Raw genomic sequence first — 63,799 nt, forward strand, 5'->3', positions numbered from 1 at the left:
GGACCAAACAAAAGAGTGAATATGACAAGCCTTTAAAAGTGTCACACACCAGAGTTCCAAGTGCATGGGGTTCATGAACACTTCAGCACTAAGGGAACATTCTTCCTTTACTATTAAAGTAGCTACATCAGGAAATCACAGATTCTATTGCCTTTATGTGGAGGAGCAATTCAGCTCTCTCTGAGACTCTCTCATTTCAACCCAGAGGCAGCCAGGTATCTTCCTAAACAAAGAGCTGTCTACCCAGGGACAACCATGTTACTCGCCTGAAAAGCAAAAGCAACTGCAGATAGTTAAGGAGATTTTTCTTCTTTCTTCTTTTGTTAAAACAATTTTAGGTTAATGGTGCTTTACTGGGGTATAACATACATACAATAAATTACCCAGATATTAAGTGTCCAACTTAATGAAAAATTTAACAAATGTACAATCCCATGGAACCATTATTCTTATTGATATGGCAGTTGTATTTTTAAATAGAAATCCCACCTTCTTTAGCCAGGCGTGGTGACATGTGACTGTAGTTTGAGCTACTCAGGAGGCTGAGGTGGGAGGATTGCTTGAGCCCAGGAGTTTGAGGCTGCAGTGAGCTAAGGTCACGCCACTGCACTCCAGGCTGGGTGACAGAGCAAGACTCCCATCTTTATTTACAAAAAGAAAAAGAAAATCCCATCTCTCTGCTGCGAGACTTCCGTGCCATGATGAAGAGAGCAAGGGCTGGGGAAGCACAGAGAAGAGTACAAATCCAGCATGGAGGAATCCTGAAAGCATCCCCTCGAGCGTGCGACAGACAGGTAAGCCAGATCTTGTAAAGAGTCTGCTGAGAGGAGACAGGGAATAAAGGGACATTGTAGACATAAGGATAAGCAAAGGCTTAGGGGTTTCCAGCAGCTTAGGAGAAAGAGTTCAGAGTAAATACAGCAGAAGATGGCTCATGGGGTGCCATCTGGGGTCAGGAACAGATATGATTATATAAAAATGAAACCAAGCTTGCTGTCTGATTTAGAAGCTATTTCTGCTACCAGAACAGTCAGTGCCTGTCTAACGTTCATGTCAGGTTTTATTGCTTGTGGTCAAAGGCTGTCGCACAGTACACGGAGCAAAGAGCAGAAACTGCATGATTTTTCAGAACAACGTCCAGAATAAATATGAATCTCTGCCTTAAATGGGACATTGCAGAGCAAGTTACATAAAGAATTATCTATCTAATAGATCACAGCACTAATTGATCAAAATACTTAACATCAGCTTAGCACGAACGTTTAAAGCAGTCAGCATCAAAGAGATACTTAAAGTTGTAAAATCTAAATGCATGTTTCCCCTCATTGTCCCCACATGTCATTTTCTCCCTCTTTAAACGCTTGTCTTACTCTATTGCATAGAATTCATCTTTTTAAGCTGTTTTAAATCCTTTCTGGAAAAAGGAAAGTATACAATATACACAGATTACCACATACATAGGTGCATGCCTGTCTGTCTCAGAAACGGTCTATCATTTCACGTCAATTTTTAATACCACCCCTACCATAAACCAGATTGCCATATGCACTTGAGCCTGTTTCAAGACTATTTCTTCTGTTCCAATAGTCCATTTATTCGTTCCTGGTAGTATGCCACACTCTCTACTTACTGTATTTTCTTTCATTTAAACAATCAAACATTCTCAAGTCTTTCCCATTAAAAAAAGAAAATTCTCCCACTGCCACCCCCGCATGGCCACTAGCTACCATGCTCACTCTCCTTCCACCCTTTTACAGTCACATTTTTCAAAAAGTCTTTGCCTGTGGCCCTCTGTTTCCTCAGCCACTTTTCAATCCTAAGCCACTGCAATCTTGTTTCTACTCCCGCCACAGCACACAAACTGCTCTTGCTAAGGTCAATGAGCTTATGTTGCTAAATCCAGAGGGCAAACTCCAGCCTTCACTAGCTTGACCCAGGTGACCACTTCCTCTCCCTTTGCTTCTGTGCCCTTCCATCCTCTTGGGTTTCCTGCAGTCGCTTTCCTTATTTTCCATCCCCCTTCTTTGCCTCTCCTCCTCTTCCCACTTCTTAAACACGGAAGCTCCTAGGATTTCGGGGCTGGGTTACATTCTCTTAACAGGCTCACCACAGTTTACCTAGGAGCACTCCCCTCATCTACGGCTTCCAACATTACCTGCAACATGGACCATGCTGCATGTTCACCAAACAGCGTTTCCTTTTCCTGCTTTACGTGCAGCTAGACCACATTTCCTGGAATCCCTTTTGATTATGTGCCACTAGCTTCTGACCAATGGGATGTGGGAAGAAGAGATGTTTAACACTTGCAGGTCTGGCCACTCAAACCTCACACATGATCTTCCATGTTCTCTCTTTTCATTCATCTGCCAGCCCGGTGCCAAAAAAAAAATTCCAGTAGAGATCTCTGAGTGCCTAGGGGCCCCTGGAACTACCGGACAAGAGGAAGCTGAAAGTCAAATAGCCTGAATAAAACAGAGCCCAGCCTCCACCCCAACCCACCCCCACTGACTTTGAACATGAGTAAAAAATAATCCTTTATTGAGTCAGCTCACTGAAATACAGAAATTGTTTGATGAAGCAATTAACCTGGCCCAACTAATACACTATCTCTATGCTAATGACAACCAAATATTTGCATTCTGGGCTTGTTCTTCTAATTATGCAGCAAATGATTGACAATGCAGCCCAAACTGATGGGACAGATAGTTTTTTTTAGTAGATTACTAGGAAGTCACAGAGATTCATGCATGCTTTCATTCATTCAACAAATGTTTACCAAGTGCCTACAGGCACCAGACACCGTGCTAGAAACTAAGGTTGCAACGATGAGCAAAGATAAAACCAGTCCATTCACTCACAAAGTTTACTGTGAGCCTGATGACAGCTGATCTTCATGTCTCATTATATTCCAGCTGCGAGAAACTTCTGTAGCATTTGCTGCTTCATGCAAGCCCGCTACCCATAAAACTGAGGCTTCCCCTCTCTACATCCTGGAATCCACTGTTCTCTCCTCTATGAAAAGGTGCAACTGGATATAATAGTATAACACCCTTTTCTCTTAAGTATTTTGTCAGTTTTTTATTGTAGTAAAATATATATAACACAATCTTTTTCAACGTAACAATTTGTTGCTAATTCAGTGGCATTAAATATATTTACAATGTTGTGTAACTTTTACCACTATCTATACCCCAGAATTGTCACTATCAACAAAAACTCTATGCCCATTCAACAGTAACTCCTCTTTCCCCTTCACCTGAGCCTCCAGTGACCTCTATTCTACTTTCTGTCTCTAGAATTTGCCTATTCTAGGTACCTCATATAAGTGGAATCATATAATATTTGTCCTCTGTGTCTGGTTTTTATCAGGAAGCACAGTTTTTAATAGTACATCCATGTTATAGCATGTATGAGAGTTTCATTCCTTTTCATGACTCAGTAATATTCCACTGTATGGCTAGACCACATCTTGTTTGTCCACTCATCTGTTGGGATGCACTTGGGTTTCTACTTTTGGCTATAATGAATAATGTTCCTATGAACATTGGTGTACAAATATCCTTTCAAGTCCCTGTTTTCAATTCTTTTGCATCTATATCTTGAAGTGTGACTGCTAGATCATGTCATAATTCTATGCTTAACCTTCTGAGGAACTGCCACACTGTTTCCCAAGATGGCTGCACCATTTTACATTCCCATCAGCAATAAATCCGGGTTCCAATTATTCCACATACTTGCCAACACTTGTTATTTTCCTTATTTTTTTATTATAGCCGTCCTAGCGTGTCCTAGCATGTGTGAAGCTGTATCTAAGAACATTTTAAGTATAAATGTTATATATGAATACAATTATGTTCTAACAAATTCAAACCCAGAATAGAATTTAAAAATCCACTTCACTGTAGCCACGTCCAACCTCTTTCCCCTCTCCAGAGAAAATCACTGTTAAAAGTTTGGTATGCATCTTTCCTGACCTTGTTCTCTGCATTTTGTTCTTTTTTTTTTCATATATGGATTTTTATGGCAGAATTTTTATATATTTATAAATCAGTTGGGAAAAGGTAAACTATTCAATAAGTGATGCTGGAACAAATGAGTCTCCATATGGGTTAAGAAGGAAAAATTTTGCCACCCACCAAAAAATTAAGATGAAATAGACACTAAACATGGAAAACAAAACTATAAAACTTACAAAAGAAAACACAGGAAAATATCTTCATTATACATGGGCAAACACAGATTTCTTTTTTTTAAATTTTATTTTTCCATAAGTTATTGGGGTGCAGGTGGTATTTGGTTACATGAATAAGTTCTTTAGTGGAGATTTGTGAGAACCTGGTGCACCCATCACCCAAGCAGTATACGCTGCACCATATTTGTTGTGTTTTATCCCTGGACCCCCTCCCACTCATCCCCCCAAGTCCCCAAAGTCCATTGTATCGTTCTGTTTTTTGTTTTGTTTTGTTTTGCATTTGTGTTCTTATGTGTGCGTGAATGCAAGATTATGCGTAATGGTAACATAGCCATTCTGTCACTGTCAGTTTTCCTCCTTCTTTCCAACTGTTCCACTGTTGTTGTTGTTTTTTTCTGTTAGAGAAGTTCCACTTCTAAAATTTTGCCCTTTAGCTTGTACTGCTGGTTATAACGTGGTCTTTGATTTCCAGGAAGAGTATGCTGTTTTGGGTGAAGTCACTAGCAGAAGAACTTTGGTGTCTGCCTCATGTAGAATGCATTGCCTAGGTCATCTCAGGCCTGATCTGAGCTGAACTTCTCCTATCACATATGCCAACAACTCTTTATGCTTCTCTCTTTCTCCAAAAATTACCTTCTTTTGTCTGGAAAAAAAAAAAAAAAGGAATGAGGAAGATTTTTCACCCCTTCGGAGAAAACAACTATCCAACAGGACGAACGTGGGAAACAGCCAGTGTTTGGTGAGAGATCGCCCTCTGCTGCCTGTGTTAGTCAGGGTTCTCCAGAGCAGCAGCCAATAGGAAAGATAGATACATTTGTAAGGAGTAACATAATACATATAAACATACATATTTAAACATATATATTTAGATTATAAATATAAATCTATGTCTATATTATGTATAAATGTATACAGGTTGGTTATAAGGAACTGACTAACACTGTTATGGAGGCTGGCAAGTTTCAAGATCTGCAGGGTGAGTTGGCAAGCTGGAGACCCAGGAGAGCTGATGATGTAGTTCCAGTCAGAGTTTGAAGGCCTGAGACCCAGGAGAGCTGATGACGTAGTTCCAGTCCAAAGCCCAGCAGGCTCAAGACTCAAGAAAAGCCAACGCTGCAGTTTGAGTCCAAAGGCAGGAAAAAGCCAATGTCCCAGTTTGAAGGCTTTCAAGCAGGAGGGATTCTCTCTTACTTGGGGGAGAGTTGGCCTTTTTTTTTCTATTCAGGCCTTTAACTACCTGGATGAGGCCCACCCACATAATGGGGGGCAATCTTTACCCAGTCTTCTAACTCAAATGCTAATCTCATCCAGAAACACCCTCACAGACACACTGGGAATGATGTCTGACCAAATGTCTGGGCACTCCGTGGCCCAGTCCAGTTGACACATAAAATTCACCATCAGACTAGCCATGTGGGCCTTTTAGGGAGCCTGAACCCATAGCAGGAAGCTCTGGTGCCTTGAGCAATTGTCCTGATGGGCATTATAGGCAGTTAAAATTCTAAGCAAGAAAGATTAAGAAAAAAACAAAAGCGTGTAGGCCAAACTTGGAGAGAAAGAGAATGCAGTGGCAATGCTATTCAGGTTTCTTTCCTGCTCAGAACCCCGTGATGACTCCTCATCCCCCATAGAACATACCCCTACCTTGTGGGGTTTGTGAGGCCTGACTCACTGCCTGCCTCCTGCTGCCACCACACATGCTTCTTCACTGTTCCTCACTTGTGCCAAGCCTGTTGCTGTTTCAGGGCCTTTGCACTTGCTGTTCCATCTGCCTGGGCACTCTTTCCCAGATCCTTACAGGGCTTCATGGCAAGGCCTTCCCTGACCACCCTCCCCAAAATAGCACCCCCTCCATCCGTTTCCGCCTCCTTACCTCCCTTTATTTGTTTGAGCTTGTTTCCTGTCTTCTTCGCTAAAATGTAAATTCCACGAGGCCAGGGACTTTATTTTTTTCTCTGCAAGGCCTGGATCGGAATAGGTGCTAAGTATTTGCTGAGTGAGTGGATAAATGAATAAATGCAAAAGATAGAAGGAGGGGACAGATCTAGTGATGGATAAAAAGCACATACGAAATGGTGTGGATCCTAACGAATAGTTAATCTGGGGAAAGCTAAAGCTGAAAATGAATTGAGGCTTTAAGAAAATGCTGAAGACAGATAAGTAAAATTCCTTTTAGTCAGTGTAAAGAAGTGTGAGAGCAATTTCTTGGAAGAAAATAAATCCTCTTTTGTTGGCATTTTTCCTTCCAGAAGATTGATCTTCAAGCTAAAGAAAAGTTGGAGGAGAGGGAGGAGAGACAGCGGGAAATCCAGACAGCTGGTGAAGTTGCTAGATCCCAGAGGCTCCAAGGAGCGAGTGATTGCAGGGGATGTCTAGATAGTGACAGAGAAAGCGTCATAGAGATCCCCAGGCCCCAGAGCAGCAAGGAAGCAGCAGCCTCATGCCCTCAGGCATGGCATAAAAATAATGCTAGAGCTGCCTCACTGAAAAAAATCCCGAAGGGCCAGGAAGCAGGCTGATCTCAGGCAATGTCTGTATGGACAGAGGATCTCTAAACCAGCCCCCACTCCCAAACACACACACACACACACACACACACACACACACACACAGAGAGAGAGAGAGCTATGGCACAATGCTATGGGTTTGCATATTTTTCTCCATTCCCCCCAGAATGATGTCCAAATCTAGAGCAGTGGGTGTGAATCTTGGCTCTTGAACTCTTTGAACAAATCTGATGAAAATTGCCACATGTGCATTATTTCAGGGAATTTAAGGAAATTTCAGGAATTCTCCTCCAGGCGATTCATGGACACCTGAAATCCAAGTGCCCCAGGTTAGAAACCCCTGTTCTAAGGGTATACCCCTCAACTGCAGCACTTGGATTAATGATGGAACTCCTTAACCCTAGAGTTGAAGATTGCAGCCGAATTCTTAGTGTATTCGTTCAACAAATATGTATTGAATGACTGTCACGTAGCTTATTTAATCCTCACAACTGCCCTTGAGGTAGATTATATTAATACCACCCTCACTCTTGACAGATGAAACAGACGAGGTACTGGGGCTTTGGGTAACTTGCTAGAGGTCACTCATTTTGCACTAGTCACTAGTAGGGGCGGAGCCAGTGATGGAACCCCAGAAATTCAGCTTTAGAGACATTTTACTGCTACCCCACGATGCCTCTTACGAGGTTGGCGTCTGTCTTTCAGATAGCCCCGTTCACCGTGAAAACATGTCTCTTAGACTTATATAGTAGGTTAGAAATGAAAATCCCACCACCAACGACATCCAGAGGCTCTGTCACCCTGTCTCTGCTTATTCATCGTTCCCATGGTTTGCTGACTCAGTTTTAATCATTGGTTTACCTTCTGGATCTATTTGTATGAGGGATTGCGCAAATATTTCCCCACATCCAACATCTCACAAGGAGATGGCCTCACGTGCATGTTCAAGTTCAGTCTCCAAGTTGAGAAGAAAGCTTTCTGGTAGCAATGCTGCGCACACCCAGGGGCTCATGGATCTCTCAGGAGAGGCCACATCCAGTGTCCATGAAGTCATGAGTTCTGCAGCATAGATTCCAAGTTCAGCTTTTGTTTCATCAACATTACTGTGTGCACTTCTGGTTGAGACACTTAGGGGAACAGAGAAAGTTCTTCAGTAAAAGAGAGGATGTATGAGCTTCCTGTGGCTTCTGTAACAAAGTCCCCACGGACTGAGGAGTTCAACAACACAACTGCATGGTCTTGCAGTTCTGGAGGCTGGAAGTCAAAGATCAAGATGTTCAGCAGAGTGAGTTCTTTCTGAGGGCTGCGAAGAAAGGATGTGTTCCAGGCCTCTCTCCTTGGCATGAAGATGACTGGTTTTGCCCTGTGTCCCTTCACATCATCTTCCCTCTACACGTGTCTGTGTCTGTGTCCAAATTTCTCCTTTTATAAGGAAATAAATACTGTAAATATTTATATATTTTGCACTATAATACTGGAAATATTTATGTATTCCTAGTGTTTATTTATATATGTATATTCCCAGTATTTATTCATATATGTGTATATTTCCAGTATTTATTCATATATTTATTCAATATAAGGAAATACTGGTTGTATTGGATTAAGGCCTACTGTTGTAAACTCGCTCTAACTTGATTACCTCCACAAAGACCCTACCCCCAAATCAGTTCACCTTCTGACGTCCTAGCGGTTAAGACACCAGCATATGAATTTTAGGGGTCACAATTCCGCTCATAACAAGGGATCATGCTCAGGAAGAAAAAGAGCCACAGAGTTCTAGGATCAACAAACTTAGTAAATTAATAAACCTGATGATGGATGGATGGAGCATTGTGCCAGGCACAAAGCCCGGCTATGATGACATCAAAGGCACCCTGCGCTCTTCTGTTGAGAAGTGTTCAAAGTAGTTAGGGAGTCTCAATGAGCCCATGTAGCAGGTAAGCAATCTTGATCGCTCACACTCAAAAATGCAAATGTATCATTTTGTTCACTTATAACTAGACTTAATAGGGTATCCATTCAAATGACCTGTCATTCCATCAGTGCCCACACCTGGTGGCTTTTTCCAAGGGGTCCACAGCCCCACCAGGATTCTCCCCACTGTGGCATTATCTCCATCACACTCCAAGGCTAGATGAGACCACAGCCCTCTTGGGGCACTGGGAAGATCCAGCTTAAACCACTGCTGAATTCAAGGTGATTTAGTGGCACTGCCTCAGAACCTCTCTGTCCTGGCACCCCACCTAGTGGCAAGGGACATATCTGCAAGACTGCTGTCTTCCAGAATTCCAGCTGGGAAGCAGTCCTCTATTCAAAAACAAGTTTTCTGGAAGGAGGGAGCTCTGAGGAGGAGTTTCACAAGGAGAAGAACACAGATTTGGGATAAGATGGGGGGACAATATTTCAGTAGGGACAATGACAGAGACATGAGTACATATATATGTAGCAACTAACTTTATATGAAGGGAAACGCACATAGACATGTATTAAGGACACGGTGTCCAAGTCAGGGGGACAAAGAAAAACAGGCTAATTAATGAACAGCCATCATCTGTGGCAAAGAGGCATCAGGCTCTATGCTAGCCTTTGTTCGCTGTCTTTGACCTCACTGCACCCTTGTTTTCTAGATGAGCAAACTGAGACTTGAGCGGGTTGAATCCTTTCCCCCAAAACCACAGCTGCTGGGTGGAAGAGTTGGGATTTGAACCAGGGGTGGCTGAAACGAAAGGCTAGGTTTCTTCCCTGAGCAAAATAATGGCATGACAAAGACAGTACTGCAGATTGTCTTGGGAAAAGACAGGACAGGGAAATCAGCTAGGAGAACATTTCAGCAATCTGAATTTGAGTTGAGGTGGTGGCTTCAGAAATGAAAAAGGAAGGGGTGGATGAGTGTGAATACTGTAGGGAAAGTCTGGGTGACATATGAAGCAAAGACAAAAAAGAAAATGAAAATGACATCAATCCTCTAAACTGCTGCAATCAGAAAGATAAAGGCAAAAGGTGGTGGTTAAGGAGAGGCTTGGAAGACCAGATGACTGGGAGGCTGCAGGGAAAAGCTAGAAATCAGGGTAACTTTAGCTCCAGATACAGCAAGTGCTGATGGCGATGTTCTTCGAAATGGGTCCACAAACCCACATAAGAATTTGGGGGGCTACTGACAGAGATTTGGGTCAGCAAATGGGTCCGATATGTCCGAGCATGGCACAAAAGGATGATGTCTCAGCTTCACAGCTGCAGTTGATGCAGATGCACTATTTTTGCTACAACTGAAGATGTGGCCATTCCAGTGGCTTCCAGCATGTAGGACGATGAACTAAGCAGGTCATGAGACATGAAGTGGAGAAAGGAGCAACCTTCTGCAAGATACTTCTCACTAATGGTGATGGAGGAGCTCAAAAAGGGGTAGCTCCTGCACTGTGCAGGAACTTGACACCATCTGGACAGCAAGCTGGTCCAGTCCAACTGAAGGGTGACTAAGTGTATAATGGGCTGCCTACTGGCCTAGAGTAGTGACTAAGTTGCAATTCTCGTTAAACTGTTGTTTTGAGCGTATTACTTCCTTCTAGCATATTGTCAAAATTCTAGTATTCAAAGGTGTGACAAAAACATAAAATAAAGTTGAGCAGCCCTGGAATACAGTTATCCTTGACAGCAGGAGTCCCTCGAGGGAAGAGCTGCTCTAAGATCAAGTTTTGAGGTTGGCCCAATGACAGTCAGACATCCTGGCACTTGAGGTTGCATTTGAAAGGTCAGCATTCTCAAAAGCCAGATTGAACTTTAAGGAAATTTCCCCCAGTGGATGGTAGGGAGCCACGTGGTCCCTGAGACACCTGGGTCTAACCTCACAGTCTAACTCCTAGGCTTCCTAAAGAGGTGGTTAAACAAGAAAAATGGTAAAACATGTGTTCTTTCTTATCTTCCCGGTCATCATAGAACTTAAAAAAATCTCAGTCCCAGCAGCTGTTCCGTGTCTTACAGAGACAGAAACTGAACCACCTCCTTTCTTAAATCATTTCGTTGTATCAAGCTTGAGCATGTCTACCAACAAATTCTGCTGTTCACAGTAGTTCTAACACTTGGGAGCAAAGAAAAGACGAATCTGCTGGACAGGTTTTTCAAGGAAATTTAGCACAACCCTAAGTTATTAAGGAGGCCCACAAGACCAAACACAAACTGACTATTCTCCCTCTCCATCCCCCTACCCTTCCTCCCCTCCGGCTCTCTGGTCCATCCTCAGGGAACTGGCCTGTATTCCCTAGCCCTCTCCACCACCCCGCCAGATCTGTCTAGTCCAACCCCATATCAACTGGCCTCTGCTCTCTCTCCATCCCCATCCCCTTATCCCCCCCATCCCCCTCTACCTCTCTGGTCCAGCCGCACATGAACTAACTCTGGGCTCAATCTCCTTCCCAGTACCCAGTCCATTGTGAGATGACCTCTCTTGCTCCCTATGTCTCTAAGCCTTTGCACCTGTCTGCTCCATCTTCTCATGAACTCACCTCTGCTCCCTCTACTTTTCCATTCCCCTCAACTCCTCTGACATCCCTCTGGTCCAGCCCCACATGAAGGAACCCCTGCTCCCTCTTCCTCCCCTTTTTCTCCAACTCTGATTGAACTTTTTAGTTCAACCCCACATGAAGCAATCTCTGACCTCTCTAGTTCAAAATTCCACCCCCACCCTCCTTCAGCTCTCCAGTCCAACCCCGCAGGAACTGCTCTCTGCTCTCTCCTGTGCCCTGTCTCCCCCCATTGCACTACTGCTCTCTGCCGCAGCTGCACATGAATGAACCTTTGCCCTCTCTCCAGCCCAATCCCCACACGCAACCGACATTTCTCTGGTCCAGCCCCACATGAACTGCCCTCCGCTTTCTCTCCTGCCCCTTCCCCACCACCTCCCTACAATGCTCCGTCCCGTGCTGCATGAACTGACCTCAGCCCCTTTACTTCTGATCTTCTCCCACTCCCCAGTGTCCTTCTGGTCCAGTCCCATATGAACTGACCTCTGTTACCTCTCCATTCCAAACCCACCCCACTCCTCCTACATCTCTCTGGTCCACCCACAAGGGCTGACCCCTGCTACCTCTGTCTCCCTGCCTGTCCCCTGCAGCTCTGTACACGACCGGTATTTGAACCCACTTACCCTGCCTCTCCCTCCCTAACAACAAAATGGGAGGCAGGGCCCAGTCTTTTCACTCCTCTCCGATAGTATATGTCTTTATCCAATCATATGCCACCTTCACAGCCCTTAGAACTTACCCAGTCACTCTCTCTACATCTCTCTGGTCCAGCCCTCCATGACATGAACTCAGCTCCATCTCCTTTCCTTCCCCTTCCCCACCATACATCTCTGGTCCAGCCACACATGACATGAACTCAGCTCCGTCTCCTTTCCTTCCCCTTCCCCACCATACATCTCTGGTCCAGCCACACATGAACTGAGCTCTGTCTCCTTTCCTTCCCCTTCCCCACCATACATCTCTGGTCCAGCCACACATGACATGAACTCAGCTCCGTCTCCTTTCCTTCCCCTTCCCCACCATACATCTCTGGTCCAGCCACACATGACATGAACTCAGCTCCGTCTCCTTTCCTTCCCCTTCCCCACCATACATCTCTGGTCCAGCCACACATGACATGAACTCAGCTCCGTCTCATTTCCTTCCCCTTCCCCACCATACATCTCTGGTCCAGCCACACATGAACTCAGCTCCATTCCCTCTCCTTTCCCTCGCCTCACACTCCAGCTACCTCTGCAGATACAGCCACACATAAGCTGTCCTCAGTGGCTTTTCCTTTCCCTCTGACTCTCTGCATCTCTCCAGTGCAGCTGCACAGGAGCTGGCCTCGAATGCCTCTCCCATGCCATCCCATTCAGCCTTCTGCATCTCTTGGTACACCCTACATGAACTGACATCTGCTCCCTCTAAGTGTGCATCGCCACTTCATCCCCCTCCAGCTCCCTGGGCCAGCCCCACATGAACTGTCATTTCCCCTCACTCCCCCACAAATCTATTGTCCACATGAATAAGCCACTAACTCTACAAACCCACCCATTGACACTCCCATGAAAACTCAGCTGCATCCTCACATGAACTGATCCCTGCTCCCTCTCACTCCCTTCCCCCTACCCCTGCTCCCCTGCACCTCTCCGGGACACCCCATGCATGGATCTCTTCTACTTCTCTGTCCCTATCCTCTGCAATTTCCCTTCATCCCTTGGTCCAGCCCCACGTGAACTGACCTCAGTTACTTCTCCATCCACATCCTCCCCCGCCTTCAGGACTCTTTTCTGCCTCCACATGAACTGAGCCCAGCTCCCTCTCCTTCCCCATCTTCCTGATCCCTTTACAGCTCTCTGGTCCAGCCCCACTGACTCATGCTCCGTCTCTGTCCCCATCCCTCCCACTGAACAACTGCACACCTATGTTAGAATGGCTGCCAGGCAAAGACCTTATGTTTGCTTTTATCCTCAGGGATAACCTATTACTTGCCACTCTTCGTCCTGTCTCAAGAGATTCCTGAGAGATTTCATTTATGGGAATATTAAGCAGGAGGAGATAAGAATGTCTCCAGGATAGTCCATTAGTTTAATTTAGCCATTCAACAATGTATACATCTTTCAAAACATCGTATTGTACACCATAAATATATAAATGTTGTCAATTTCAAAACTTCTTTTTAATTAACTTTTTTTTCTTATCCCTGAAACTGTTTTTTTTTTTTTTTTTTTTTTTAATTTAAGTTCCGGGATACATGTGCAGGACGTGCTGGTTGCGTAGGTAAACGTGTGCCATGGTGGTTTGCTGCACCTATCAACCTATCACCTAGGTGTTAAGCCCCACATGCATTAGCTATTTCTCCTGATGTTCTCCCTCCCCCCACACCCCCACCCCCGCTGCCACCGACAGGCCCCTGTGTGTATTGTCCCTTTCCCTGTATCTACGTGTTCTCTTCGTTCAGCTCCCACTCACGAGTGAGAACAAGTGGTGTTTGGTTTTCTGTTCCTGGGTTAGTTTGCTGAGGATAATGGCTTCCAGCTCCATCCATGTCCCTGCAAAGGACACGATCTCGTTTAATTAACTTTTTTTCAAAAGAGTGTTTCCAGGGTTACAGTTAACAGTAAAATTGGAGACAGGGCCCAGTCTTTTCACTCCTTTCCAATATTATGTCTTTTATCCAATCATATGCCTCTTATTAGAAAATCACAATACAACAAAGGTCAAATCCTCCTAGGAAATGCTATCAACAGACTTTGGGGACAGTAATGATAGACGCTTCATGGACCCACATTTAACAACAAAGCTTATGTAATAACTATAGCAAAAGAATGGAAGTAAGACTGAACACTTCTGAATCCTCTTGTTCTTGAACACCTTCAAGCCAGGTCCTCTCTGTAAGTTTGTATTTCACCTCCAGTGATTCTGAGTAGGCACAACTCTTCTCCCCATCACACAGACATGAAACTCCAGGCACCTAGAGAAGTAGCTTGCCCCAAATTGCCTGACGAGCAAGTGGGTGTGTGTGAGAATCCAGGGTTTGGGCTAGTCTGGGCTCTTCCCCCAAGTTTTTCTTAAGGAGCAGTCCCTCGGCATGAGACTCATCTGGGGGATGTGGTAAAGTTCACATTCCTGGGCCCCCAAGTCCTACAGGATGTCAGGATCCAGGCATGAGACCGAGGGCCAGGCTTCTGGCCTCTGTAACGTGCTCCCCAGGTAGGGTTACCAGTGGCAATACAGGATGCTTAGGTAAATTTGCATTTAAGATCAACAACGAATAAACAAAAAATCCAAATGGGATATAGTCATACTAAAAAAAAATGCATTGTTGATCTGAAATGCAAATTTACCTAGACTTTCTTTTTATTAGCTAAATCAGGCAACCCTATCCCCAGAGGACCAGCCTACCCCCAGAAATTTGAAAATCTGTTTTCTCCCTCTCCATGTGAACAAATGAGCATTCCATCATTGTTCATTTTCTATTCTCCCTCACCCCTTCTGTCTCCCCACTCTCACCCTGGAGCAGAGACTTTAATGTCATCCACCAGGATTTCTCTCACAGGTAATCCCATGCAAGGCCAGGAAGATGGTTGGATAGGGTCACTCAGCCCAACACACCTCCAAGAGTCGATGAGATACCATAAGCAAATAAATTCATGAGAGGTTGGCTGAATCCATCCTAGTGTTGGATTAGCCTGGCTCTCCCCATTTTATTCAAGCACAAATTACTAACAAGACTCTTTTCCAGTCTTACATTTTGCCAAAACTATTTTTAGAGCATCATTTAGGCTTAGGTGATATAAAAATTCTGCTAGTTTTACAAACCAGCAGGTTCCCAAGGCAAAAAGCAATTCACGCCAGGAAAGTAGCAAAGGATTATTCATTTTCTGTCCATAGGCTGGTAAGGAGTTTCGTATCTAATAGGCTGTCTTCAACACAATAATTGAGAAGAGGAACTCATAAGCAAAGCGAAAGAACTCATCCTTAGAGAACACAAGTTCAAACTGAGAAAGGTTTTATTTTTAAGACAAAACAAATAGCATTAACACACATCCAAATGCCAGTGCAAGAGTTCACTGGGTTTATAAAAGAGAAAACTAAACTCAAGTGTCAAATAAAAACTGGAGCCATCAAGAATGACTGCTTGTGGCAACACAGGTGTAACATGTGCTCGTCTAAAGTCGTTCTGTGTTTGTGGATATGTGGAAATGCATGACAAGAGGGAAACAATGCAAGGCAAAATGGCAGGTGCTCAAAGCTTTAAGATCCTTTTCTTCACGCTAGTGTGCTCTTGTTTTGCTTTTGAGAATTAGGGTAATTCGCAGGTCATTTTACAAAGAACTGTAATATCAAAGAACACTTCCAAACGGCTAAAATAGGCTCAAGGTCACTATTAAACTGATAAGAGGTCCGTGGGGGAAAAGTTTGTGTTCTCAAAAGCCAGATTTCACACCATGGCAGGCACTAAATCTAGTTACATGTGCTTGCAGTAGAAAGAGAAGACACTGATCTTAATAGAGGCTGGTCTTTTTCATGATGCGCAGGAACTCTTGCTCACTGACCTCTCCATCTCCATCTCGATCAGCTTCGTCAATCATTTCCTATATGACAGTAAAGATCCAGGTTAATTTATAAACTAATGCCAAAAGGTGACTAAGTAATAGATGTTTTTTTTTAGAGACGGGGTCTCTATGCTGCCCACACTGGTCTCAAATTCCTGGCCACAAGTGATCCTCCTGCCTCAGCCTCCCAAAGTACTGGGATTATATGCATGAGCCACTGTGCCTGGCAAGCAATAGACTTTTTTTTTTTTTTTTTTTTTGAGACGGAGTCTCGCTCTGTCGCCCAGGCTGGAGTGCAGTGGCTCAATCTCGGCTCACTGCAAGCTCCGCCTCCCGGGTTCACGCCATTCTCCTGCCTCAGCTTCCTGAGTAGCTGGGACTACAGGCGCCCACCACCGCACCCGGCTAATTTTTTGTATTTTTCGTAGAGACGGGGTTTCACCGTGGTCTCGATCTCTTGACCTCGTGATCCGCCCGCCTCGGCCTCCCAAAGTGCTGGGATTACAGGCTTGAGCCACCGCGCCCGGCCGCAATAGACTTTTAATCTATGTGAATAGATAATTTTTATCTATGTGAATAGATAATTGTAGTCCACCCAATGCCAGTATGCTACTCCTGATAATTGCTTGGTTTCTGATAAGTTATTTGAAAAGCAACTCATACTTTGTCAAACATATCACCTGGGAGGGACCTTGAAGACTACCTTGACTAGAGGGATTCCTGGAACCTAAAATAGTAAGCAAAATTGTGCATATGTGCATTTTTCTGGAAGCAGGGTTCATAGGTTTGTCTGACTATTAAAGGAGAATTAAGTTGTCTGCAGAGGGACAAAGTACACTGGCTTTCCTTCAAAGAAGTGCTCACACTAGGGAAAATGTAACGGAAAAGTCACAGAGGGCTCAAAGGTGGGAATTTTAAGTTCCAGTGTGATGCATTACAAACCTGCAGCTCCTCATCAGTCAGGTTCTCACCCAACTCCTTGGCCACGCGTTTCAGATTTTTGAACGAAATCTTCCCAGTTTCATCATCATCAAAGAGCTTGAAAGCTTTCAGGATTTCTTCTTTGGTATCTTTCTCAGACTTAAGAAGTAGAACATAAAACACATGAGTAGGGGGACATCACGGTTACTCGTGTCCTGTAGCCCTGCCACTGCCTGGTCAGGTCACCCTTTCCTTTTTAACAATGTAACTCGAGTCTAGACTTGCAGCAAGTGTCAGGAAGCCCATTTTGGCCTCAAAGAAACACCAGGCAAGACAGGCACTCCATCCAAGGTGACGTTTGCTACCTATCCCTATATCTCTCCCTATCCCATATCTGTTTCCTAACTGATTTGGAATTCTGTGGGAAGAGGTATCTGCTTGGAAGTCTTGAGGAAGAAGCACAAGGGCTTGTTTTGGGAGCCCAAAGTAACATGATGGGAGGGCAGGCCTCCTGATGCAGCTGCTACCTGGACTGCTCTGTGGTCACATGACTGTTTTAACAGGAAGATGCCATGGGCCTCTGCAGATGACTGGGGCTCCATACCATGCTAATTGTCTTAGCTACTTACCATTTTCTGGGTCATCACAGTTAAAAAGTCACCAAAGTTCATTTTTCCTGTCCCTTCCTTATCAATTTCACTTATCATTTTCTTAATTTCTTCTTTCTTGGGTTCAAAGCCCAGGGCCCTCATTGCCACCTATAATGAAAACAGGATCGTCTCAATAAGCACATCTAAACTAGCAGGAGCAAACATAACAGTGTTGAGAGCATTAAGCCAGAATCTGATGTGGTCATGTTAATATGATTGGGAAACACTATGACATTGATCTAACTGATATTTGCAATCAATTTTATTTAATAATACTCAAGGTAAGTAAAGACAGGAAAACAGCACAGTACAACCTCCCCTGTTACTTACTGCAGGGAGAAGAGGGCAAAAGGGGTAGAGAAGTGATAGGGAGATGACAAGGAAGAGGCAGGGGAAAGGAAGGGCAGTACGGCAGGAATGCATAGAGCTTGCCTTAAGTTCTTTAACATCTATGGTGCCAGTTCCATCCGCATCGAAAAGATCAAAAGCTTCCCGGATCTCCTGCTTTTGCTCTTCAGTAAGCTCAGGCTTAGGGCTCATTCTTTTTCGCTGAGAACTTGATGCCATGTTTGCCTTCTTAAAGTTGGAGGCCTTTATATGTTATGCAATACACAAGCACAATAATATACCATACAGTCCATATTTACATAACATAGTTACAGACACCCATATGTATTTTTGAAGTCATTTATATAACCAATTCCAAAGCTTTGCTTAACAAGAAAGATAACAGGGTTTACTGGCAAGAACAATGAATCTTTCCATGAACTTCTACCCCTCCCTTTTCTTTGCTGTTGTTTCTAGAAGCAGGGAGATCACTTGTTCAGTAAGGATACCTCTTACTGAAAATCATCCCAAAAGAGAGCTAGTCAAGAAGATGACTGTGAATAACTAGAGATAATCAGCTCTTCCCGAATGTGGGGATCCTGGTTCTGAAAACAGTCTTACGATGCCCACTCCCAGTACTCCGCTTCCCAGTAAGTACTCCGACTTCCCAATTACTTCTAGATTTGGCCAAATATTAGTAAGTTGTTAAGATGTATATTGTGTCAGTATCAAGTAATAAAACTCAATCCATCTGGCACTTCCGTGCCTTCTCCAAGAAGCTAAAGCATCCCCTGAATGCCCCTATATTTAAATTGTAAAAAACATTTTAACAGAACAAAATACACCTTTTCCCAGCTCTGTGTGGAAATTTTGGCAGAATGAGGCGGCCAGGGGGGCCAAAGTCTGAGAGAGTCAGGGGCCTGTGAGGGATTCGAGTCTTTTTTGCCCAGGGAGGTTCACCGAGGGGATCAGGGAATGCAAGGGGAGCCCGAGGGGCGGGTGTGGGCCTGTTGTGGGTGAAGAGGAGGCAGCAGCGAAGCGCAGGCCCAGTAGGTTGGTTAGCGTCTGTACCCTACTCTCCCGGGAAAGAGCTCAAAGGAAGGACTGGTGCGCTAAAGCCGAGAAAGGCGCAGGAGAGGCGGCGTGGCCGAGCTGGGGCCTGGGAAGGGCTCAGCCGCTGGGCGTGGGGCGCGACAGAGCGGCAGCACTCACCATAGCCAAAGGAGTCCGCTGCCGGTTGTTAGGCAACCGACGTGTACACTGACTCGGCGCCGTTCCCACCGCCCCGCGCGCGCAGCCCTGCTCCTCATTGGCCGTCCGCTTGTCGCCGCCTCTCCCTATTGGTGCAGGGCCGAAGAGGGTGGGACTAACCTGGCAAAGCCCAGGCCCAGCGCGGGGAGGGGCACGCTGGCGACAGAGACCGGTCTTTATTGGGCAAGATCACGCCGTGAGCGCCAATTGGCTGAGTCGTCGCCGCGCTGGGCCAATCCTCTTGGTGGAGGAAGCTCGGCTGATTCTCGGCTCACGCGGGAGGGGAGTAAAGGGTGGCGCTCCGGGGCTGGAGTTCAGTGGGTGCAGTCTGCTTGCGAGCTGAGGCCAGCCAGGGGGGCGCCTACGGACGGGTAAGAGTCGTTTCCTTGCCATTGGAGGCCACCCTGTGTCAGCGACTGGGCAGTGCGGGAGGGTGAGGAGCTACGGGGCCGCCCGGGTCAGGTGCTTTCTGGGTTGATCTAAGGCTGCGTTAGGGACCGAGTGCATCAGAGCAGCCAGAAACGATTACCTTGCGTGTTGGAGCAGGGACTGTACTCACGGGGCAACTGAGACTCGGAGAGGGGAAGGGGTGTGCTGAGCGTTGTCGCAGAGGTCGGACGGCTGGGACCTAGGAACTGAATCCAGCCGAGGCTTGCTCTTTGAGGGTGGCCCTTCGAGAGCACCCCTAGACTGACCCAGATGTATAGGCCCCAGACCAGGTTCCAAGAGAGGATCACTTTAGATCTTACCTGGCTAAAAGCAGCCCAGGACGGTGAACTGGGGCCTTTGGGAACGGACTTTGAAAGGAGTGAGGGGGATGTGAGCGAGTATGAGGGGCGGGGAGAGGTCATCAAAATATACTCTTTTTAACACCCACACAGTGCAGATAAGGAGGAGCATTCCAGGCCGAGACGCCCTCATCAGCAGAGTCACAGGAGTTTTGGAAGTGAGAGGTATGCTTGGAGAATTAAAAGGGAGCGTGTGCAAGGGCTGTGGACTGAGATAGACCTGCAGAAGTGGAGCTGGACGTCCAGTTTGCCCTCTTTAGCTATCCCCGTGGCTTTTAGCCTTCACCTGTTTTTCCTCCAGGCATTGGGGCAGTAATCTAGGGAGACAGAGGGCAGAGAGTAACTTTCTCAGCCAGAGAAAGGCCCGAGGCTTATTAGAACCTTTTAAGTGGAGCTGCTGCCCTTCGCCCTCTTCTCTCTTCAGCAGTGAACAGATTCCTGACTTTTGGGTCATCATCATCCCCCCAAGTAGTACGAGCCAGAGTTCTCACCATGGTCTCCAAAGCTTGGTACGACGTGTCCCCTCCCATCGCTCCACAACTCTTCTCTCGTCTGGCTCGCTCCAGCCCCAGAACACTGGCTTTGTGGTTGAACCTCATGTGCCAGCCACACTCCTGCCTCTCATCTTTGTCCCAATTGTCCTCTCCGCCTGCCTCCTCTTAAGCACCCTATTTAAGTATTGCAGGCCCCAGTACAAACAAGCCACTCACCTTGCTCTACTTTTTTTTCCAATAGTTCTTATCACCTTGTGACCTACTGTATATTTTGCTTGTTTATTTTGCTCTTTGTTGTCCCTCCACTAGAAGGCAGGCTGTCTGGGGGCAGGCATCTTTGTTATATTCACTACTGGTACTCCAGGACCTAGAACAGAGAGGGGCACATATTAGACAACCGATGAGTAGCTCCCCTGTTTCCCAGCTCTCACCTAGCTAGTCTTCCCTGCTCTATCAGGTTAATCTTCGTAGTGAACGGCCCTGGTCAGGGCATCTCCCTGCTCTTAAACCTTCAGAGCCTGGACTGTAAAGGGCTCCTTAGCCTGGCCTGTGATCCCTCTGCCCAGTTTTGCCCCTGCTAACCCTTCTAGCTTAATGTGCCTCCACACCTTGCTTCCCACTCCATCAGCCTGCAGATCGGAAGCCTGACAGTACAAGGGAAAAACACAAGTTCTGTGCAGGCTGTGTGCAGGCTGTGTGACCTTGGGCAAGTCGCTTAACCTCTCTGAGCCTGTTTCTCATTTGTTGAGTGAGACCAGTACGTCTACCTGATGGGATACTTTTGCATCTCAATGGGATGAATTACTTATATGTAAAGTGGCCTGATGTTGAGCAGGTCTTCAGGCAATATTACAGTTGACCCCTGAACGACATGGGTTTGAACCTTGTGAGTCCACTTACAGGCAGATTTTTTCTCATCTCTCCCACCCCTGAGCAGCAAGATCAACTCCTCCTCATCTTCCTTCTCAGCATACTCATCAGGAAGACCATGAGGATGGAGACCATGATGATCCACTTTCACTCAGTGAATAGTAAATATATTTTCTCTTCCTTATGATTTCATAGTAACATTTTCTTTTCTCTAGCTTGATTTATTGCTGGGACACAGTATGTAATGCATGTAATGTACAAAATATTTGTTCATCAGCTGTTTACATTATTGGTAAGGCTTTGCCAACAGTAAGCTATATTAGTGAAGTTTTAGGTGAGTCAGAAGTTATATGTGGATTTTTGACTTCGGGGCTCTGTGCCCCTAACCCCCACATTGTTCAAGAGTCAAATGTAGTTCTTGTCTCTGATTTGCTCTTGTCATTCCCCCTGCCCACCATGCCTGGAGCCTTAGACTTGTCCAAAATCTCTTCCCCACACTGCAGCCAAGGTGATCTTTCCAATCGCAACACTCTCTCCTGCTTCCAACTTCTAGGGGCTCCACCATCTTTCCCCCCTTGTAACTCCCTAGCTTGGCACACAGCCCCCACATATTCTCAACTTTGCTCCCGATCTTGCTTCACACTTGCTGTGACACAGCTTGTCACAGTTATAAGAACATGCTGGCTCTGTGCCATCACTTTGTCCTTCCCAGCCCTGGCAATGGAATGTCTTTCAGGACACCATGCCCTCTGTTTTACTCACTCTTCTGGGGCCTTTTGAAGTCAGCTTAGGGATCTCCTAGTTGGGGCAGGCTTCCCTGAGCCAGTAGCCTGCATTGGTGCTCTGGGCTTGCCCTCATCAGAGTGGAAACGCACTTCTGTGACTCTTTGCTTGCTCCTGTCTCCCACCCTAGATGGCGGGCTCCTTGAAGGTTGGCAGTGTGTCTTTGTCAGCTTCTGCCTGATGGTGGCTGGCATTTGATAACTTGTGAATGAGGAAATCAATGAATGAGGTGACACCTGGGGGTTCTTTTACAAGTTACAGCTCCCACTTTAACCCTGGGGGTTTGTTTGAGCCTCACAGTAGCTCTGAGGTAGGCAAGAAGGATGCTGTTTTACAGATAAGGCCTCATGGCCAGCGGCAGCACGATAATTCACTCAAACCCATCTTCCATTCCAGGCTGTCTGCTGGGCCTCCAGGGTCTCGTGGTGTCCTACAGGGTGCTGAGTGTGAGGATGACAGCAGAAACAGGTGCAGTGGAAGTGACTCACCTTCCCCGGGGAGGGGGAGGAAGTTTCACAGAGGGGGCAGTTCAGCTAGGCCTTGAAGGAAGAGGAGGCACTCACCGTGGAGAGGAGAGAGAAGGTATTCCATGCAGAGGAACAGCGTAAGCTAAGCTCACAGGCATGCTGATGGGTTTCTGAGAGGTCTGCCACAAAATAAAAGCTGGCGACTTTTTTTTGTCCTAAAAGTAAATAGAGAAACGAACAACTGGTGGAAACATGGACACCGCAGGTCCATGGAAGGACAAGGTCAAGCTGGGTTGCCCCAGCATAATCAAGGCTAAAGTGACACCTCTAAAGAGAAATTACCTCCAAGCTATTGGCCTCACTAATCCTAATCTGGGTATTTTCTTTCCCATATCACATCTTTGAATTCTGAAAGGGAGGCTTTATTGTTGTTCCTACAGGACTCCCGCTTTGCTGTATTTTCTCTAAGAAATATATCCATAATGAAGGTGTGTACCGCCTCAGGCGAATCCTTCTCTTTGCATCTGATCATCTGGCCCAGTCCTGCAGAGGAGGCCAAGCATGAGGCATGAGGTGGTGGGAAATAGGGGAATCCTCTTTTATAATCCAAGGCTTAGGCCCCCATTTCAGGATTCCAAAGAAAGTTCTAAGAAACATTACTTGGCATTCCTTGGATAGCCAAACTCTACTGAGGTGTTTGGGGAGGGGCACTTTGCCTGGTATTGTCTGCCCATGGACTGAAGCGATGAGCTCTCAGTGGCCACATTCTAGCTTCCTGCACTGGACCTTGTGCAAGGGTGGGGCTCCGACAACCTTTCCCCTTTACAAAGATGTCACACGTCTTCTTAGAAGGAGGGGCGCTCTCATCTCTCTCTCTAGTTTGAAACAGAATGTTCTCTCCTTTTCCCTCCAGGAGTCAGTGGTTGGAATGTTCCCCAGCAGGAAGGAGGAGGTTGGGCTAACTTGCTTCTCTCTTCTCGCTTCACCTGAGGCGGCACACACCGTCATTATGGATGTGTTTCTTAGAGAAAATACAGCAAAGCAGGAGTCCTGTAGGAGCAAACGTAAGGCCTCCCTTTCAAGATGTGATATGGAAAAGAAAATACCCAGATTAGGATTAGTGAGGCCAGTGGCTACAAGGTCACATCTCTCTTTTTTTTTTTTTAATTATTATTATACTTTAAGTTCTAAGGTACACGTGCACAACATGCAGGTTTGTTACATAGGTATACATGTGCCATCTTGGTTTGCTGCACCCATCAACTCGTCATTTACATTAGGTATTTCTCTTAATGCTATCCCTCCCCCAGCCCCCCACCCCCCAGGCCCCAGTGTGTGATGTTCCCCGCCCTGTGTCCAAGTGTTCTTATTGTTCAGTTCCTACCTATGAGTGAGAACATGTGGTGTTCGGTTTTCTGTCCTTGTGATAGTTTGCTGAGAATGATGGTTTCCAGCTTCATCCATGTGCCTACAGAGGACGTGAGCTCATCCTTTTTTATGGCTGCATAGTATTCCATGGTGTATATGTGCCACATTTTCTTAATCCAGTCTATCATTGTTGGACATTTGGGTTGGTTCCAAGTCTTTGCTATTGTGAATAGTGCCGCAATAAACATGTGTGCATGAGTCTTTATAGTAGCATGATTTATAATCTTTTGGGTATATATACCCAGTAATGGGATGGCTGGGTCAAATGGTATTTCTAGTTCTAGATCCTTGAGGAATGGCCACACTGTCTTCCACAATAGTTGAACCAATTTACACTCCCACCAACAGTGTAAAAGTGTTCCTATTTCTCCACATCCTCTCCAGTATCTGTTGTTTCCTGACTTTTTAATGATCGCCATTCTAACTGGTGTGAGATGGTATCTCATTGTGGTTTTGATTTGCGTTTCTCTGATGACCAGTGATAATCAGCATTTTTTGGTGTGTCTGTTGGCTGCATAAATGTCTTCTTATGAGAAGTGTCTGTTCATATCCTTCGCCCACTTTTTGATGGGGGTTGTTTGTGTTTTTCTTGTAAATTTGTTTAAGTTCTTTGTAGATTCTAGTTATTAGCCCTTTGTCAGATGGGTAAAATTGCAAAAATTTTCTCCCATCCTGTAGGTTGCCTGTTCACTATGATGGTAGTTTCTTTTGATGTGCAGAAGCTCTTTAGTTTAATTACATCCCATTTGTTTATTTTGGCTTTTGTTGCCATTGCTTCTGGTGTTTTAGTCATGAAGTCCTTGCCCATGCCTATGTCCTGAATGGAATTGCCTAGGTTTTCTTCTAGGGTTTTTATGGTTTTAGGTCTGACATTTAAGTCTTTAATCCATCTTGAATTAATTTTTGTCTAAGGTGTAAAGAAGGGATCCAGTTTCAGCTTTCTACATATGGCTAGCCAGTTTTCCCAGCACCGTTTATTAAATAAGGAATCCTTTCCCCGTTTCTTGTTTTTGTCAGGTTTGTTAAAGATCAGATGGTTGTAGATGTGTGGTGCTATTTCTGAGGTCTCTGTTTTGTTCCATTGGTCTATATCTCTGTTTTGGTACCAGTACCATGCTATTTTGGTTACTGTAGCCTTGTAGTATAGTTTGAAGTCAAGTAGCGTGATGCCTCCAGCTTTGTTCTTTTTGCTTAGGATTGTCTTGGCGATGCAGGCTCTTTTCTGGTTCCGTATGAACTTTAAAGTAGTTTTTTCCAATTCTGTGAAGAAAGTCATTGGTAGCTTGATGGGGATGGCATTGAATCTATAAATTACCTTGGGCAGTATGGCCATTTTCATGATATTGATTCTTCCCACCCATGAGCATGGAATGTTCTTCCATTTGTTTGTGTCCTCTTTTATTTCATTGAGCAGTGGTTTGTAGTTCTTCTTGAAGAGGTCCTTCACATCCCTTGTAAGTTGGATTCCTAGGTATTTTATTCTCTTTGAAGCAATTGTGAATGGGAGTTCACTCATGATTTGGCTGTCTGTTTGTCTATTATTGGTATTTAGGAATCCTTGTGATTTTTGCACATTGATTTTTGTATCCTGAGACTTTGCTGACATTGCTTAAGGAGATTTTGGGCTGAAACGATAGGGTTTTCTATATACAATCATGTCATCTGCAAACAGGGACAATTTGACTTCCTCTTTTCCTAATTGAATATGCTTTATTTCTTTCTCTTGCCTGATTGCCCTGGCCAGAACTTCCAACACTACGTCAAATAGGAGTGGTGAGAGAGGGCATCCTTGTCTTGTGCCAGTTTTCAAAGAGAATGCTTCTAGCTTTTGCCCATTCAGTATGATATTGGCTGTGGGTTTGTCATAAATAGCTCTTATTATTTTGAGATACATCCCATCAATACCTAGTCTATTGAGAGTTTTTAGCATGAAGGGCTGTTGAATTTTGTTGAAGACCTTTTCTGAGTCTATTGAGATAATCATATGGTTTTTGTCGTTGGTTCTGTTTATGTGATGGATTACATTTATTGATTTGTAATCAATAAATGTTGAACCAGCCTTGCATCCTAGGGATGAAGCTGACTTAATCGTGGTGGATAAGCTTTTTGACATGCTGCTGGATTCGGTTTGCCAGTATTTTATTGAGGATTTTTGCGTCGATGTTCATCAGGGATATTGGTCTAAAATTCTCTTTTTTTGTTGTGTCTCTGCCAGGCTTTGGTATCAGAATGATGCTGGCCTCATAAAATGAATTAGGGAGGATTCCCTCTTTTTCTATTGATTGGAATAGTTTCAGAAGGAATAGTACCAGCTCCTCTTCCTACCTCTGGTAGAATTCGGCTGTGAATCCGTCTGGTCCTGGACTTTTTTTGGTTGGTAGGGTATTAGTTATTGCCTCAATTTCAGAGCCTGTTATTGGTCTGTTCAGGGATTCAATTTTTTCCTGGTTTAGTCTTGGGAGGATGTGTGCGTCCAGGAATTTATCCATTTCTTCTAGATTTTCTAGTTTATTTGCGTAGAGGTGTTTATAGTATTCTCTGATGGTAGTTTGTATTTCTGTGGGATCGGTGGTGATATCTCCTGTATCATTTTTTATTGTGTCTATTTGATTCTTCTCTCTTTTCTTCTTTATTAGTCTTGCTAGTAGTCTATCAATTTTGTTGATCTTTTCAAAAAACCAGCTCCTGGATTCATTGATTTTTTTGAAGGGTTTTTTTGTGTCTCTATCTCCTTCAGTTCTGCTCTGATCTTAGTTATTTCTTACCTTCTGCTAGCTTTTGAATGTGTTTGCTCTTGCTTCTCTAGTTCTTTTAATTGTGATGTTAGGATGTCAATTTTCGATCTTTCCTGCTTTCTCTTGTGGGCATTTAGTGCTATAAATTTCCCTCTACACACTGCTTTAAATGTGTTCCAGAGATTCTGGTATGTTGTGTCTTTTTTCTCGTTGGTTTCCAAGAACATCTTTATTTCTGCCTTCATTTCGATATTTACCCAGTAGTCATTCAGGAGCAGGTTTTTCAGTTTTCATGTAGTTGTGCAGTTTTGAGTGAGTTTCTTAATCCTGAGTTCTAATTTGATTGCCCTGTGTCTGAGAGACAGTTTGTTGTGCTTTCTGTTCTTTTACATTTGCTGAGGAGCGCTTTACTTCCAACTATGTGGTCAATTTTGGAATAAGTGCGATGTGGTGCTCAGAAGAGTGTATATTCTGTTGATTTGGGGTGGAGAGGTCTGTAGATGTCTATTAGGTCCTCTTGGTACAGAGCTGAGTTCAAGTCCTGGATATCCTTGTTAACCTTCTGTCTTGTTGATCTGTCTAATGTGGACATTATTATTGAGTAGGAGTCTAAGTCTCTTTGTAGGTCTCTAAGGACTTGCTTTATGAATCTGGCTGCTCCTGAATTAGGTGCAAATATATTTAGGATAGTTAGCTCTTCTTGTTGAATTGATCCCTTTACCATTATGTAATGGCCTTCTTTGTCTCTTTTGATCTTTGTTGGTTTAAAGTCTGTTTTATCAAAGACTAGGATTGCAACTTCTGCTTTTTTTTGCTTTCCATTTGCTTGGTAGATCTTCCTTCATCCCTTTATTTTGAGCCTATGTGTGTCACTGCACGTGAGATGGGTCTCCTGAATACAGCACACTGATGGGTCTTGACTCTTTATCCAATTTGTCAGTCTGTGTCTTTTAATTGGGGCATTTAGCCCATTTACATTTAAGGTTAATATTGTTATGTGTGAATTTGATCCTGTCATTATGATGTTAGCTGGTTATTTTGCCCGTTAATTGATGCAGTTTCTTCCTAGCATTGACAGTCTTTACAATTTGGCATGGTTTTGCAGTGGCTGGTACCAGTTGTTCCTTTCCATGTTTAGTGCTTCCTTCAGGAGCTCTTATAAGGCAGGCCTGGTGGTGACAGAATCTCTCAGCATTTGTTTGTCTGTAAAGGATTTTATTTCTCCTTCAATTATGAAGCTTAGTTTGGCTGGATATGAAATTCTAGGTTGAAAATTCTTTTCTTTAAGAATGTTGAATATGGGCCCCCACTCTCTTCTGGCTTGTAGGGTTTCTGCCGAGGGATCTGCTGTTAGTCTGATGGGCTTCCCTTTGTCAGTAACCCAACCTTTCTCTCTGGCTGCCCTTTACATTTTTTCCTTCATTTCAACTTTGGTGAATCTGACAATTATGTGTCTTGGAGTTGCTCTTCTTGAGGAGTATCTTTGTGGCGTTCTCTGTATTTCCTAAATTTGAATGTTGGCCTGCCTTGCTAGGTTGGGGAAGTTCTCCTGGATAATATCCTGCAGAGTGTTTTCCAACTTGGTTCCATTCTCCCTGTCACTTTCAGGTACTCCAATCAAATGTAGATTTGGTCTTTTCACATAGTCCCATGTTATTTGGAGGCTTTGTTCATTTCTTTTTACTCTTTTTTCTCTAACCTTGTCTTCTCACTGTATTTCATTAATTGGATCTTCAATCACTGATATCCTTTCTTCCAATTGATTGATTTGGCTATTGAGGCTTGTGCATATGTCACGAAGTTCTCATGCCATGGTTTTTCAGCTCCATCAGGTCATTTAAGGTCTTCTCTACACTGTTTATTCTAGTTAGTCATTCATCTAACCTTTTTTCAAGGTTTTTAGCTTCCTTGTGATGGGTTAGAACATGTTCCTTTAGCTCAGAGAAATTTTTTATTACCGACCTTCTGAAGCCTACTTCTGTCAACTTGTCAAAGTCATTCTCCATCCAGCTTTGTTCCGTTGCTGGTGAGGAGCTGTGATCCTTTGGAGGAGAAGAGGCACTCTGGTTTTTAGAGTTTTCAGCTTTTCTGCTCTGGTTTCTCCCCATCTTTGTGGTTTTATCTGCCTTTGGTCTTTGATGTTGGTAACCTACAGATGGGGTTTTGGTGTGGATGTCCTTTTTGTTGATGTTAATACTATTCCTTTCTGTTTGTTAGTTTTCCTTCTAACAGTCAGGTCCCTCAGCTGCAGGTCTGTTGGAGTTTGCTGGAGCTCCACTCCAGACCCTGTTTGCCTGGGTATCACCAGCAGAGGCTGCAGAACAGCAAATATTGCTGCCTGATCCTTCCTCTGGGAGCTTCGTGCCAGAGGGGCACCCGCCTGTATAAGGTGTCTGTCGGCCCCTACTGGGAGGTGTCTCCAATTAGGCTACACGAGGGTCAGGGACCCACTTGAGAAGCAGTCTGTCCTTTCTCAGAGCTCAAATGCCATGCTGGGAGAACTACTGCTCTCTTAAGAGCTGTCAGACAAGGACGTTCAAGTCTGCCGAAGTTTCTGCTGCCTTTTGTTCAGCTATGCCCTGCCCACAGAGGTGGAGTCTATAGAGGCAGTAGGCCTTGCTGAGCTGTGGTGGGCTCTGCCCAGTTGAAGCTTCTCAGCCGCTTTGTTTACCTACTCAAGCCTCAGCAATAGCGGACACCCCTCCCCCTGCCAGGCTGCAGCCTCTCAGGTGGATCTCAGACTGCTGCACTAGCAGTGAGCAAGGCTCCGTGGCCGTGGGACCCACCGAGCCAGGCACAGGAGAGAATCTCCTGGTCTGCGGGTTGCTAAGACCGTGGGAAAAGTGCAGTATTTGTGCGAGAGTGTCCCGTTTTTCCAGGTACAGTCTGTCATGGCTTCCCTTGGCTAAGAAAGGGAAATCCCCCGACCGCTTGCGCTTCCTGGGTAAGGCAACGCCGTGCCCTGCTTTGGCTCACCCTCCATGGGCTGCACCCACTTTCCAACCAGTCCGAATGAGATGAACCAGGTACCTCCGTTGGAAATGCAGAAATCACCCATCTTCTGTGTTGATCACGCTAGGAGCTGCAGACCGGAGCTGTTCCTATTCGGCCCTCTTGGAATGAACTGAGGTCACATCTCTTTAGAGTTTTCAGTTTAGCCTTTATTTTGCTGGGGCAACTCAGCTCAACTTTGTCCTTCCATGGGCCTGTGGTGTGGGGCAAGGTGGTTGGATTTCACCAGTACAACATGTCTGTGTTTTCCTATATTATTTTTAGCTTACGATTTTGTCCCAGTGTACATCATGGGTGCACATATTGGTTTTTAATGGATTCAAATAACTAACATTTTAAAGGAAAAGATTTGAGGCTTCTGATGTGTGAACCATAACAATCCACCAGCCCCTAAAACATTGCTCTTTGGAGTCTTGTTTTCAGTAGTTCAGAGCTATACTTCTGTGTGTCTGTGTGGTAAAGCAGACATAACAGAAAGTGTACCATCGTCACCATATTTAGGTGGAGAGTTGAGTGGCATTACATGCATTCCCATTGTTGAGTGACCGTCACCCCATCCGCCTTCAGAACTCTTTTCCTCCTGCAGCACTGAGAGTCTGTTCCCATCAGCAGTCACTCCCCAGTCACAGAGCATTTGTCCTATTGTGTCTAGCTTATTTCACTGACCATAATGTTCTCGAGGTTCACGCATGTTGTCACATGTCTCATAACTTCATTCCTTTTTATGGCTGAAGAATATGCCAATGTGTGGCTAGACCGTATTTTGTTTATCTGTTCATCTGTCAGTGGACACATTGCTGCTCCTACCTTTTGGCTGTAGTGATTAATGCTGCTGTGAACATGGATGTACAAATTTCTGTTCAAGTCCCTGCTTTTAGTTTTTGGGGATATATGCCCAGACATGAAATTCCTGGATCCTATAGTAATTCTCTGTTTAATTTTTTTGAGGAGCTGCCATACTATTTTCCACAGCGTAGCACCATTTTACATGCCCATGAACAATATATGAGGGTTCCAGGTTCTCCACATCCTCACTGACACTTGCTATTTTCTCTTTTCTGGCTTTTGATAATAGCCATCCTAATAATGGGTGTAAGGTGACACCTCACTGTGGTTTTGATTTGCATTGCCCTATTGATTAGTGACGTTGAGCATTGTTTTTTATTTTTTGTTTTTTGTTTTTTTGAGACAGAGTCTTGCTCTGTCGCCCAGGCTGGAGTGCAATGGCAGCGCCATCTTGGCTCACTGCAACCTCTGCCTCCCGGGTTCAGGTGATTCTCCTGCCTCAGCCTCCCGAGTAGTTGGGATTACAGGCATGTGCCACCACGCCCAGCTAATTTTTGTATTTTTAGTAGAGACAGGGTTTCACCATGTTGGCCAGGCTGGGCTCGAACTCCTGACCTCAAGTGTTCCACCTGCCTCGGCCTCCCAAAGTACTGAGATTACATGCGTGATCCACCACACCCAGCCTGTTGAACATCTTTTCATGTGCTCTTTAGCCATCTTTAAAGTAGATCTTCTTTGGAGAAATGTCTATTCAGTCAGAGCTATTCTCAATGTACATTTTAACCCAAGCGTATATCACATGGTGAATTTAGGTGAGTAGGCAGGGGACGGGGGTTGCCTATGGGATCTGACTCATTTGCACGGCTAGCTCTGGGTACTCCAACCCATAGAGACAGCTAAGCTGTCACCAAAATTCTTATCTGACTCATAGTATTTACAGACTTTAAAATAATTGGTATATAATTTGAGACAAAGGAGATTTTGTTTTGACAAGAGGCTGGTTTGCAAAGAATTGTGTGATTATTGTTTCAGCAGTACAGCTCCGTTGGGGCGAGACATGTTTCTTCTTTCACCTCCTACATCCTCCTCTAGCAAACGAGGAGAGGAATAGGCTCTAAGGCTTCTTGCTTTTGCTAGTCATACAAGGGGCCTGTGGAATTGGCAGCTCTGCTATTTGGATTTCGGCACTACAGAGGATACTCATATAGTTTGCTGGGTCTGCTGTAACAGATGACCACAAACTGGGTGACTTAGAAAAGCAGAAATGTGTCTTTCACAGTTCTGTTCTGGAGGCCACAAGTCCAAAGTCAAGGTGTTGACAAGGTTGTGTTTCCTCCGAAGGATCCAGGGGAGACTCGTTCTTCATTTTTTCCACCTTCTAGTGGCTCCAGGAGTTCCTTGGCTTGTAGCCACATCACTCTAACCTCTGCCTCCATCTTCACATGGCCTGCTCCTCTTCTCCCTGCCTTTGTCCTCTGTATGTCTTTTGTAAGAACACTTGTCATTGGATTTAGGGCCTACCAGGCCTCCAAGGACCTCTATTGGCCCATTCTTTTCCTACTTTTCATGCAAAACTTAAGGCTACGGGAGCAGTTAAACTTACTCTTTGGTTCAAGAAGAACTGAATGAAGCATTTGGTGTTAGTCATTATGCTATTCATTGAATGAGGTCAAAGAGGAAATAATTCTTTCCACCCAAGTTTGCTTGCGAGTCCCAGTCTGTCTTTCTTTACACCCCTGCCCCATGCTGTCGCTGTACACGTACTTTACAAAGCATGTCCTTTGTTGTTCCTTTGTTAGCCAGCATCTAGTTGTTGCAACAACCCCAGGAGTTAGCCTTTAGGCAGGACCTGGGAGCCGTTTCCAGGGCAGACAGGACAGCCCCTGCTTGCCCAAGCTTATACCGCATGGCAGCAGATGAGATAGGGGAGAACTAAAGTGGTGGAGAGAGTCCAAAGGCAGCCCAAGAGGAGGCATGGGCAGGGAGACTCCTGCACAGGAAGCCGTGTTACAATGATAATAAAATGAGCTGCCTTGAGTGGCGTGTTGACAGGTATTTGACACAATCCTCGTAATGACCTTATGAGGCCATTTACTTTACAGATGAGAAAAGGCAGGCTCAGTTCTTTTCAATAATCCCCCTGAGGGCTACCTGCTGGTAAGGAATAGTAGCTGGGATTTGAACCCAGGCAGCCAACTCTGGGTTCATTTATTGCCAGCTGCACTGAGGAGTGGCGTGATTTGTGATTTCTCATGCGCAGAGGGTGAGCAGAGGCTTACAAGAGCAGAACTCCACAGGGGTGGGCTTGCTTAGCCCGGCTGGCCTAGTTAGCCTGTCATGCGGTCCTGTCATTGCCTCAGGCACACACCCCTCAGATCCCCAGCCAGCAGAGGTCAATAAGGCCTTGGTGGGGTCAGAGGCCAGATGTGGGCAATCTCCTTGCCCCTGTAGATGCCATGTGCCTTTTCATTTGCTCACATTTCCCTGAATATCTGGGGAATCTGGATAAGAAGCCAGCAGTGGGCATTCGTGATTGCATCATCACTAAATAACAGTCACTTGCCCCACTGAAGCCCCTGCACCTTAGATGGGATATGCGTGTATGCGATGGAGAGCAGTATGGGAGCTCTGGTGGGTGTGCCCACACATGGTAGTCTCATGACCCCCGGCTGATATGTGAGTGCCCACTTTGTGCTGGGCACTATGCTTCATGCCCAAGTTGCAACAGTGGGCAAGGCTTTGGTGCAAGGTGCCAAAATCCTTGTTCTCTAGCTGCTTTGGTCTAGATACACATTGAGTCCCAGTGAGTTCAATATCAGCCACATGTCTTTCGACTAAACAGTTGACAGGGCCCCTACCAATGTGAAGGGGATTCCGGGATAAAGGGAGGGACAGGGCAGGCACAGAGCTACAGATTGACTTCAATGCATTCTAAAAATGGCCATGACAAGTCAAGTTTTGACATATAGTTTCTTGATAACTTTTATTATGAGTTCAGAAAAATGTTCCCCCAAATGGCTCCTCCAGACATTGAGGGTCCTGCATCCATTTCAAGGCAATTTTGGCCTTCTACATGCCAGTAAAATCAGTCCCCACTGGGACACATGATCATGCCCATTCGTTAAAAGTGGCAAGGAGTGTAAAATTCGAGGTATGGGGCTGGATTGGAGCAATCACAGCAGGTGGAACCCCAGTGCTGCCTGCCACCTTCTCACTGAAGTGTTCTGTGAATCTAGCCTTTCATGAGCAAAGTTAGACTCTTGTCTTGTCGTGGGTTTTGCCATCTCCAGATGTTAGGGGATCCATGACTAAGTAAATTGGCAATTACCAAGAAAACATAGGTGCAAGACCAAATACATCATAGTCAAGTGACATCTTTGTGTTTGCAGTTCAGTATCATGGGTGACTGGGGAGAGGAGCACCCTAAGGGCTGTCACTAAAGCCATACGCCTCTGTTTGGTAACAGTGTCGGATTTTGTTGCTACCGTTTCCCTGCTGTGAACTGCTGGGTGCCCACCATACTCTGACCACTTCTCAGGAGTTTCTGATGGCTCAAGATACTAAGTTCCTCCACGCATCGTCAGGGTGGCTTTAACTTACCCAAGCAGGAGAGCTCCGTCTCCTATTGCACTCCACTCATCCCCCATCCCAGCATCCCATGTCCTGAGCTCCTAGACATGAGCCCTTGTGCCCATTTCATTGATGGGAAAACTGAGCTGCAGCAAAGGGAAGTGACTGGAGCAGATCCATACAGTTCATGATAGGCCCAGACCAGGACTCCCTAGGTGTGGGCACTGCCACACCCTAATGAGCACCACAGGGGAAATCCAGGCTGACTGAAGCATGGGAGAGCCATGGAGAAAGGTACAATGCCAAAGACGTTTTTTATGTTGTAACTGATAAGTGAGCTGATTTAACTGGCCTCCTGTGCTGCCTCTAATCTAACAGTATGGTGAGTCATGGGCCCAGTCGTGGGCCCGTTAGCCGGACATGGTGGCAGACACGTGTAATCCCAGCTACTCAGGAGCCTAGTGTCTCGTCGAACAGCTGTCGCTATGGTTCAGCTATTTGTAAAAACATTAACGGGGGGATGGCATCTGCCCAAAACACTAACAACTAAAGATGTTTTGACTTAGGCAACATTAATGTCTATCTCTTAACTATGTCTTTAAGAAAAGAAAGGTTGATTACAAACGGGACCATATTTTGCTTCGAAATGGAACCAGCAGTTAGCGAGCCAATGAGAGACCAAGTCGCACGGACTCATTTGACAGAGGACACTCCCAAAGTGAATGCTGACATAGAAAAGGTTAACCAGAATCAGGTAATGAGAAAGTTGACACGTACGTACCAACAGGCTGATACTATTTACCTGTGGGTGAAAAATTGTATTTGTACATGTATTAGTCAATGTTGGGTATTTTTTTATATAATATATATAGCTTTGTTTAAGATGTATCAGTTACTTATTGCTGTGTAACAATATCAGAACACAGTGGTTTAAAAGAACAACCATTTCTTTGCTTATGACTGTGGTTTTGGCTGAGCCCAGCTGGGGTGTTCTTGGATGGTCTTCCCTGGGCTCTTGCATGTAGTTGCAATCACATGGGGACCCCTTGAAGCATATGCTCCCAGGTGGCCTTGCTCACACCTCTGGTAGTAACTGGTGGCTGTCAACTGGGCACCTTGGTTTGCCTTCATGTGGCCTCCAGTAGACCAGGCTGGGCTTCCTAGTGGAATGGCAGCAGCTCTCCCAGGGGGCGGCAGCAGTATTTATTAGGCCTAAGATTTAGTGTCGTAAGTCTCAGTCTCAGAGAGGACTTGAAGAAATTGTTGAGCCTGGTCGTTGTCAGGCTTCCTGGAGATTCTTCACATAAATCTGCAAAGGTTTGCTTTGATTGATTCTTAATCAGTGTTGCACTTCAAAAATGTGGCTGGGCACGGTGTCTCACACCTGTAATCCCAGCACTTTGGGAGGCCGAAACAGGTGGATCACCAGAGGTCAGGAGTTCGAGACCAGCCAGGCCAACATGGTGAAACCCCGTCTCTACTGAAAATACAAAAAATTAGCCAGGCATGGTGGCAGACACCCGTAATCCCAGCTACTCAGGAGGCTGAGGCAGGAGAATCACTTGAACCCAGGAGGTGGAGGTTGCAGTGAGCTGAGATCACACCATTGCACTTCAGCCTGGGCAACAGGGCGAGACTCTGTCTCAAAACAAACAACGTAGTTACATCAAGACAAAATGTGTTTATATCAAATGTTAATAGGTTCAAGATCCCTAAGAGGTTATCATGGGCCATGAAATCACCCTGTATTTGGTGTAGAACTCAGAGTCAAGCCTCCTCTGGGCCTCTGTGGTTGAAGCCGCTTGCCATCTGCAGTTCCTCATTTATGTAAATTTGGGTTTTATTGCTACTTGGCAGCCAGCAAACAAATGTGGATTCCAATGGTTATAGCAAACTGCCATTTTCAGCTAGTTTCATATTTTTGTGTCCTTCGAAATAACATTTTTTTCTCTCATTAGTAGACTGATTTTATAAGAAGTAAAAGTTCTAAATTTAGACTACTAAAATAAAAAGAACACATTTGTCTTAACTTACGTATACATTCTGCGTAAGACCTCTCTGAGAAAAGGGTCCCACTGCTGACAACAAAGGAAAACAAGAAGGGTTGGAAAAACCCAGTGCCCTAGACTATTCTGTTATCTCAAGATTCTATTGCAATTAGATTAGTTTGCCTAAATGGTTTTGTGTCTTTTTTTTTTCTTTTTTTTTTTTTTTTTTTTTTTTGAGATGGAGTCTGGCTCTGTTACCCAGGCTGGAGTGCAACAGCGTGATTTCAGGTCACTGCAACCTCTGCCTCCCGGGTTCAAGCAATTCTCCCTCCTCAGCCTCCTGAGTATCTGGGACTACAGGCGCCTACCACCACACCTGGCTAATTTTTTGTATTTTTAGTAGAGACGGGGTTTCACCATGTTGGCCAGGCTGGTCTCGAACTCCTGACCTCAGGTGATCTACCCACCTCGGCCTCCCAAAATGCTGGGATTACAGGCATGAGCCACCGTGCCTGGCCTCTATTCTTAGCACTGTCTCCAAGGGGTTGATCTTATAACTCACCTCAGTAACCCATTATGGAGTCCTGCTGTTTCCAGTCTTGAGTTTTATACTTAATTGTTAGTACATGTTCATTCTTGTCCACTGTGGCCGTGAGAAGTAAAAAGTGGTCATGAAAAGTTTCGTGTGGTCTCCTCTAATCACATAGTATTATAGGTATGATTATCACACATTTGACTTCCCTGGGGTAAAGGCCAGTTTGATTCCCATCACTACAAGGGTCTCCACAGAACAGCCATTGGCCTACTCATCCCAAACATTATTGATAGAACATTTCAATATCATAAAATAATCCACGTCACATTGTCCGAGAGTAGCATACTGATTAGTCACAATTAAAATCGTGAAATGAAATCGCACTGGACATAACAGCAAGGTTGTTTTTTGAAAAGATTAGCAACCTTTTGAAACACCTGTAACTAGAGATGCCAAATGAAATAAACAAGGCAGTCTGAAATCCTTCAGGATGCTTTTGAAACATATCTAGTTCTGGCTGTCTTTGGGCTCAGCCAGACTTTTAGTAAACTGCAGAAACCCAGGTTGGGAAACAGGTAGCTCAGAGTTATTCTAAATAGCTACAGTTTGCCTGTACAGCTGACTTGGGAGGAGGGGAGAAGAAAGGGATTGCTAGAAAAGGGATTGATGCGAGTTTTGTATTTAATTTGGCTATGACTTGAGGAAATATACATCTCAGTCAAGGTGCAAATCATGTAACCTGGTATGATTACATGTGTTTAGGAATAATCAGAATAAAGCCTAGAAAAGAACAGGTTGGGAAGTTAGTTTTGGGTGGTAGAAGAATGGTGAGGCCGATTTTGTTAGTAGATTGCACATGGACAGATGAAGGTACAGTGCCAGCTCCAGGTGGGCCTGGTGGAATCCAGTATGAGTGCCATTTCAGATGGGACACCCAACTGGGAGGGAGGTGGGTCTGGAGAGGATGTCTGGCCCTGGCATCCCTTGAGTCTCTTGCATAGCTCAATTGTGTTGATGTTTAAGGAATAAGTAGGGAGATTTGTTTGTTTTTTAAATCTAGAACATAATTTCTTTAAGATCTTTCATTTCCACAAACCCAAGTTGGATTTACTGTATATGAGCTAAGGAAATCAGAGGTTGTCATCTTAAGGAGGCCCAGATACAGTTTTAGAGAGACCCTAGGGAGGAGAGATATCACAGGTCCTCCTTACAGACACCCATAGCCAGCTTGTCTGGTGTGCAGCAGCCACAGTTTGGCATCAACATCCTGAAATGAGGGTATTTAAGTGCCTGCATGTGCTACTGTGTCCTTTCATTGTGCCCAGTCACCAGAGTTGGAATTACCCAAGGAATCGTGTGTGTTGTGGAGGCCGAGACATAAACACCATGGCTCTCCCCATTTCTTCAACTTCCTTGCAGTTTGGAGGAGGGAAAGCAGAGCCCTGGGCTCATCCATCCTCACTGCAGCCCCACCAGGAGATCCCATCAAGGCGGTCTTAGATTTCTAGGCTGAGGCAAGAAGGGGTTGGGCAATGAGCCCAGAGCCACACAGCCCAGCCCTGTTGTGGCCAGAGAGGGAAAGGGACTGACTTTGTCCTGCAAGTATGGAGACTGCTTTCTTCTTTCTGTTGTTTTCAGTGCAAGCTATCACCTACCAAATGGCTGCCGTTTTGTTTTGTTTTGTTTTGTCCTTAGAGAAGCGCCCAGGGATCAGCTGTCGGGAACAAGAAGGTATCACTGTTTTTTGGGGTATTTTTTAGATTGTCCAGTTTTGGTCATAGGTGGTTTGATTTCCTTTCACTGAGTACAACGCATGGATCTTGTCATCAAACCCAACCAAAGTCAATCTCAGTGTCATTCGCTATCTCTCTTCCCTCCTTACTGATCCCAGAAGAGAAGGTTAAGGTTGCACTAGTGATGGAACACCAGGATGATATAAAGCTTCCAACTTGGCTCAAGAAGAGTTCCAAACAAATAAGTATATCTGCCATTGCAGTGGCTCATGATATGTAAGTCTGGACTCTGTAGCTTCCAGTTCTCACTACCCTCGTCTTCCCCACCGTTCCTCTCTTTCCACAGGCCAACAGATGCACAGTGATCGGGGGCTCTGGATTCCTGGGGCAGCACATGGTGGAGCAGTTGCTGGCAAGAGGATATGCTGTCAATGTATTTGATATCCAGCAAGGGTTTGATAATCCCCAGGTGCAGTTCTTTCTGGGTGACCTCTGCAGCCGACAGGTAATGGACCATGCAGCCTTGCTGATTTCCCACAAGCCCACGAAGGGAAACCGTGATACTTCCCTTGCTCAGAAGCCAGCCAATTTGTTTGAAAAACAATTGTTTCGTTGTGAAGATTTTCAAAGTTATAGGAAAGAACACCACATTCTTACTACTTAGAATGAATAACCATCATCTCTGTCACAGATACTCAGCTCTGTCCTGGTAGCACAAAAGCAGCCATGGTCAGCACTTAAATGAACAAATGGATGTGGCTGTATGCCAGTGAAACTTGACTTCAAAAGCCGTCCAGGGGCTGTATTGTTCCAACTACAAAACAAGTGTGTGCTGGGCCACAGGGTCTTGATTTTTTAATTGAGCTATAATTCATGGACCACAAATTTCACATTTTTAAAGTGTGCAATTCAGTGATTTTTAGTACATCCACAAAGCTGTGCAACTGTCTCCCATGATCTAACTCCAGAATATTTTTATTACCCTAAAATGAAATCTTGTAGCCATTCCCTCTCTTCCCCTCCCAGCCCCTGGCAGCCACTCGTCTACTTCCCATCTATGGATTGGCCTCTTCTGGACATTTCATATAAACGGAATCATGTAATATTTGTACTTTTATGCCTGACTTTTTTTCACTTAGCATGATGTTTTCAAGCTTCATCCATGTTGTACAGGTATGAATATCTTGAATTTGATTAGATGGTGCCAAATAGCTCAGCAAAGCTGCTATGTCAATTTTACCTCCACATCCACAGTGTGGCAGAAGCCCCATTGCTTCACATCTTTGCCAACACTGGGCATAACTAGACTTTTTGGTGTTGCCATTCTGAGAAGTATGAAGTGGTGCTTCACTCATGTTCAGAGTCACATGTCCTCCCTGACCAAGTAACCAGCCACTCTGCCACTGGGTGATCGGCTTTCAGGCTTCCTCCTGTGTGAAATGTTTGTCTGTGTCCTTTGCCCCTTTGTCTTTGGGGTTACCTTTCCTTCCTTGTTGATCTAGTCGGGATGCCAATCCTGTGCCCGTTGTACTTATTATGGATGGCTTCTCTCAGCCTGTCACTGGGCCCTTATTCTTGGCTTTGGTGTCATTCGCTATATGGTTTGTTGATGAAATATTAAGGCCACTGCTTCCACTGCAAAGTTACGGTTGTTTTCTCTCCCGTGCTGCTCACACCTCCAGGCCTGGAGATGGGGTAGATGTCTTCCATGCTCATCATTGCTGCCTCCGAACCATTCTCCCTCAAGCTGCTCTAAGCCTCTCCAGCTTTGAAGAGGATACCCTCAGACTACAAACCCCAACACCGTTCCTTCCTTGTGGTGGCCACCCACAGCCACCTGCTCCCCTTCCCAGTGACTCCACTTCATTTCTCAGTGATTTCAGCTCCTTTCTGGCATTATTATTGGTGAATTCAGTGTTCATGTAGATGACCCTACCAATGCCCTCGCCTCTCTCATCCTTGGCCTCCTCTCACCCAATGATGTTGCCCTCCACTCCCCTGTCATCACCAGTAAGCGCGTCCCATCCTTCTCAGTTGCAGGCATTCTACTCTGAGCACTAGCTCCTCTCTGTCCAGCTCATGCCCTCTAGTGCCTCAGCTGTCCCGATTCCTTAACCCCACCCAGACATCCAGCCATGCCCACCATGGCTCAGCCTATTCGTGCCTCACTGCCTTTAGTTCCCTGGTCCACTTGTTCGCTTGCATAGTCTTCACCCCCTTCCCCTTTCTCTTCTGGTTGTATGTATCCATAAAGTTTCTCCAGAGAAACACCCAGCAGGGGGATGTGTGGAGAAGGGCAAGGAGAGAGATGGGTAGGTGAGAGGGAGAAAGAGAGCTTGAGATTTAATTCACGGAATTGGTTTACATGATTGTGGAGGCTGACTAGGCAAGTCTGAAATTTGTAGGGCAGACCAGAAACTCAGGCAGGAATTGATGCTGTGTTCCCACGTTAGAATTTCTTCTTACAGAAACCTCAGTTTCACTTTTAAGGTCTTTGAACTGAGTATATACTGCCTGTCCAGAGTATCAAGGGTAATCTCCTTACTTAAAGTCAGCTGGTTGTAGATGTCAACCACAGCTACAAAATACCTCTACAGCAACACCTACACTCGTGTTTAATGGAGTCACCGGGGACTAGAGCCTGGCCCAGGTGGCAAATAAATGTGGCCACCACAGTGTACTTCACATTGTAACCCCCACCGTGGTTAAATCTTGCCTTGTGCATGGCCGTGGCCCTCAAGCAGACCCTTGGTACCACCAAGCACCATCTCCACAAACCTCCCCACGTCCACGTCTCTACTCAGCCTCCCCTGCTGTTCCCGAGGACGCCTCATCCCCACCAAAGCGCCCAGCCTGGTGCCAGCTGGAAGCCACCTCCTCTTCCCTACCCGGTCACTGCCACCAGGGACCTTGAGGCAACCATATCCAGTGGTTGAATCTCAGTCCTCCTCTGACTTGACCCTGTAGCAGCATCTGATGCTTTCCTTGCTTGCCATCTAAGACACCACCTCACTCATTTCTCCTCCTGCCTCACTGATTGTCTCCTGATCACTACCATTTCTAAACTTTGCAGACTCCAGGACTTGTTCTCTTTTCTTCTCCAAGTTTAGACAGTGTCACAGTGACTCCATCCCATCTCATGGAGTAATTACTGTCTAGAAGCTGATGTGCTCCCTGCTTGTTATCTCCAACCCCTAGCTCTCTCAGGCGTGTGTGTGTGTGTGTGTGTGTGTGTGTGTGAGCGTACGTGTGTGTATGCCTGCTGGACATCCCTGTTTGGATACCTCATGGACACTTCAAGCTTGCTACATCCAAAATTAAGCTCCTGGTTCCCTGACGCAAGCCCCTCCCCCACCGCAGCAAACCTATTTCTGCTAAGTCTTCTCTATCTCCATAAATGGCCTACTCTGCTTTTCCAGTTCCGTCAACCAAAAACCTTAGATTCATCCCTGCCTGATTCCTTTCTCTCTCATGCCCTTCATCCCATCCATCAGGAAACCTTGTTGACTCCACTCAGAATAGATCCCCAATCCAGCAACTTCTCACCCCTTCCATTGCTGCCACCCTGGTCCAAGCCACCATCACTCTCACCTAGATGTTAGAGGGACTCTTAGTGGATAAATCAGACCACACCACCCTCTGTACAGAAGCCTCCAGTGGTGTCCAGTCCCATGTCAAGCAAACAGAGGCCTCTGTAATCACCCATGAGGCCCTGCACGGCACGTCCCCACTACCTGTCTGGCACACTTCCTCCCACACCCGCCTCATCGCTCTGCCCCAGGTACACGGGCCACCAACCAAGTTTCTGCCTCAGGACCTTTGCACTTGGTGTCCTTTCTGTCAGGAATGCTCTTCCTGAACCACAGAGCTTGCTCCCTAGCTTCCTGTAAATCTCCAACCACCCTGTGCTAAGGAACAAGCCCCCGCTGGTCTCCCTTACTCTGCTCTAGTTTCTGCATAGCACCTGCCAGTATGGACGTCCTCTAGATTTACTTGTTTGTTTGCTTATTTGTCCTGATTGAAACATGATTGACCATGAGCGGATACAGAGCAGAGGAAATCTCTGAAATTTGTCCTCTCTACCATAGAATGTAAACTCCACAAAAGCAGGAATTTTGTTTTTCGATCACTGCTTTGTCCCCTCAAAGGAGATGAGAATCCTTAGCAAGCTTAACTTCTCTCCAAAAGGCTCCCCAGCTGCCATGCTGTTGTTGCTAGTATATTATTTCAGCTTTCCTTGAGTACAGATTTCAAGGGAACCCTCCAGCATGCCATGTTGTTCTCCAGCTACACTCAACTGCTCAGCTGCAAGCATGCAGAAGGGGCAAGTTGCATTAAACCAGGGTTGGAGTTTACTAGACAAATTTAATAAAGGGAGAGGGGAACAAGGCAAAGGTGGTGCTGGTGGATCATGAAATCTGAGCTAAGTCCAAGGTGGATGTGATGTGGGTGAAAGACATGGCAGGAAAGGACTTTTTTAAATTTATTTTATTTTATTTTTATTTTTATTTTTATTTTTTTAGACATAGTCTTGCTCTGTTGCCCAGACTGTGGCACAGTCTAAGCTCACTGCAACCTCTGCCTCCCAGGTTCAAGCGATTCTCCTGCCTCAGCCTCCCGAGTAGCTGGGATTATAGGTGCCCGCCACCACGCCCGGCTAATTTTTGTATTTTTAGTAGAGATAGGGTTTCACCATGTTAGCCAGGCTGGTCTTGAACTCCTTATATCAGGTGATCCGCCCGCCTTGGCCTCCCAAAGTGCTGGGATTACAGGTGTGAGCCACTGCGCCCAGCCGGGAAGGACTTTTAAAAGGTACTTTCAGCTGGGTGTGGTGGTATGCACTTGTCGTCCCCCAGCTATTTGGAAGGCCAAGGTGGGAGGATCACTTGAGGCCAGGAGTTCAAGACTAGCCTGGACTACATAACAAGACCCCCATTTCTTTTTTTAAAAAAATGTGTTTTTATAGTCATTAGAGAGAGAGAGGAGAGAGACAGATAAACATACATATAGATAAAGTTTATGTATATATAGTTATATAGTTTTATACACACAATATGTATTACATAACACTTTTTTTTTTTTTTTTTTTTTTTTGAGACGGAGTCTTGCTCTGTCATCCAGGCTGTAGTGCAGTGGTGTGATCTTGACTCACGGCAAACTCTGCCTCCTGGGTTCAAGCAATCCTCCTGCCTCAGCCTCCCAAGTAGCTGGGATTACAGGCGCCCACCACCACCCACGACTAATTTTTATATTCTTAGTAGAAACAGGGTTTCACCATGTTGGCCAGGCTAGTCTTGAACTCCTGACCTCAAGTAATCCACCCGCCTCAGCCTCCCAAAGTGCTTGGATTACAGGCGTGAGCCACCGTTGCCACCGCGCCCGGCCCATAACACTTTTTAAAGTCACCCGGTCTTGTGCATCTTTTGCTGCTGACGGGAAGTGTACTCTCAAGCCGGTCGTTGTTCTTTTGTGGGTTGTCTGGCTTTCCCTCTCATGGTTTTTAGGATTTTATTTTTTATCATTTATAGTCTATAGAGAATATATCTGGGCCTGAGTTTTAGTTTTGATTTTAAATCTTAACACCTGGTAGGCCTTTGCAATCTGAAGATGAATGTCTTTCCTCATTTCTGGAAAATTCTTCAAAGATTAACTCTATCCCTTTTCTCTCTTTTCTCTCTTTCTAGAAGCCGTGCTGGGCATATGGTGGTCTTTCATTGTATTATCTGTCTCTTATCCTCTCTTTCTTGCATTCCTTCTCTTTCTCTTTTTGTACTATTTCATAGGAGATTTCCTCCTCCCCGCCTCTGCTCATGGCCAATCATGTTTCACCTCTATTCCTCCTCAGATTATGTTGAAGTCAATCCTAAACATCATATCATTTTATCTGCAAATATTTCAGTATTTATCTCTAAAAGATAAGGATTATTTTTAAAAACATTGACAGTAGTTCCTTAGTATCTAACCAGTGTTCAGATATCCCTGAATGTCTTATAAATGTTTTTGTATTATTGTTTTTCCAAATAAGGAACCAAGCAAGGTCAAGACTATGGATTTGGTTGAAATATTTAGCTCTCTTTTAATTTACGATTCCCTTCATCTTTTTAAACTTCAGTCTATTTATTGAATAACTGATGTTTAGTGGAAACCATGTTTATGGTGCTGTAGTATTTCCCACAGTCTGAGTTTTGCCGATTACATCCCCATTGCGTTTAACATGCCCTTCTGTCCTCCAGTATTTTCTGTATACTGGTAGATCTGGGATGGCGCTGTCCATTAAGGCAGCCATTAGCCACGTGCAACTACTGGGCACTTAAAATGTGGCAAGTCAGAATTGAGAAGCACTGTAAGTGTAAAGTCCACACCAGATTTCAAAAACTACCTACAGAAAGAAGGAATGTAACTGTCTCATTAAAGTTAATTTCACCTTTTTCTTTTTACTTTTTAATGTCGTTACTACAAACTTTAAAGTCACTGTGACTTTTATTATGTTTCTACTGGACTAAAGACTTGATCGGACTCTGGTTCAGTTTTTCCCTCTGGGGTATTATTACTTCTGATACTCCAATAGTAATAAGCATGCCTAGTGCTCAGATTTGGGTTTCTATATACCATTTCCCATAAAAGGAACTAGGGCTTCTTGGGAAAATTGCTCATTCTAGGACCCTAGGGCAAGCGCAGTACAAAATGAGTCTGGGACATTTTCTTAGCACAAAATGAATGAGGACCTGTCAAGAAGATACAAGAGCCAACTTGAAGGGCTTCCACTGGCCAAATTTGGGACATTTTGAGCATTTTGAGCCTCTCAAAACATAACAGTAGCGGATGACAATGCATTTTGATTTCAAAAAGAATCCATGGGCTGGGTGCAGGGCTAGCACCTGCAATGCCAGCACTTTGGGAGGCCAAGGCGGGTGGATCACCTGAGGTCAGAAGTTTGAGACCAGCCTTGCCAACATGGTGAAACCCCATCTCTACTAAAATACAAAAAAATTAGCTGGGCATGGTGGCATACACCTGTAATCCCAGCTACTCAGGAGAATCGCTTGAGCCCGGGAGGCAGAGGTTGCAGTGAGCCGAGATCACGCCACTGCACTCCAGCCTTGCCGACAGAGCGAGACAATGTCTCAGAAAAATAAAAAAGAATCCATGGGTCCGTAGAAATACTGAAAATAACAATTGGGGTCAGGGAGAAGGGGACGCTCTACAGAGGAATGCCAACTAATAAATGTAAAGGCCATGAATTAAAAGGCTAGGCTTAGAATGTCACAATTTTATACCCAGTACATTGATTATTGTTCCAGGCAAGGACTATCAATAAATGCTGAGGTTAATTGGTAGAATTAACATGCTACAGATTACTTATCAATTGCAAAGGAAAAGGTACCTTTTTGATGGCCGGAATCTGGCAGCCATCATCATCACCACGTGCTCCAACTTAATATCACCAAGAGTGGGACAGACTTGCACCTCCTGAGGTAATTCCCTGAGAAGGACACACCACCACTGATGTGGTATTCTTGCCAAAACCATTAAGCCTGAATCTAATCTTGAGGAAACAGACTAATCCAAACTGAAGGACAGTCTATAAAATAACCCAAACCCTTGAAAAATGGCGGCATCAAAATAAGACAGAAAAGATGGGAATTTGTTTCAGATTAAAAGAGATGGAAGAGACCTGAGGACTAAATACTACAAGTCATGCACAATTGGATCCTGGACCCCAAAACAAAAGGCTATAAAAGACATTATTGGGACAATTGGGGGAATTTGAATATAGACTAATTATTGGATAAGAACATCATATCTGTTAAGTTTCTTGAGTGTGATCATCGTTTTATGGTTATTTAGGAGAATGCTTTTGTTCTTAGGAGATACTTGGTGAAGCTTTTAGAGGCAGCATAATGTCTGCAACTTACTTGACTGGTTTCAAAAAAAATATCGTGATTGTATGTAGAGAGAGGAAATTGTGACAAAATACTAATTGGCACATAATTGTCATTGTCTTTTGGTGACAAGCATGAATCATACTTAGATCATATTACTTAATTAAGGTTTGACAAAATGGTGACATGCTATTAGTCTTCATTTAGTAGCTCCAATCTTTATACCTTAATGCAGAATAAATATTTGATTCTTTCCCTTTATTTACCTGAATTTTTATTCTTACTTGTGGTCAAGCTGTCCCTTCTTTGCCCAGTGGGAACCTCTTCAGGTTGGCACTTGAGTGCTTTTAACATGACCCCAGTAGTCTTAGCTAGCTAGCATCCTCACTCTCTGGTACAAGGTGTATTTCCTGTCCCAGATCTGCAATCAGCCATTTCTCTCAGGAGCTCTTGTTCCTTTTAGCAGTAAATCAAACAGACCTGTTTTAAAAATCCCTTTCAGGTTGCCGTATTGTGTCAAGTTTCGCAGGAAGGAATATGCCTGTGTATTGGCTATTTACTGTCTTCAATGGTGTGGAACTTTTTCATATGATTCATAATTTCTATCTGAGTTCACCTTCCTGGGGACTTTTACCTCCTAGGTGCCTGCTCTGAACCACCCAAAAAGATGTTGCCTCTGTGTGGATCCCACAGGCTTCTCATACCCCAAACCCCTTTTGACTGGGGACTAGGTAGTGGGGAGAAGGTGATTAAAGGGACAACTTGGTTTCCATCCCATGTACTTCGGTGTCATTGATTCTTTTATGAGAATGTATTTCCGTATTGATTATAGAATTACAAGGAACCTACAAGCCACAGGTTGGAGAGTGAAAACATGAGAATGCCATTGACCTGTCAGAGCAGGAATGATTATTTTGTCTTTCTTTGCTTTTCCAGGATCTGTACCCAGCTCTGAAAGGTGTAAACACAGTTTTCCACTGTGCATCACCCCCACCATCCAGTAACAACAAGGAGCTCTTTTATAGAGTGAATTACATTGGCACCAACAATGTCATTGAAACGTGCAAAGAGGCTGGGGTTCAGGTAAGGGGAAGGCTGGAGTGAGTGCTGTCAGGAGCATGTGATGGCCCTTTCTAAGGGTGTAAGGCCGTAGTTCTTGCAGTCTCCCTGGGCCTAGGCAGGGTTGCTTCTTAAAGTGTTGGGAAGATCTTAGAAATGAAGCCCTTGGAGTCACTGGAGATCGTGAAGTTCTGCTTGCCAAGGCTGATTTGAGATGTAATATTCTAACTGCACACAAATAGAACATCTGAGGACCTCAAGGCTATTAGCCTTCAGTTAAAGAGCTGCAGAACTTAGACATTGCTTATATTTTTATTGTGATAAAATATATGTCACATACAATTTACCATCCTAACCATTTTTAAGTGCAGAGTTCAGTGGCATTAAGTACACTCACAGTGTTGTACAGCCATTACCACCATCCATCTCTAAACCTTTTTCTTCTTCCCTAATAAAAACTCCATACCCATTAAACAGCAACTCCTCAATCGCCCTTCCCCACCCAGCCCCTGGCAACTACCCTTCTACTTTCTGTCTCTGTGGGTTTGACAACTATAGGGACCTCACAGAAGTGGACTCATGTAGTATTTGTCCTTTTGTGTCTGGCTTTTCACCGAGCATGATGTCCTCAGGGGTCATCCATGTTGTAGCATGTGTCAGAATGTCCTTCCTTTTTAAGGCAGAACCATATTTCATTGTATGGATGGACCACATTTTGTTTATTCATTCAGCCATCGATGGACATCTGTGTTGTCTTCACCTTTTGGCAATTGTAAACAATAGTGTTATGAACACAAGTGTACAAATATCTGTTCAAGTCCCTGTTTTCAATTCTTTCAGGCATATACCCAGAAGTGGGGTTGCTAGATCATATCCTAGTTCTATGTTTAAGCTTTTGAGGAGCCACCACATTGTTTTCCAGACCTTGCTTATATTTTAAAAGAAAAGCAAACGGCGTTTACCCTTAGCCAATAGAAACTTGTTATAACTCAGGCCTGAGGGGATACGAATTTTCTGCCCATCGTAGCTTGCTGCACTGTTACCAATCCTGGTTCTTAGAATTGTCTTTATAGGACTCCAGTCACTGGCTAAAACAGCTCCCTGTCAGCTCAGCATCCTGACTCTCACAGGGATGTATGCCACAGGTACTGCATAAATTAAGAGAAAAACTTGAAGCAAGCCAGGGGGTTCCTCTCCCAACAATCTCTCCTGGCACTGTTGGCTGGTCCGCAGCATCCTCAGCTGGCCCAGCAGGGTTGGAGCTCTTCTGGGCTTGGGCCCTGGAAAAGATCAGTTATAACTGACTCCTAGCAGTTGACAAGATGCTTTGCCCTGCTGCAGTTTTCACTTAATTAGCTCCTCGTTAGGTGACCAGGGGCTAAATGATGTCTCTTTGCTAGTAAATGGGAGAGGTGGGGTCAAAGCAGATTCTCCAAGTCCCGGACTCTGCACTCAGCCATGCTGATGTAACTGGAGCCCTGAGAAGGGCCCTGCTGCTCTTTGTTAAATGGAAGGTTGGGGGCATACAAAAAAGATTTGCGCCCCAGGTGTGGCGGCTCACACATGTAATCCCAGCGCTTTGGGAGGCCAAGGCAGGAAGATCACTTGAGCCAAGGAGTTCAAGACTAGCCTGAGCAACATAGCAATACCCCACCTCTACACAAATTTTTAAAAGCCAGGTGTGGTGGTATGCACCTGTAGCCTCAACTGTTTCGGGACGCTGAGGCAGGAGGATCGCTTGAGCCCAGGATTTTCAGGCTGCAGTGAGCTATGATCCCAACACTACACCCCAGCCTAGGCAACAGAGCAAGACCTTGTCTCTTAAAAAAAAAAAAAAAAAAACAAGATTTGAGAATAAAACAGCACCTCTCCACTCACCACAGCATTTAAGAAACAACATTACTGGCGTGTGTAATGTGTGCCCATCCTCGATGCCATTGCTCTCTTCTTGTAGCCATGGATAGCAATTCTGAATTTGGGTTTATTTCCATTTACTCCATGTGTAACCAATATAAAGTATTGGATTGCATGTTATAAGATTTTATAAAATGATATCTTATTGAACAGATCCTCCTGCAACTTGCTTTTTTCCCCAATGTTATGTTTTTCTTCATTCATCTTGGCATATGTAACTCTGGTTTATTTACTGAAGGGGCAGAGTAGCTTAGTGGGTAAGAGTGCAGAAAGTGATTGCTGTGTTGTATTGAAGGAACATTTTCCAACACTGAGGTCAAAAGATTATTTAATGTACTTTTTTTCTCAAAGGTTTTAAGTGTTGCTTTCCACATTTAAGTCTTTAATCCACCAGGAATTTATGTTTGCATATGGTGTGAGATAGAGATCTAACTTTTTTCCATGTGTATAACCAGTTCAGTGCCATTTGTTGCATAATCCATCCTTTCTGCATTGCTGCACACCATCTGCAGCATGTCTTAGGTGTTTCTGTCTTACATAGGCCTGTTCCCAGGCTCTCCCCTCTGCCCATTGACCTCCCTGTCTGCCCATGCAGAGAAGCTCTGCCTTTTTAGGATAAGTCTCAGTGTACCGTAGATAAATCATGCCCCCAACCAATTTCTTCAAACTTCACTTGGCTATTCTGAGCCCTTTGTTCTTCTACATATATTTGGCTTAACCAGTTCCTTGCTAAAGCCAGCTGAGACTGCTGTTGTAATTGCGTTGAACTTGTAGGTAATTTTGGAGAGAACTGACATCTTTCCCATATTGAGTGTTCCTGTCCATAAATATGGGATACGTTTCTGTTTATCTCGCTCTTTAATGTCTTCAATAGAGTTTTATACTTTACTTCGTAAAGATTTTGCATATCTTGTTAAATTTATTTGTATGTACTTCATTTTTTGTTATTTAATAACTTTATATTACATTTTCAATTATTGCTAATATATGACTAGTTAATTTTTGTATATTGATTTTTAATTCAGCAACTTGGCCAAACTCTAATATTTTCTACATATTTGCCTGTGTTTTCTGTGTAGATTTTTCTCTCATCTGTAAGTGATGGAAGTTCAGTTTCTTTTCAAATCATTATAAATTCTTGTTTCTCTTACCCTACCACTCTGGCTAGAGCTTCTCATACAATGTTGAATAAGAATGGGAACGATATGATTCATGCTAATGGTGTTCAGTGTTGGATGAGCTTCTCTTAACCAGCAGGCTGGACACTGGGGACCCTCATAAGAGAACATCTTCCTTTAGAATAGCATTTCTTAAGAGGTCGTGTGGTGTGTGTATTCCTATGTGTGTTCACATGGCCAGGTCACTTATCAGAATAGCCAGTGATCTTTTTCAAACAGACATCTTCCTGGAAGTTTGCGGGCTGCCCTTCACTTACGGCAGAGAATCACTGTCATAGTGAGATACCATGGATGAAAGTCTATTCTATGTCTCAGGTGTGATGGGATAGAAAAAATGTGTTATCCCTTGTTTTGGAACTAAGATCTCTTGATTCTTGGTTAGAATGTAATGCATAGTGTGTCTGGAATCCACATAGCTGCAAAAGATGGTGATCTTTGGATTATTTTAAGAAGGCATGAAAAGCAAAGGCATCGCAGCAAATAATTTCTGCAGTGCTTCGAATGCGAGGGCAGCAAAGGGATGCCCCTTGATTCTCTTTCATACAGGATCATCGCACTGTTTGAATTGTGATGATTTGTGACTTTTATTTTTTCTAACCTTCCTCTGTCAGAAACTCATTTTAACCAGCAGTGCCAGTGTCATCTTTGAGGGCGTCGATATCAAGAATGGAACTGAAGACCTTCCCTATGCCATGAAACCCATTGACTACTACACAGAGACTAAGATCTTACAGGAGAGGGTATGTACCTTGGAACTGGTTGAGTGAGCAGACTGAAGGGTTTAGAATCCTAAGAAAAATGTTTATGAACTTAGGAAGTTTGTATTCTGAGGCCTACGTACCTGACTTGAGATGTAAAATTTGTGGGTGAAATTAAATTTAAAAATACTGTGAGAGGCCGGGCACGGTGGCTCACACCTATAATCCCAGCACTTTGGGAGGCCGAGGTGGGTGGATCACCTGAGGTCAGGAGTTCGAGACCAGCCTGGCCAACATGGCAAAACCCCATCTCTACTAAAAATACAAAAATTAGCCCAGCATGGTGGCAGGCGCCTGTAATCCTAGCCACTTGGGAGGCTGAGGTATGAGAATCGCTTGAACCTGGGAGGTGGAGGTTGCAGTGAGCCGAGATTGTGCCATTGCACTCCAGCCTGGGGGATAGAGAGAGAGACACTGTCTCCCAAAAAAAAAAAAAAATTACTATGAGAACAGCTTTATGTGGCCAGACACTGTTCTGAGTGTTTTCCAGGAGGATTTTCCTTGTTTAAAGGGCACAATTATCGCATCTTATAGATGAAGACTGTGGTGCACAGATGCACAGAGAGGCTCAGAACCTTTCTAAAACTGTGCAGCTAGGAGGTGGCTGACCCCAGGCAGTCTGTCTCCAGAGCCTACAGTCCACCCTCAATGCCATGGGAGCTTCCTCGCTTGCTATGGGAATTTACAGCAGTTGCAAGCGTGCAGACAGGAATCAGGCTGGAGGCACCTTCCTAGTGGCACTCTCACCCCCTCCCTTACTTAGAAAAACAAACAACGGAAGGATCTTGCTTTATTTTAAGGAAAAGTACTTTTCCACTTGGCAAAACAGCTTCATCAAAGGGCACCTGATTTTAGTATGGTTGGATTCAGCCACAGTCGCTACCAAGCCTTCAGGCTGCTGGGGCTGTGGGGCCCCTGACAACTGCTAGCTGCAGATGGGGATTGTCACCCTGAGGCCATCCTAAGCTGCAGGCCAGGAGTGCTCTTGAGCCTGGGATAGCTCGCCTTAGCTGGGTAGCTGTGAGTATACCCCTCCCAGGTGTGTGCAGTGTATCACACCTACTGAGGTTTTCTTTCAAAGCCAGTACATACTGAACTGGAGCTGAACACTGACCTGGCTACCTGAGAGCCAGCTGCCTCCTGGCTGTTTGCCGTATTTTTTTTTTTGAGATGGATTCTCACTCTGTTGCCCAGGCTGGAGTGCAGTGGCATGATCTCGGCTCACTGCAACCTCCACCTCCCAGGTTCAAGCGATTCTCCTGCCTCAGCCTCCTGAGTAGCTGGGATTACAGGCGCGTGCTACCATGCCCGGCTAATTTTTGTATTTTTAGTAGAGACGGGGTTTCACCATGTTGGTCGGATGGTCTCGAACTCCTGACCTCACGATCTGCCCGCCTCGGCCTCTCAGAGAGCTGGGATTACAGGCGTGAGCCACCATGCCCGGCCTGTTTGCTGTTGCTTCAGCTCAGAAAGTCCTGGCAGAACTGGTCCACAGGGAGACACAAGGGCCACCCAGACCAGGGGTGGAGGCTTGACCTTTGGCAAGCCACAGTCCTGGCTCCAGACTATGCTGTCTCGCTCCTTGGAGCACTCATGTGCTCGAACTTGGCCTAAGGAGTACTAAAGCCTCCCTGCGCCTTGCAGGCAGTTCAGTCACCATGGAGACCCTGTGTATTCTCAACCCAATATGCCCAATACTGATTGCCACCAGAGCTGAGCCCATCTAGGCTCAGGAGCTTCAAATGATGGCCTTGGCCCAGACCATCAGTGTCTCGCTTATATCAACTTTTGGGTTCTCAACTGGAAATAAGCAAAGCCTGAAGATGACTCCAGCAGTAACTCACCTGAAGCCTCCTTTCAGCCCAGGTTGACATCCACTATTGGCTTTATAACCTTCCTACTGATCATAAACCAAATGTGATGGGGAGCTAGGACTCCTTCACTTCTCTTCCCTTTAGTAGTAAAGATGAGCCTTGGTGGAAGCCATTTGAGGGTTTATTTAGTCATTTCCTCCATCGCTGTGAGGACCAGAGGCCTGGCGGGAAGAGGAGGACCAGCTCTGGGAATCTGTTGAAAGAGGCAGCTTTTCCATTGTTGAGTTGCTTAAGATCACTGGGGCCAAAACATAGACCAGCACTTTGCTACCATAGAGTAGAAACCCGAGGTGACATGACAGCAGGAACCATACTTACCAAGCATACAGACACGCACTGAAGCAACTCACATGGGCCATCTCGTGTAATTCGCATGCAGCCCCGTCAGGGTAGGTACCTTTATGATCACCACTTTTACCCACGATAAAAGTGGGTAAGTGGAAAGTTTTGTTACTTTTGAGGTGAAACCCATTTCGCTGTGCTTTAGGCTCTTGAGTTCTAGTTTGTCCATGAAGTCACACAGAAGTCACCCTTTCCTTGCGGTGGCAACAGGAGCACTGGCTCTGGACCAGGCACTGCTCTGAGGACTTTACATGTCTCGGCCTCCTTTGCCCCCCAGCTGCTGGCCTGTTTCTCCCCAGGCATGGTCTTCAGACCCTTCACCTTCTCTGACCCTCTTCTGGGCCCACTTGGGTTTCTCAGAGCCCTCCCCTCGGAGGTGATACTCAGAATTGCCTGGAACAGACCCAGCCTGGTGGAAACGTGGGCGGCACATGCAGTTCAAGTCACTGGAGGCTCACGGCTCACTTGTTCGCCAGAACCTTCGGATGTTTTCCACAAACTGCTGCCGAGGCATGTCTTCTGGCAGTGTTGGTAGATGTTAGCCTTTGAACCCAAACCAGGGCCTTCTGATTTGATCTTACCAGTTTTTGCCCAGCTGTCTGTCCTGCATTTTCAGATTTTGGTGTGAGGGTGGGTGGGGTAGAGAGGTAGCCCAGAATTATAACAGCCACTGATGTAGCTTGTCAGCTCAAGGCAGACCACTGCTCAGTGGCCACATGCCAGCAGAGTGTGTCATCTGTCTGTCCCCCACGAGTGGTGCTTCTCACCCAGTGAGCCACTCTCTTGGCTTGGGCCTAGGAATTTGCAATGGACGTGCCCCTTCTCCCACTCTCCTCCAGGCAGTCCTGGGCGCCAACGATCCTGAGAAGAATTTCTTAACCACAGCCATCCGCCCTCATGGCATTTTCGGCCCAAGGGACCCGCAGTTGGTACCCATCCTCATCGAGGCAGCCAGGAACGGCAAGATGAAGTTCGTGATTGGGTGAGTCAGCCCACAGCGGCTCTTCCCTAGTCCTTTCTGGTCCATGCTCGCATTCAGAGAGCACTTGGCAGGAGCCAAATGGCACTGTAGCTCTTTTCTTATGTGACTGTCTTGGTCCACGCAGGCTGCTGTAACAAAATACCTAAGACTGGGTAACAAACAACACACAGGTTGGAGGCTGGGAAGTCCAAGATCAAGGCGTTCCCAGATTGGGTGTCCAGTGAGGCCCTGGTCCTCATGAGTGTCACCTTTTCACCATGTCATCACATGGTGGAAGGGGCAAACAGGCTCCCTTGGGCCTCTTTTATGAGGACACTAATCCCATTCCTGAGGGCAGAGCCCCCATGACCTAATCACCCCCTAAAGGTCCCTCTTCACAGTACCATTGCATTGGAGGTTAAGTTTCAACATACGACTGTTGCGGGGATACAAAGATTCAGGCCATAGCAGTGACCTTGTCTACTGTCCTCTGTGTTCATTTCTTGTAGTTGCCATAACAACTCGCCACAAAGTAAGTGCTTAAAACAACAAATGGATTCTGTCACATTTTGGGAGGCCAGAAGTCTGCAGTTAAGCTATTGGCAGGGCTAGTGTCTTCTGGAGGTTCACAGGGAGCGTCTGTTCCAGGCCTCTGCCCTAGCTTCTGCTGGCTTCCGGCCATCCTTAGCATTCTGTGCTTGGAGAGGCATCACTCCTGCCTCTGCCTCCCTTTGACATGGCTGTCTTCCTTGCTTTCTGTGTCCAAGTTTCCCTCTTATAAGGACATCATTCCCTGGATTTAAAGCCCACCCTACTCCAGTATGAGCTCAGCTTAACTAATTGCATCTGCCGAGCCCCTATTTCCAAATAAGGTCACAGTCACAAGGTCCAAGTGGACAGAAGCTTTGGGAGGATACTGTTCAATCCAGTGTACCCTCTCAGGTAGGCCGGGAAGGTATCTGTGACCCTGTTTGGAAATTGAAGAAACCGAGACTCAGAGGGAAAACAATGGGCCCCGGGTCAAAGGCCAGGGCTTGACTCTCCTTGCATTTGGGAAGGCAGTTGGGGGCATTACATTTCTCCTCGGGGAAAGTGCAGGTGGAGGGGCCTCCACAGGGGACAACAGTGTGGCTCTCTCCCAAATAGGCCTTCTCTTCCTTCATTTCCTCCTTTTCTCCCCTCTCTCTTTCCTCCTTTTTCCTTCTGCCTTGCCTCCCTGTTTCTCACTCAGCCTCACTGCTACCCTGACTTGTCACCTTGAAGTATTACAGGGAGACTGGTCAGTAAATGGGAGACCAGAGCAAGGCGCTGGCCCCGTGTCTCCTGGGAAGGGGCTGAAAAGCTACTACCCAAATCGGGACAGGAGAGACAGCACCAGTGTTGGCCATGCTGGAATGGGTGGGCAGGTCTCCCAGCTTTCAGATTCCACTAACCCTGAAGACCCAGGAGTCCCGGCCCAGTGTGCATCTTTAACCAGTACAGGCATCCGTGAGTGCCTGGGCTGGCCTTGCCAAGTGAGGTGGCAGCCATTCTATAGGTCACAGTCTCTCAAATGCCAAGACTTGGGAGTGGCCCTGGCCTTCGTGCAGGGGCTCCCAACACGTATTCCATCATCCCTCATGCACCTGCAGAAACGGGAAGAACTTGGTGGACTTCACCTTTGTGGAGAACGTGGTCCATGGACACATCTTGGCTGCAGAGCAGCTCTCCCGAGACTCGACGCTGGGTGGGAAGGTAAGGCCTGCTGCACCAGTCTCTGCACGGATGCCTTTCTGCGGGTTTCTCCTTGCCATTGGATTTGCTGGCAAGTTGCTCCTGTGATCCTGTATCATGGAGGATCTGCCTTAGGACCCCCTGTGCCAAGATCAAGCCCCTCTGATAGAGCATGTGGTGTCACTGCAGCGTCACAACACTTGGGCAGCCAAAATTGGGGAGCTGATGAGCTGGGATTGAACGGACATTCAGGTCACGGTCATCTATGGTCCCCTGACCTGGCTGCCCACCTGTTGGCATGGCTCCTTGTGACAGGAGCCCACGTAGATTGGGCAGGGTGCTTGCTCCTAACCCTTTGTCCCACTCATTCCTCAGGTCTCTCCCTCCCTTGCTGTTTGGTCCTCTTTTATTCTCCTGAACCTCTGCCGTTTTCCCACTGATAACCTTCAAATAAGTTGGGAATAGGGTGGGTGTGGCAGTTTTTTTTGAGACAGTCTCACTCTGTCACCCTGGCTGGAGTGCAGTGCCGCGATCTCGGTTCACTGCAACCTCCGCCTCACTGGTTCAAGCGATTCTCATGCCTGAGCCTCCCGAGTAGCTGGGACTACGGGCATATGCCACCATGCCCAGCTAATTTTTTGTACTTTTAGTAGAGACGGGGTTTCACCATGTTGGCCAGGCTGGTCTCCTGACCTCAGGTGATCTGCCTGCCTCTGCCTCCCAAAGTGCTGGGGTTACAGGCGTGAGCCACCACGCCTGGCCCGGGTGTGGCTTTTGATTTAAAACAAGCACAACACCGTCAAGAAATGTAATATGAGGAATTCATTGCATCCAAAGATATGTAGATGAGTTTTATGATGATTAACAATTATCAAATTGACAAATGTGCCTTTCCAAGTGCAATCTATGCTTCATTTAAAATCCTGGCCCATAGATGAAACTTTCATCGTCTGCCCTTTCTACGCCTTAGCAGTTGTGCAATTGAGAGCAGGCCATGTGGAAAGCTGCAGCAGTTAGGCAGTGAGAATGCGATCTGCACGGGCTTAATAGATGCTTCAACTTTGGGCAGGTAGGGGTGGTGTTTCTAACTTCTTGTTCTTGTTCTCCCGCCAGGCATTTCACATCACCAATGATGAGCCCATCCCTTTTTGGACATTCCTGTCTCGCATCCTGACAGGCCTCAATTATGAGGCCCCCAAGTACCACATCCCCTACTGGGTGGCCTACTACCTGGCCCTCCTGCTGTCCCTGCTGGTGATGGTGGTCAGTCCTGTCATCCAGCTGCAGCCCACCTTCACACCCATGCGGGTCGCACTGGCTGGCACATTCCACTACTACAGCTGCGAGAGAGCCAAAAAGGCCATGGGCTACCAGCCACTAGTGACCATGGATGATGCTGTGGAGAGGACCGTGCAGAGCTTTCGCCACCTGCGGAGGGTCAAGTGAGGGACACTGGAGGCTGGGCTCTCTTGACACGTTCCTCAGCCAGTCACTCCTTCCCCTGTGGATTGATGAAATAACATCCTCTGAGTTTGCTCTGAGCCTGTGACTCCTTCTGCTAGGCAGAGAGCGCACCCTACTCTTTCTGCGACGATGAGGGCAGCAAAAACAGACATTTCTTCCTTCATGGAACTGGATTTGGATTTCTTGATATTATACTGATTTGTTCTCTGTCTTCTTGTGTCTCTCTGTTTACCCCCTCCCTTGCCCGCTCTTCTGGGTTATACATTTCATTCCAGTGTCCTTATACATAATCAAGGAAGCTGTAGGAAGCTACAACCCATTTGTTAGTTCTGATGGAGAACCATTTCCATGCAGACCAATACTAGAGTGAAGCCTCTAGACTTTGTTCAAGATACTCTATCTTCAAAATATCCCAGAAGAAAAGCAGAAGTTGTTAACACACAGGTGAGACTTTACATATACATTTCATGCTGACAGTGAGCTTAGAGCAAAAGCTGAAAGCTGAAATGACTGTAATTCCTCCCCAGTCTCTGTTGCTTGTTCAACTCCTTACGTGCTTCCACATTCTCTTTCAGGTACGTTGCTGTGCCTGCCTGCATTGTTTTTTGTTGTTGTCGTTGGAGAGACAGAGTCTGAGTGTGTCTCTGTTGCCCAGCCGAGAGTGCACTGGCTAATCACAGGCCCAATCATAGAGCACTGCAGCCTTGAACTCTTGGGCTCAAGCAGTCCTCCCACCTCAGCCTCCTGAGAGCAAATGTGCGCCGCCACACCAGGCTTGCACTGTTTTCACAAGACATTTCTCTTATCAACAGAGTTCTGTTGTTTTTAGAGGCAAGGCAGTGATCCAGCCCAGTGGCCCCGTGTTTCATCTGTTCAGCTCCTCTCCTAATGTGGGACACTGGGCTGGGCGACAGTAAGCCAGGGAGCAGAAGGGGCTCCTTCCCTGCAGCTCGCCCTCAGAACCCTTCAGGCCAGTTTCCAAAGGGCATAGCATAGAGGAGAATTCCTCGGAATGAGGAGAGACTGTGCTGCCCTCTGCCGATGGGGCAGGGGGATATAAACATAAATAAGACAGCCTTTGCCCCTAAGGCACTTAGAATCATGGACTTAAGATATGTTCACAAGCCCCTGTAATGCCAGGCAGGACGTGATACACACACTTAAGACGCAGTGGTGAATGTTCAGCTTCTGTCGAGGAGGTGATGCCTTGAGTCGGACCTTGAAGAATGGATAAGCAGTGAGACTTAACTGTCGAAGTTGGCATTTCAGGCTAAAGATGTCAGAGTGTCACAGTCAATGGCATGTCATAGTTTAATTAGCAGCACGTTGTGTTTCTTTGGGGTCCATGAGACAACGGTGTCTTAGATTCAGTGAAGGACAGACGTGCCAGCCTGGTTTGGGGTGGGGAAGCCAGCCAGACTGATGGTGCAAAGCTGAAGGGGATGTACTTTTATCTCCTAGGCAGCGGTGGCCAAGAGTCAAGGAAACCATCGTGGCTCTTACGTGGAGCCTTCAGACAAGAAGCAACAAAGGCCCACGCAATGATGGAGTTGGGCGGGGGCGGTAGGGTTGGGGGTAGAAATGAAGCCTTACAAGAAATGGCCCGGAAGGGGTCCGAGCTCAGCACCTGATTTCCTGTGGGGAGTGAGAGGGAGGGAGGAGGCCACTCAGGCTGGAATGAAGCCGCAGAGCAGCTCTAAGCTGGTGGGAGGATGGTGTCGGGCCCGTAGTGGGTGAGGCCAGCAGACGTTGCTGATGAGCACCAAGGGCCAAACTGCCCTCAGCTTCGACCTAACCACTCGCTCAGAAAAATACTAGCTGCCATCTAGACCAAAGATGTCCCTCCTGGAACCTCTTCTCTGCCCTCTCTTCACTCGTTCAGACCACAGATAATCGTTGGGCCCTGCCCTGTGCTTCAGTGGTGAATAAAACACGCAGCCCACAGACCAATATGTTATTCAAAACTGCTGAAGTTTCCAAAAAAGAAAAGTGCAGGGTGCTATGAGAGGGACATAGGGCTGCAAGCAAGCCTGGCCCAGGTGGCGATCACGGCAGAACAGTTGCAGAAACAGTGCCTGCTCAGATCTGAAAGATGAGGCTGTGCACAGAGACCCTGAGCCCCCCGCTGGCCAAGCTGACGACCTCCTGGCCGCTCCTTGTATTTCCCTGCATTCCTGACCCAGACCTATCTCGACCCACCCGTTTGGAGAAAGTCTAACCACCAGGAAACCATAACCTCAGCACCCGCTGAGAGCTTGTTAGAAACCATCAGGCCCCACCCCGGGGCTACTGAACCGAGACCCTGGGCTTGGGCCAGCACTCTTCACAAGCCCTGCGGATGGCTTCTGACCAGTGAAGGAGCCTTCCTGCAGATCACTGAGTCCAGCTAGAACCTCCCCTTGGCCGCTGCAAGACTGAACTTGCCCTGCTCACAGGCCCAGGGCCTGGGGGCCGCCCCCACCCATTTCTTTCCTGACAGCTGATGGCTTTGCAGCACACCGCCCTAAGATGGCATCCTGGAGTGCGGACCCAGGCCTATGTCTGTCCCTCGTGTCACATCCCATCTGGAGAATCGAGGCTAAGGGAAGGCAGTTCTCTCCCGGATTGGGGACAGCTAGAAGCCCTATTGCCAAGTGCTGCGTGTCCTTTGGGATGATCGCATTCAATCCCTCTTCCTTCCCTTCCCTGTCGACACTGACCTAGTTCAGCACCTGACCCCATCTGCACCTAGGTCAGGTGTCCTGGGACAGCCAACCTGATCTGTCTGCTTACTTTCGCCCCTCCTCCCATCCAGCTGCTATGTGTACACCTAGGGTATCCTATCTCTCTGCTAAAAACACTAAAGCAGGGTCTGATTTTCTCCCAGCCCACATTTCCAGCTCTTTCCACTGGTCTTCACACCTGCTGTGTTGTAGCCAAATGGAACCACGGTTTCCTGTTCACACCCTGTCATGCATCCCCTGCTCAGGCTGTCATGACTGCATGCGATGTCCTCTCCCCACTGTGTCCCAGCTCCAGAATGGCCTGTTCCCTTCCCCTAAAAAGCCATGCCTAATCCTCCCAGTTGGAAACCACCTTTTTTCTCTGGATTCCCAGCCTGGGGCCCCTGACCTGTGCCTCATTTTGTGTTTCCCATTTGTGCTTTTTCCCGCCCCCACCAGGCCAGGAATTCTTAAGGACAGAGGCAACCAGTGTCCCCACAGCATAGTGGGTGCTCAGGAAACCTCCCTGTCTTGGAATCCTGGAGTCACAGTGGCAACAAAAGAAAATGGTCCCAGGAATGGGGAAAGGCATAGCCCATGAGACTGGGTTGAAGCAGAGAGGTTCCCAACCTGACATTCAGATGGGGACTTGAGAAGTCTGTGAACTCCATAAATTCGATGCAGCCTTTGGGGGTGTGGGTGTGTGTGTGTTTGTGGGTGTGTGTGTTGGCATGAAAGGGCACATGGCTTTCACCAGCTTCTCAAAGAGGACTGTGGCCTAATAAAAACTAGTGAGTGGAGGGGCCAGCAGCTGTCGGGGGAGGGGCCAGGAGAGACATGCCAAGGGCAGAGTGGGGCTCCCAGGCCTCATCGTCACCCCTGTCTGTGTGTGTGGCTGGCTGTTCCATCATGGGGTCTGTGGCTTCAAAACAGGGAAGCACTGGAATCCACAAGGAGGAGGGCTCGCCAGACAGGACGGCAATGGTTGAGGCCTCTGGCCCCAGCCCTCTGGGCTCTGGTGCCCATTGTCCCTGGAAGATTCTTAGCTTTCTGGATGAGACAGCCCTTGCTGGTAGAAAGCTCTAGCTTCTGCTGAACTGAAACACCATTGGATGTGACTTCCCTTGTCCTCCCTCATTTCCTCCCTCACCAAACCCCAGCAAGTGCAGCTTACACAGGTGCTGTTCCCTCCGGTATCCCGCAGCTCATCAGCAGCACCATCCTCTGCTCAGCTCACCTGCCTCAGGGCACCTGGTCCTGCAGGGCCAGCCACTCTTCTTCAAACTCCATCTCCAACATCATTTCTTCTTTGCAGCTGTCCCCCACAGATCTCTCTGGCTTCATACAATGGCAGGCCTACATCTCCATCAAAGCACTTCCTCCATCACAGGGCAACCATCCACTTAGCTGCCCAGATAGAGCTCTATGAACTGCTTTGCTCCTCAAGGGCTTTTGATTCGTTACCTGTTCCAGGGAAGTAAGCATGCCCAGTTCGTGTGCCAAGACTCCAAGGGCATTTACAGGAGAAAGCCACCAACTCATTGGCCAACTGGGGGAGCCCCAGAGAAAAGAGGCCATGGCCAAGGGCACTCAAGGGCAGTTAGCAGAGCCAGGGCTGGACCACTAGCTCCTGATCCCCCAGGCCAGCGCACCCCCAGGTCACCCATTCAGATCCAGGCAGCCTAATGCCACATAGGTGCCCATGTGGGAAGGAGGCAGTCAGGATATGGGCTCCAACCTGAGGTTCTCTTAACATGAAGGGCTGAAAAAGCACAAATGGATCATTAGGAACTGTGAGAAAGAAGATATGTTGGCAGACACTAGAACCTTCCATTCCAGTATGTATCTCTTCACCAGCACTGCCTAGTCATTGATTGTGGAAGGCTCCAAAAGATGGTGGACCCAAAGTCGAGACTCTTTGCCAGCTCTGCCTCTTACCAGCTCCAAGAGGTCTGTTCATATTAACTCATTCGGCCCAGAGAATTTCCCAAAGAACTTTCTAGAGTTACTGGGGTAGGGGAGAAAAGGAGGGAAGAGGATGGAGGCCTCTCAGCTTCTTTTGTCCTGTATCACAGCCTGGCTCCCAGCAACACTTTTGGGATGCCTGTTATAGCAGGTACTGGGAGACATGCACACCACTGGCTTTGTTCTCCATGGTGGGCAGGGGGAACATCAATTCAAAAAATTTTAACTGGGCACCTGCCATTTCCGAAGGGTTGCAGAAGTGACCAAGATAGAGCCCTTGCCCTCAAAGAGCTCACAGTCCCATAGAAGAAATGAAATGCAGAAATTAATAACCCAAGCGCTCCTTCCTTTAAGAGCAGAGGTCGGCAAACTATGAACTCAGGCTCCAATCTCGCTTGCCACCTGCTTTTGTAAATACAGTTTCGCTGTCACACAACCACATCCATTTATTTACATATTGTCTAAGACTGCCTTTTCACTACAATAGCAAAGTTGAGTAGTTATGACAGAGGCCATCTAGCCTACAAAGCCAGTCAAAATATTGACTCTCTTGCCCTTCATAGAAAAGGTTTTGTGATGAAAGAATGAGGTCAGAGAAAAAAAGAAGAAAAGGAAAGGTTTGTCAACCTCTGCTTAAGAGTGACTGAGAGGCCATGAGCACATGATGCTCAGCATCACTAATCATTAAGGACATGCAAGTCAGTACCACGATGCGACATCGCCTCATCCCATTAGGATGGCTACTATCAAAACAAAAAAATAGGCCAGGCACAATGGCTCACGCCTATAATCCCAGCACTTTGGGAGGCTGAGGCGGGCAGATCACTTGAGATCAGAAGTTCGAGACCAGCCTGGCCAACAGGGTGAAACCCTGTCTCTACTAAAAATACAAAAAATTAGCCAGGTGTGGTGGCAGGCACTTGTGATCCCAGCTACTCGGGAGGCTGAGGCAGGAGAATTGCTTGAACCTGGGAGGCGGAGGTTGCAGTCAGCCAAGATCACACCACTGCATTCCAGCCTAGGTGACAGAGCTTGGACTTGATAGCTCCCTGGAGGGTGACATGGTGACATTTGTGTTTGGATGGTGGGGAGAACGCAGGGAGAGAGACCAGAGATGGGGCACCAGTGGGGAACTACCTCTAGTCCAGGGGAGAGACGATAAGAGTGTGTCTGTCCTGAGGAACAGGCAACGGGGCTATGGTGCAAACGTAATGAAGAGATGATTCTGTGCAAGAATGGACCATCCATGGTGATTGATTGGATGTGGGGCTAAGGGAGGGGAAGGGATAAAGAGAACTAGGAGGCTGAAGCTTAGAAGAATTGGTGGCCAGCCATGCCTTCTGCTGAGCTAGGGACCCAGGAGAGGATGAGATTTGGGTAGCAGCAAGGAAGAAGCTGAATTCCATTCTGGCCATAATGAGTTGAATGAACCTTGCAGTTTCCAGGTAGAAAAGTCTAGAAGGCAAGAGATAGTTATTTCAGACATCTTGGCTTATTGCTGCTACCGAAAGCCACAGGAAAAGCAGGAGGATGAAAAAATGGGACCCTGAGAATTAAGAAGTGAACCAAATACCCAGGTGTCAAGGAAAGCTAGGGAGGAGGGATCAAGCTTGAGAGGATGGTCAGCAGCGTGGGTGGTTAAAGAGGCTGAAGACTGAGCAAGGAAATGTCCCTGAAATCTAACACTGAACACCCACTTTATAACTGGCCTTGTGCTGGGGGTAAGAGCCACTGTGGTAGACAGTCTATCCAAGAGCCTTTCCAGAGCTCCTGATCTAGCTAAGGGAAAGAACCACAATTGATTCCAGCTGAGCTAAGCGGCCCCAGGGAAGCTGGAGCACAGCCTATTTGGCAGTACACTTATGCCCAGCGTGGATTTTCATACCCT

General features: G+C 46.1%; 2 protein-coding genes across 7 annotated transcripts; one reads left to right on the forward strand and one right to left on the reverse strand.

The window, feature by feature from the left end:
* Positions 1-15,196: 15,196 nt before the first annotated feature.
* CETN2 (centrin 2) lies at positions 15,197-19,013 on the reverse strand. Its single transcript, XM_054471372.2, has 5 exons — positions 18,871-19,013; positions 17,764-17,922; positions 17,311-17,439; positions 16,703-16,840; positions 15,197-15,799 (listed from the first exon to the last, which is right to left on the reverse strand). Exons 1-5 carry the CDS (start codon positions 18,871-18,873, stop codon positions 15,710-15,712), a joined length of 519 nt encoding a protein of 172 aa, XP_054327347.1. The 5' UTR covers positions 18,874-19,013; the 3' UTR covers positions 15,197-15,709.
* A 13-nt stretch (positions 19,014-19,026) lies between these two features.
* On the forward strand, positions 19,027-57,455 carry NSDHL (NAD(P) dependent steroid dehydrogenase-like). 6 transcript variants are annotated; one of them, XM_063660407.1, is made up of 11 exons: positions 19,154-19,280; positions 19,791-19,862; positions 21,129-21,222; positions 22,241-22,312; positions 34,446-34,596; positions 38,445-38,603; positions 46,918-47,064; positions 50,744-50,872; positions 53,946-54,088; positions 55,699-55,801; positions 56,894-57,455. In XM_063660407.1, the coding sequence occupies exons 5-11, from the start codon at positions 34,489-34,491 to the stop codon at positions 57,224-57,226; spliced, it is 1,122 nt and encodes a 373-aa protein (XP_063516477.1). In that variant the 5' UTR covers positions 19,154-19,280; positions 19,791-19,862; positions 21,129-21,222; positions 22,241-22,312; positions 34,446-34,488; the 3' UTR covers positions 57,227-57,455. The 6 variants fall into 6 exon arrangements, with proteins under 6 accessions (XP_054327325.1, XP_054327323.1, XP_063516477.1 ...); XM_063660406.1 differs by lacking the exon at positions 22,241-22,312; XM_054471347.2 differs by lacking the exon at positions 22,241-22,312 and having other exon boundaries at positions 21,161-21,222.
* The last annotated feature ends 6,344 nt before the right edge of the window (positions 57,456-63,799 follow it).

Source organism: Pongo pygmaeus, chromosome X (genome assembly GCF_028885625.2).
Source record: "Pongo pygmaeus isolate AG05252 chromosome X, NHGRI_mPonPyg2-v2.0_pri, whole genome shotgun sequence".
In the NCBI taxonomy this organism is placed as follows: domain Eukaryota; kingdom Metazoa; phylum Chordata; class Mammalia; order Primates; family Hominidae; genus Pongo; species Pongo pygmaeus.

What these genes read in the sequence shown, in the direction of transcription:
- CETN2 (XM_054471372.2), bottom strand. An exon ending in CTGTGATGACCCAGAAAATG is followed by an intron (nt 16,841 to 17,310) that starts GTAAGTAGCTAA and finishes CTACTTCTTAAG; the next exon opens with TCTGAGAAAGATACCAAAGA. An exon ending in TGACTGATGAGGAGCTGCAG is followed by an intron (nt 15,800 to 16,702) that starts GTTTGTAATGCA and finishes ACTGTCATATAG; the next exon opens with GAAATGATTGACGAAGCTGA.
- NSDHL (XM_054471350.2), top strand. Translation starts at nt 34,489, where the DNA reads ATGGAACCAGCAGTTAGCGAGCCAATGAGAGACCAAGTCGCACGGACT. An exon ending in GCAAAGAGGCTGGGGTTCAG is followed by an intron (nt 47,065 to 50,743) that starts GTAAGGGGAAGG and finishes TTCCTCTGTCAG; the next exon opens with AAACTCATTTTAACCAGCAG. An exon ending in ACTCGACGCTGGGTGGGAAG is followed by an intron (nt 55,802 to 56,893) that starts GTAAGGCCTGCT and finishes TTCTCCCGCCAG; the next exon opens with GCATTTCACATCACCAATGA.